At 46.5% G+C, this 72,089-nt stretch overlaps 1 protein-coding gene across 6 annotated transcripts; it reads left to right on the plus strand.

The window, feature by feature from the left end:
* Nucleotides 1–10,598: 10,598 nt before the first annotated feature.
* LOC141054065 (uncharacterized) lies at nucleotides 10,599–52,493 on the plus strand. 6 transcript variants are annotated; one of them, XM_073551241.1, is made up of 4 exons: nucleotides 10,599–10,870; nucleotides 24,454–24,580; nucleotides 28,849–28,950; nucleotides 47,840–52,493. In XM_073551241.1, exons 1-4 carry the CDS (start codon nucleotides 10,631–10,633, stop codon nucleotides 49,309–49,311), a joined length of 1,941 nt encoding a protein of 646 aa, XP_073407342.1. In that variant the 5' UTR covers nucleotides 10,599–10,630; the 3' UTR covers nucleotides 49,312–52,493. The 6 variants fall into 6 exon arrangements, with proteins under 6 accessions (XP_073407342.1, XP_073407346.1, XP_073407343.1 ...); XM_073551245.1 differs by lacking the exon at nucleotides 10,599–10,870 and adding an exon at nucleotides 12,892–12,948; XM_073551242.1 differs by lacking the exon at nucleotides 10,599–10,870 and adding an exon at nucleotides 13,011–13,233.
* The last annotated feature ends 19,596 nt before the right edge of the window (nucleotides 52,494–72,089 follow it).

A 72,089-nucleotide genomic window follows, 5' to 3' on the forward strand; every position in this document is an offset into this window, starting at 1 on the left:
TAAAAGTATGGTTTTCCAGCACATGTATCACTTACAAGTTGCCTCCCAAATCAGCCATTTGTAGTGAACGTGTATGATATTCTAGTCCATTTACAATGGGCAAGGCGCGTGGTAAGGGACGGGGAAGTGGATGTGATGGTGATGGTGCAGGACGAGGCCGAGGCCGTGGACAAGCTGAAATTGGGCCACCAAAAACATCCACATCTTCTCGCTGGACTTTAGTGTCCGAAGTCCTAGGGGAATGCGGCAAGACAGCACTATTGAAGCCCGAGCAGTGTGAAAAGGTTGTTGATTGGATAGCGGATAATACTTCAAGTTACTTGTCCACCACCACCAGCACCCTGTCTTCCACATGGTCAAGTCACTGTAGCCATGAATCTGGACAGCATATTCCTTACCATGATCCTCCGTCCTCCCACCATGCTGAGTACCCTGAGACAACTGATCCCACACTCAGACACTCCGAAGAGATGTTCAGTTTTCCATTTGGACATTCGTGCCTCTCGCCTGGTCCACTTGAAGCGGGGCAAGATGATATTCCATGTAGCGATGCACAAATATTTGAGCAGCCATTGTCACAAGAGGTGGACGACGATGAGACACAATTGATGGAAAGTCAGGAGGAGGACCAGGGTGGGGAAGTGGAAGATGAGTTGGTGGATGATATAGTAACAGACCCAATCTGGCAGGAGGACATGCAGAGCAAGGACAGCAGCACACAGGGGGAGGTAGGCGTTGCACCACTTCAGGCAGGAAGAAGCAGTGTGGTGGCTGCAGACAGGAGGCGTGCAACCGTTCCCCGTAACACCAACATGACGTAAGTTGCCAGTCCAACTGTTAGGTCTTCCCTAATCTGGCTATTTTTTAAAGACTCTGCCGATAACCCCAAACAGGCCATTTGCAACACCTGTCATGCCAGCATCAGCAGGGGTAGCAAAACTACCAGCCTTACCGCCACCAGCATGATCAGACACATGGCAGCAAAGCAACCAACTTTGTGGGCCCAACCCCATGCTGCAGGAACAGTGTCTGCTGGTGACACCACAGCTTCGTCCACTGTTGTGCATGCAAGCCAATCCCCTGTCCATGGTGCATGCGAAGATGCCTCCTGCCCTGCACCTGCCGTTGCCCACAGTCAAACAGCCCCATCATCAAGCACGTCCACGTCCTTGTCCCAGCGCAGCCTTCAGTTGTCCATACCCCAGTCATTGGAACGTAAGCATAAATACGCAGCCAATGCCCCACAGGCCACAGCACTCAATTCTCATATTTCTCGTCTGCTTGTGCTTGAAATGTTGCCTTTTAGGCTCGTGGGGACGGAAGCTTTCCGCAACCTGATGGCAGCGGCCGTCCCAAGATAATCGGTCCCCAGCTGCCACTATTTCTCCCGTCCCGGCATTACATAAACATGTGTCCCACAACATTACCCGTGCCCTCAACAATGCAGTTATTGGGAAAGTACACCTAACCATGGACACATGGACAAGTGCTTGTGGCCAGGGATGGTACATATCGCTGACGGCAAACTGGGTTAACATAGTGGAAGCTGGGACCCAGTCAGACCTTGAGATGGAACACGTCCTCCCGACGCCAAGGATTGCGGGCTCTACATCAATCAGGGTTGCCCCCACTGTGTACAGCTCCTGCACCTCCTCCTCCTCTTCAGCCTCCATCTCCGAAATGAGCACATCAGTCACAAGCTGGAAGCACTACAGCACTTCCAAAGCCAAGCGGCAACAGGCTTTTCTGAAGCTAATTTGCTTAGGTGACAAACCGCTCAATGCTGAAGAGTTGGTGACAGCTCTGAAAGAGCAGGCAGATGTGTGGTTGACACCGTTGAATCTCCAGCCAGGCATGGTTGAGTGTGACAATGGCACCAACCTGGTGGCGGCTCTGAGGCAAGGCGAACTGACACACGTACCATGCCTGACCCATGTGCTTAACCTCGCTGTTCAACGCTTTCTAAAAAGATACCCGAACCTGCTGGTGAAAGTACGCCACCTGAGTGCCCATTTTAGAAAGTCAGCTACAGCTTCAGCCGCCCTTGCCGTGCTTCAGCAGCAATTGTAGATTCCGGATCAAGGACTGGTGTGTGATGTTCCCACGCGTTGGAACTCTACACTGCATATGTTGGAAAGGATTTGCGAGCAGAAGTGGGCAGTTGTTGAATACCAGCATCAACAAGGCCGTCGTTTTTCAGGTTTGACTCCACACATAAGACCTCAGGAGTGGACATGGATGTCAGACATATGTAACATCCTCCAAAACTTTGAGGAGTCCACTAAGATGGTGAGCGGCGATGACGCCATAATTTGCGTCACCATCCCGCTCATCTGCATTCTGAAAAGCTCTCTGCTCACAATGAAAGAGGACGCAACGCATGCGGAGCATGAGGACATGGATCAAGGAACCATACAGGGTGATTACACACAGCCCAGCCTCATGTCATCCCAACGTGGATTGGTTGACAATGAGGAAGAGGAGAAACAGGAGCTACTTTCATGCGCTATAGACGGGACTACAACCACAATTGTCATACCATCTGTTCAGCGTTGATGGCCTGAGGACAGGAAGGAGAGGAAGAGGAGGAGGAGGACACCTTGGTCAGTCATCCTGTTGGTGAGGACAAGGAAGGCTTGCCTGTTACCAGTCTGGCACGCATGGCTGACTTTATGTTGCGCTCCCTTTCCCGTGACCCCCGTATTGTGAAAATATTGGGTAACAGTCATTACTGGCTAGTGACACTTTTATACCCATGCAACAAGAAGAACTTTCAATTTCTTGTTTCAGAGGCAGACAGGTGTACCAAAATGGTGCAGTACCAAAGGGCCATTGTTGCTGAATTATTTAAAAAATTCACATCTCAAAATGCTGGCAGTAGAGATAACAGTTCGTTGGCCAACCAAGGAGGACAGGCTAGAGAGACACAACTCCAATCCAGCAGAGGCAGGGGAACACTGGCAAAGTTCTGGGACAGTTTTCTAAGACCCTCCCATTGCCCTGGCACTGAGGCTCGGGGTAATCTCACAAGGAATGCAATGTTTTCTAAAATACTGAGGGAGTACATTGCTGACCATACCTACATCCTCCATGATTCCTCTGTGCCTTTTAATTATTGGGTATCCAAGCTGGACACGTGGCATGAACTGGCCCTCTATGCCTTGGAGGTCCTGGCCTGCCCTGCCGCTAGCGTTTTGTCAGAGAGGGTTTTTAACCCGCTGGAGGAATTATCACAGATAAGCGCATTCGCCTTTCAGCGGAAAATGCAGACAGGCTGACTCTTATAAAAATGAACAAGGGATGGATTGGGCCTGACTTCTCGACACCACCAAATGATGACAGCGAAACACCTCTTCACACCCACACATGGGTATGCGCTTCCTTATTTTGGCTATTTGGTGTCCTCCTCCTCCTTATTCTCACTGTCCACCACCACTCGAACACCAGGGTGAATGTGTTCCGGAATGCTCCAGCCACTCTATTTTTAGGCAAGGGTGTTATGATACCTGTCACCAAAATACAAAAAATATGTACTCTCCACAGGGGAAATGTTTGACAGACCATACACTAAGCGTATGGGCATTCCAAGTCTATGAGACCCGCTCATAGAAATCGGGCCTATTTTTTAATCAGGCATTCCTCCAAGTCTCATCATTCACCGCCACTAGATCAAAAGGGTTTACGTGTATGGTGTAGCTACAGCCAGTGTCGAATTCCAAATAAGGGTGTGTGGTTTTGCTGGGCATAAAATACTTGTTATGGAAAAGGTTGAGGTGTACCCCACAGGGGAAATGTTTGCCAGCCTATACATTTAGTGTATGGGCATTACAAGTCTAGGAAACGAGCTCCTTTTTAATGGGACGTTTTTGGTTGAGGCCCTCCTCCATGTTTCTTCCAAGGGGGATTGGGGTTATTGGGGTGCAGAATGGGAGTGCAAAATGAATAATGTGAAGTGGATTTTCCGGTGGACATCAAGTACGTGGCTTGAAAATCTAATTTGGGGTGCATGTAACTTTGGGGCAAGCCAGGCCTTGCATTCAATGCAACATTTTTTCTGGAAGCCCTCCTGAACCTCTTGTGAAAGGGGTATTGGGGTGCGTCGTAATTCTTGGCAGCCCATCCACTCACTGCATAGGCAATAACAGTTTAGGAGACCCACTGCTTAATAATGGCCCTTTAAGAAGATTAATGCCGCCTGATGCCCCAGTTAAAATAGACTCTGTGACTTTGAGTCCCTCATTCATAAATGAAAAGATGTGTCTGCTTATGTGTCACACACCACATGGCCAGCTAGGGTTGGTAAATGTTACAATGACATGCATTTGTATTGGTTGAAAGCAATGTTAAAGTTGAAAAACACTGCGTCTGAACACAGCCCGAGTGGGGGAGGAACATTTTGGTCTGGGGTTATTTTGCCTTATATGTAAGTCATTAACCTGGAAAGGATGTACCTTCACATATTTCTCAGCAAAATCCGTTTTGGTGTGTTTTTTGGTGCACCGGTAAAAATGGCATGAAACTCTGACAACATTGTTTAAAGCCGTGACCTAGGAGTCAGGAATGCTTCCAGGGGCGATTCCCATGATGTCCCCGTGTCATTTGAGCAGTGTTTCCACCATTTTCAGACCTTTTTTGACCTTAAAAGGATCCCCTGGGAGGGATCGTGGTAAAAATGCTCGGGTCTCCCATAGACTTACATTGGGCTCGCTGTTCTGTCCGAGTACCTGAGTATTCCAATTTGCTCGACCCGAACAACGAGCACCCGAGCATTTTAGTGCTCGCCCATCACTAATCTTTATACTGCAGAGAGAGATACATAGAAGAATAGCCAGTAATTCATTTGTCGGCTTCTGTAAAATCACTGCAGGAGCCGACAGGATAGGAGACATTGTTTACATACACTAAATAGATGCAGAATAGTTATATATATAGATGTCAGTGACCAATACAATTAGTATAGTGTGTGTGCAAATTAGGGGACATGTATGTAATTAATAAAAGATTCTTTTGGGGAAAAAAATGGCGTGGGCTCTCGCACAATTTTCCAAACCAGAGAGAGAAAGCTGACGACTGGGGGCCAATGTTTATAGCCTAGGAAGGGGTTAATACCTATGGATCTACCCAGGCTATGAATATTAGCCCACAGCTGTATACAGTGTGTCCGTAAAGTCATGGTGCACTTTTGGCGCCCTTTCTCTGGCCCAATCATATCAGACCTGTTCATGAGGAGAGATAACAAGAACCAATCAAACAACACAAACTCATTTAAGCTGTCTCTGAGCCCCGAGTCAGATTAACTCCTGATAAACTGAACTCTGATTAATACACTCCCAGATCTGTGACATCATGCAACCATAAGCTATCGTTTGGATGTGTGTAGGGCGGCAAATGGCGCCCACATCGAACTGCACTGAATAGGCATGAAACTGGGAGAGTTTTTCTTTTATTTGGAGCAGATTTCACATTTCTATTGTTTTTTGTTGCTTTCCAGTGACTGATCAAAAGTGCACCCTGACTTTAGGGACACACTGTATTTAGCGTTTACTGGCTATTAAAATAGGGGGGCCCCCCAAAAAAATGATGTGGGCTCCTGTAATGTAAAATGTCTGTAAGGTAGAACTTTCTAGAATCTCCCATTGCTACACACTGAGGAGACGAGCCTGTCACGTAGCTGCAACCCCCCTCCTTATCAGCTCTGTGCTTGCTGGTAACATGAAACCGTCCATTTCCTCTCGCAGCCTTCCCCACTGCAAGGGAAAACATTGCTTTGTTCTGAAACCATGAAGCTTGAATACAGGTATAGGAAATATTAAAAGAAGCCTAGCGCGCACTTCGCTTGTGACAGAGATATGAAACTCACATTTCTGCAAAGGGCACGAAGCCAGCTTTCTAAACCCCTAAGTTTCATGATTCTTGGACTTCCAGAACTTGAGATATGGATTGCTCCCAAATGGAGTGTCCTATCTAATGCATTCTTGATGTTTTCTTGTTGGGTTCGTTACACTGGGAAACATGATACCCTTGGTGAGTTCATACGAGCTTCCCACATTAAGATATGGTTATCATAACTTTTTAGTTAAGATATAACTGAGAGAGAAGGGGGGTTGGACCTCTCCAGACCGCCCATTTCGTGAGGTCACAGACCCTAGGCTATAGGTATTCCCTACCAAATTCCAGTCAGTTCAGCTGGAGTCCTCCTGCCAGAGAGACGGGCCGATGAGTGGAGACGTTTGGTTAAGCGCCCCTCCCCCAGCCACATGGTCTGCCTAATACCAACTACGCACATGTGAGTGTTACTTTCTGTTCTTTCATCCACTTTGTTTTATATTTGCATTTGTACATATGTAATGTCTCAACTTTATTGCAACTTTTATCTATGTAATCACTGCACGCATTCTTTTGGGAATAAATGATAAAATCTATTAGCTCTGTCTCCATGCTCTAGGAAATGAACTATGCACCTTTTTTAGATAATTGCGCTACTGTTCGGGTTGGCTTCGAACCCCTCCATTAAGTCTATAACTTAAGTGGAGAAACCAGAAGCTGGTGGCAGCGTGGTGTGCATGGCTGGTGAGGCTAGCTGGCAGTACAGAAGGGTCTTATATTGCTGAATGAGTGATTGAGGCCACAGCATTGATAATTCCCTTACTGCAGTAGTCTAGTTGCCCGTGCACAACAAGCAGCCCTTCCGGCGACTAATTATCCTAGGTGCAGTTCCCTGACTGACCTGAGGGTAAGGGGGGCGCCAGAGAGCTGCGAGTTCCAAAGTGGAACTGAGAAAGTGGGATATACATAAATCCCCGCAGTTCTTGGAAGGTTGTTAGCAGTGGTGGGGCATCCAAAATACCCCCCTGCGGTAAATTGTTAGAGCAAGATTAGCTTGCTGTATTTTTGTCACATGGTGCCAGTGGTGGGATAACTAAGATAAGCCCCCACTGTGCCTGTGATAGCCGTGTGCCGGCTGTGTGTCGTGTCCCTCCGTCCGCTGATACACCCGTGTCAGTGGTGGGATCGTGACGTATTGGTGGCACAGGGTCCGCTGTCCGTCGCAATTTGGTGGCAGTGGTCCGCCGTTCCTCACAGCTCCCCTTATAATTAATAGCCAGAAAATGCTATGCAGACAGCTGCGGGCTGATATTCATAGCCTGGGAAGGGGCCATGGATATTGACCCCCCCCCAGCCACAAACACCAGCTCACAGCCCCCCAGAAATGGCGCATCTGTAAGATGCGCCATTTCCGGCACTTAGCCTCTCTCTTTTCACTGCCCTGTAGCGGTGGCATTTGGGGTAATTGTTTGGGGGTTGATGCAACCTTTGTACTGTAAGGTCACATCAAGACTGGTTTACTAATGAAGAGGTGTCAATAAGACACTTATCCATTACTAATCCTATAGTCATTGCAGGTTCAATAAAGACACAGCCAGAATAAAGTCTTTTAATGAAATAAAACTCAACACAGTTTTTCATCTTTATTATCCAGCTAATCCATCTGACGCCCTCGTTCTCCTGTAATAAATAAAAAAAAACAATATACCATACCTGTCCGTCGTTCTGTCCCATGCAGTAATCCATATCGGGAAAATACAGTTTGCACCCAGGAGTGGTGCGAAGACGCGACCGGCTGCAAACTACTGGTGAATGAATGAGGTGATGCCAGCGCAGCTACAGAGTAGCGGTGACGTCACTGAGTCTGCCCTCCCTGCCGGCATGACCTGCGATGAACACTGCAGTGTTCGAAAATAAACTAGCATCACTATCTATGTATTCTTGGTTTGACATCAGCGGCCCAAAGTCATTTAACCCCTTAAAACATCAGTTACTTATTCAAATCTGTGAAAATCGACTGTGAGCCCACTTTGATGCCAGTTCTGGTGCCAATAACCCATTTGGGCCAGGCTGGAGGGACCTGGGTTTGATGCAGGGGATCACTATCTGTGTATTCTTGGTGTGACATCAGTGGCCCAAAGTCATTTAACCCCTTAAAACATCAGTTACTTATTCAAATCTGTGAAAATCGACTGGACTGTGTGCCCACTTTGATGCCAGTTCTGGTGCCAATAACCCAATTGGGCCAGGCTGGAGGGACCTGGGTTTGATGCAGGGGATCACTATCTGTGTATTCTTAGTGTGATTTCAGTGGCCCAAAGTCATTTAACCCTTTCATTAACGCCCTTTGGTGCCCACTTTTGTGCCAGTTTTATAATTTTTGACGCTGATTTTACATGTATTCACTTCAGAGCACCTCAGTGCACTGTTTTTTTTTATTATTGTGTTGCTTTTTTTTGTTGTTAAGGCTATGTGCCCACGTAGCGTTTTATTCCGGACACTAAAAACCGGACTCCTTCCCAGAAATCGCGCGTTTTTTTCCGCGCGATTTCACCGTGAATATGTTCGCGATTTTCGCTTGCGATATTCAAGCACTTTCTAAGGGATTTGAAGCATCGCTTGGAAAGTGATTGACAGGTTGGTCACACTCGTCAAACATAGTGTTTGACAAGTGGGCCAGCTTTTTACTATTGAGGCCGCCTATGCGGCCTCAATAGTAAAAGATAGAATGTTAAAATGCTAAAAAAAATTAAAAAAATCGGGGTATATTTACCTTCCGACGTCCCGCGCTGCATTCCCGGCCTCAGCGTTCCCAGTAATGCCTTGCGAGACCTGTGATAACGTTGGTCTCGCGTTGCTATAGCGATCTCGTGAGACCGCTAGAGTCACACGAGACTACGTCATCACAGGACCTTGCCGCAAGGCATTACTGGGAACGCTTAGGCCGGGAATGCAGCGCGGGACGTCGGAAGGTAAATATACCCCGATTTTTTATTCTTTTTTTTACAGGTGTATGGTACCCAGGGCCTGGAGGACAGTCTCCTCTCCTCCACACCGTGGGTACCAACCGCACATGAGACGCTTAACTTCCCGCATGTTGGGCATAGCCACATGCGGGAAGTAAGCGATTCTCATGCATTCCTATGGGTGCGGAATCGCGGCAATTCTTTGCGATTCCGCACAAAAGAATGATCATGCTGCGATTTTTTCCATGATGCGATTCCGCCGCGGAAAAAAGCGCAGCATTAGCACAGCATGTGCGGAATGCCATAGGAATGCATGGGGGGCGTTCTGCACACAATTTTTAAACGTTTTCGCGCCGAAAATCGCGGCAAAACGCTTAAAAATCGCATCGTGGGCACACAGCCTAAATCTGTAAAAACAGGAGAAGAAAAAATTGCCGAATAAAAAACCAACTTCAGCCCCGTTCTCTGGTCTCCCTTCTTGTTCTCCTCACACTCTCGCCTCTCTAGGTTCCCCTCTTGTAAGCCTCCTCACACCCTTCTCTCTGGAGTCTCCCCCTTGTTAGCCTCCTCTCTAGTCTCCTTTCCTGGTATTCTCCGGTCTCCCCTTTGTTATCCTTTCTCTGGTGTTTCCTCTTGTTCTCCTCCTCACACGCTGCTCTCCCTTGTTCTCCTCCTCTCTGTGGTCTGCTCTCCCTTCATGGTCTCCCCCTTGTTCTCCTCCTCACTCTGCTCTCCCCCTGTTCTCCTCCTCACTCTGGTCTCCCCTTGTTCTCCTCCTCTCTGTGGTCTGCTCTCCCCCTTGTTCTCCTCCTCTCTGTGGTCTGCTCTCCCCCTTGTTCTCCTCCTCTCTGTGGTCTGCTCTCCCCCTTGTTCTCCTCCTCTCTGTGGTCTGCTCTCCCCTTGTTCTCCTCCTCTGTGTGGTCTGCTCTCCCCTTGTTCTCCTCCTCTGTGTGGTCTGCTCTCCCCCTTGTTCTTCTCCTCTCTGTGGTCTGCTCTCCCCCTTGTTCTCCTCATCTGTGTGGTCTGCTCTCCCCTTGTTCTCCTCCTCTCTGTGGTCTGCTCTCCCCTTGTTCTCCTCCTCTCCCCCTTGTTCTCCTCCTCTCTGTGGTCTGCTCTCCCCTTTGCTCTCCTCCTCTCTGTGGTCTGCTCTCCCCCTTGTTCTCCTCCTCTCTGTGGTCTGCTCCCCCCTTGTTCTCCTCCTCTCTGTGGTCTGCTCTCCCCTTGTTCTCCTCCTCTGTGTGGTCTGCTCTCCCCCTTGTTCTCCTCCTCTCTGTGGTCTGCTCCCCCCTTGTTCTCCTCCTCTCTGTGGTCTGCTCTCCCCCTTGTTCTCCTCCTCTCTGTGGTCTGCTCTCCCCCTTGTTCTCCTCCTCTCTGTGGTCTGCTCTCCCCCTTGTTCTCCTCCTCTCTGTGGTCTGCTCTCCCCCTTGTTCTCCTCCTCTCTGTGGTCTGCTCTCCCCCTTGTTCTCCTCCTCTGTGTGGTCTGCTCTCCCCTGTCATGATCCAGTGTTGGATCTGGCGGTATTAAATGCATTAAGTGAACTTTTTTTCCTTTGGTTCCAAAGTGTGTCGTGATTGCCCCCAGTGGCCATTAGAATTATCACGTGGTGTCGTTCATTCTAAGTTGCCCGGTGGTGGGAAATGGTATCGCACCTTAGGTTTAGGTTAATGTTCACTTAATTATGGATCAGGTGTGACACCCTATAAAGGTGTGCTCAGGGTGTTCAATCACCGCCTGTGATATTGTGAGATTGCTTTCACTTTGAGTTGGAGAGCCTGGAGGAAGGATGGAGCTGGTGAGGAGTCCTGCGCAGCTTAGCCAGGGGGGACGTGTTGCAGCTATGGTGTCTGGACGAAGGGCTCGCATGGCGTGGTGGGGTCGCAGTGATGGAGTCAGCGGGAAGTGTCTGCATGGTCTGGTGGAGTGGCTACTATGGAGAGTGGCACTCACCATGTGGGACTTGGCCGCTGAGCTGGACTCAAGCATGCTTGACTTCGTGGCAGAAGCTGAACACTTCCTTGGGACTCTGGTACTAAGCAGCTGCAACTGGTGTTGGACTCTGCTCCAAGGTTGCACTAAGGTGAAGGAGCCTGTTATGGTGATGGATCCGGGTGGAGGAGAAGATGCACTCAGGTGGAGGGCTCTGTTGCTAGGAGCGCACGCAACAGAGCAAAGCTAAGTGGTGTTTCCCCTGTATTGTCTCTTTCCTCATGTGTGTTATTAGTGCAGTGGTGGGATTAGTCTCCGCACTGACCCATTCCCTAGTGAGGGTTTAGGGTCAGGGTGAGCAAGGGCGTTAAGGTACGCGTGCGGCGACAGGTGCGGAGCCTGTTTATGGAATGTAAGGAGTGCAGGGACACTGGCTCAGGGGAGCTTAGGAGGTCTCCATGTCCCCATTCCCTATCGCAGGTCCCACCATTGTTAAAGTTTCCCAGGTTCCCCCGTTATTATTTGATTATTGTATGTATAACGTGTATTACCTAAATACGCCAGGTGGAGGCGGCGTATCCACCTGCACGTTTTATTATTTAAATGCGCCCCACTGGAGGCGGTGTATCCAGGGTCACGTGTGTTATGGGTCCGCCTTGCGGTATCGCCTGCGACCAGACACACGTGACCATGACATTATCACAGGCCCTTACTTTTTTTCTGGTGAGCTTTGGCCATGTGGAGACCTGTGGTAATTGCTGCCGGTCCTCACTGAGGTGCAGTGGGGAGCGGCAAGGTGTGTTTAAGCCGCTGCAGCAGCAGTTATCAGGGTCTGGGGCCTCTGCTCAGATAACCAGAGAAACAAAAATGGCGGCTGCAGTCTGGCAAAAGCCCCTAGAGTCGCTGCTGGGGAGCGGGACTTGCTCTTGCACGGGGAGGTACCCAGGCAGGTGGGAGGAATGGTGCCCCACGGAGCTGCCTGGTATTCCCCGAGGTGAAGGGGTACGTCCCTGTAGTGAGCAGATTGGTGAATAGTCCGCGGGGCTCATGCCAAATCTTCGATGCCGCCCCTCCTGGTCGTGTGGAGGCGACCAGCGAGTATATATATATATATTTTCCTCCATATTCCTGCGGCTATGGTACTAAAACCCCCTAGAGTCGCTGCTGGGGAGCAGGACTGGTTCATGCAGGCGGGCGCACCCAGGCAGGTGGGAGGAATGGTGCCCCACGGTGCTGCCTGGTATTCCCCGAGGTGAAGGGGTACGCCCCTGTGGTGAGCTGACTGGTGTGATAGTCCGCGGGGTTTTACGCCAAATCTTCATACCATCGAAGAAGCCGCCCTCCTGGTCGTGTGGAGGCGACCAGCGAGAGTATATTTCCTCCACTTCCCGGTCCCCTTCTCCTCCTGGTGTGTGCAGCAGGTGGGCTGCGGGGGAGTAGGGACAAATCTCTACCCTCGCCATTAACCAACCCTAAGAGGCGCAGTCCTCATGGTGAAAGGGTTGGAGGGTGGTGTCCCTTGGTGAATAGTGGGGGTGTGAGTGTGGTGACACAGTGGGACGCCTCTGTTGAGTCCAGGTTGAGTTCACCGAGTTATGACATATGTATGTGTGCAATAAACGTTCAGGTCCGGACCTGTGTGTGAACGAGCATGTATGGGTGCCACCAAAAAACATCTTGAAAATGTGTTGTGGAGTCTGATCAGCTCTTAGCATACATACACATACATAATCTCGTTCCCCAGGTCGGCGCTGTGGAGATGAGTGGTGCCTCCAAAATGAACTTTATTGCCATTACCAGCGGTGCGTTTGTCATAAACCTGAAGTGTCAGGTAATGGTGGGGTGAACTCAGGGTCTGGGCGTCCCCGCTGTAGGTGTTTCCCTAATGAGGGGTGGTCTTGAGGGTCTAGAGGCCCCTCATTAAGGAGGGGGTACTGTCATGATCCAGTGTTGGATCTGGCGGTATTAAATGCATTAAGTGAACTTTTTTTCCTTTGGTTCCAAAGTGTGTCATGATTGCCCCCAGTGGCCATTAGAATTATCACGTGGTGTCGTTCATTCTAAGTTGCCCGGTGGTGGGGAATGGTATCGCACCTTAGGTTTAGGTTAATGTTCACTTAATTATGGATCAGGTGTGACACCCTATAAAGGTGTGCTCAGGGTGTTCAATCACTGCCTGTGAGATTGCTTTCACTTTGAGTTGGAGAGCCTGGAGGAAGGATGGAGCTGGTGAGGAGTCCTGCGCAGCTTAGCCAGGGGGGACGTGTTGCAGCTATGGTGTCTGGACGAAGGGCTCGCATGGCGTGGTGGGGTCGCTGTGATGGAGTCAGCGGGAAGTGTCTGCATGGTCTGGTGGAGTGGCTACTATGGAGAGTGGCACTCACCATGTGGGACTTGGCCGCTGAGCTGGACTCAAGCATGCTTGACTTCGTGGCAGAAGCTGAACACTTCCTTGGGACTCTGGTACTAAGCAGCTGCAACAGGTGTTGGACTCTGCTCCAAGGTTGCACTAAGGTGAAGGATCCTGTTATGGTGATGGATCCGGGTGGAGGAGAAGATGCACTCAGGTGGAGGGCTCTGTTGCTAGGAGCGCACGCAACAGAGCAAAGCTAAGTGGTGTTTCCCCTGTATTGTCTCTTTCCTCATGTGTGTTATTAGTGCAGTGGTGGGATTAGTCTCTGCACCGACCCATTCCCTAGTGAGGGTTTAGGGTCAGGGTGAGCAAGGGCGTTAAGGTATGCGTGCGGCGACAGGTGCGGAGCCTGTTTAGGGAATGTAAGGAGTGCAGGGACACTGGCTCAGGGGAGCTTAGGAGGTCTCCATGTCCCCATTCCCTATCGCAGGGCCCACCATTGTTAAAGTTTCCAAAGGTTCCCCCATTATTATTTGATTATTGTATGTATAACGTGTATTACCTAAATTCGCCAGGTGGAGGCAGCGTATCCACCTGCACGTTTTATTATTTAAATACGCCCCACTGGAGGCGGTGTATCCAGGGTCACGTGTGTTATGGGTCCGCCTTGCGGTATCGCCTGCGACCAGACACACGTGACCATGACATCCCCCTTGTTCTCCTCCTCTGTGTGGTCTGCTCTCCCCCTTGTTCTCCTCCTCTGTGTGGTCGGCTCTCCCCCTTGTTCTCCTCCTCTGTGTGGTCGGCTCTCCCCCTTGTTCTCCTCCTCTGTGTGGTCGGCTCTCCCCCTTGTTCTCCTCCTCTGTGTGGTCGGCTCTCCCCCTTGTTCTCCTCCTCTGTGTGGTCGGCTCTCCCCCTTGTTCTCCTCCTCTGTGTGGTCGGCTCTCCCCCTTGTTCTCCTCCTCTGTGTGGTCGGCTCTCCCCCTTGTTCTCCTCCTCTGTGTGGTCGGCTCTCCCCCTTGTTCTCCTCCTCTGTGTGGTCGGCTCTCCCCCTTGTTCTCCTCCTCTGTGTGGTCGGCTCTCCCCCTTGTTCTCCTCCTCTGTGTGGTCGGCTCTCCCCCTTGTTCTCCTCCTCTGTGTGGTCTGCTCTTCCCCTTGTTCTCCTCCTCTGTGTGGTCTGCTCTCCCCCTTGTTCTCCTCCTCTGTGTGGTCTGCTCTCCCCCTTGTTCTCCTCCTCTGTGTGGTCGGCTCTCCCCCTTGTTCTCCTCCTCTGTGTGGTCGGCTCTCCCCCTTGTTCTCCTCCTCTCTGTGGTCTGCTCTCCCCCTTGTTCTCCTCCTCTCTGTGGTCTGCTCTCCCCCTTGTTCTCCTCCTCTGTGTGGTCTGCTCTCCCCCTTGTTCTCCTCCTCTGTGTGGTCTGCTCTCCCCCTTGTTCTCCTCCTCTGTGTGGTCTGCTCTCCCCCTTGTTCTCCTCCTCTCTGTGTGGTCTGCTCTTCCCCTTGTTCTCCTCCTCTCTGTGTGGTCTGCTCTTCCCCTTGTTCTCCTCCTCTGTGTGGTCTGCTCTCCCCCTTGTTCTCCTCCTCTGTGTGGTCTGCTCTCCCCCTTGTTCTCCTCCTCTGTGTGGTCTGCTCTCCCCCTTGTTCTCCTCCTCTGTGTGGTCAGCTCTCCCCCTTGTTCTCCTCCTCTGTGTGGTCAGCTCTCCCCCTTGTTCTCCTCCTCTGTGTGGTCAGCTCTCCCCCTTGTTCTCCTCCTCTGTGTGGTCAGCTCTCCCCCTTGTTCTCCTCCTCTGTGTGGTCAGCTCTCCCCCTTGTTCTCCTCCTCTGTGTGGTCAGCTCTCCCCCTTGTTCTCCTCCTCTGTGTGGTCGGCTCTCCCCCTTGTTCTCCTCCTCTCTCGTCTATTTCCTCCTCGAGTCTCGGCCTCGCTCTCAGTGAGTCCGGCGCCTCTGCAGAAGAGGAAGGGGCGGGGCCAGCTCCGGAGAGTCTTCGCTCATGCGCTCTAGGTACAGCTTGCAGCAGTCAGGGAGCGCACTTTACGGCCAACGTTGATCGTTGGGGCCGCGCAACTTTCTTCCTGCTGCGACCGCTGGTTCCCGGCTGTGTGTTTGTTACACGGGGGGGGTCTCATCGGCGACCCTCCAGTGCTCCGCCGGAACCATGGCGGGGAGTCCCTGTGCGCAGGTGAGTGACGACCTGATCCGCAGAGCTCACACTCTAAGGAGCCGCTGACTGGGAGGCAGGTGTGGAGCAGAAGTGGCCTGATGTACAATACCCAGTGTATATGTACCAACAGCAGCACATGCTGCGCACATCGCCTATATACACTGCGCAGCTCCTATATACAGTGTCTGTATACCGCATCACCTATATACTCTGCACAGCTTCTATATACTGCACCTATATACAGTGTCTGTATACCGGATCACCTATATACACTGCACAGCGTCTATATACTGCACGTATATACAGTGTCTGTATACCGGATCACCTATATACACTGCACAGCGTCTATATACTGCACCTATATACAGTGTCTGTATACCGGATCACCTATATACACTGCACAGCTTCTATATACTGCACCTATATACAGTGTCTGTATACCGGATCACCTATATACACTGCACAGCGTCTATATACTGCACGTATATACAGTGTCTGTATACCGGATCACCTATATACACTGCACAGCGTCTATATACTGCACCTATATACAGTGTCTGTATACCGGATCACCTATATACACTGCACAGCGTCTATATACTGCACCTATATACAGTGTCTGTATACCGGATCACCTATATACACTGCACAGCGTCTATATACTGCACCTATATACAGTGTCTGTATACCGGATCACCTATATACACTGCACAGCTTCTATATACTGCACCTATATAGTGTCTGTATACCGGATCACCTATATACTCTGCACAGCTTCTATATACTGCACCTATATACAGTGTCTGTATACCGGATCACCTATATACACTGCACAGCGTCTATATACTGCACCCATATACAGTGTCTGTATACCGGATCACCTATATACACTGCACAGCGTCTATATACTGCACCTATATACAGTGTCTGTATACCGGATCACCTATATACTCTGCACAGCTTCTATATACTGCACCTATATACAGTGTCTGTATACCGGATCACCTATATACACTGCACAGCGTCTATATACTGCACCTATATACAGTGTCTGTATACCGCATCACCTATATACTCTGCACAGCTTCTATATACTGCACCTATATACAGTGTCTGTATACCGGATCACCTATATACACTGCACAGCGTCTATATACTGCACCTATATAGTGTCTGTATACCGGATCACCTATATACTCTCCACAGCTTCTATATACTGCACCTATATACAGTGTCTGTATACCGGATCACCTATATACTCTGCACAGCTTCTATATACTGCACCTATATAGTGTCTGTATACCGGATCACCTATATACTCTGCACAGCTTCTATATACTGCACCTATATACAGTGTCTGTATACCGGATCACCTATATACTGCACCTATATAGTGTCTGTATACCGGATCACCTATATACACTGCACAGCTCCTATATACTGCACCTATATACAGTGTCTGTATACCGGATCACCTATATACTCTCCACAGCTTCTATATACTGCACCTATATACAGTGTCTGTATACCGGATCACCTATATACTCTGCACAGCTTCTATATACTGCACCTATATAGTGTCTGTATACCGGATCACCTATATACTCTGCACAGCTTCTATATACTGCACCTATATACAGTGTCTGTATACCGGATCACCTATATACACTGCACAGCGTCTATATACTGCACATATATACAGTGTCTGTATACCGGATCACCTATATACTGCACCTATATAGTGTCTGTATACCGGATCACCTATATACACTGCACAGCTCCTATATACTGCACCTATATAGTGTCTGTATACCGGATCACCTATATACTCTGCACAGCTTCTATATACTGCACCTATATAGTGTCTGTATAGCGGATCACCTATATACACTGCACAGCTTCTATATACTGCACCTATGTAGTGTCTGTATACCGGATCACCTATATATACTGCACCTATGTAGTGTCTGTATACCGGATCACCTATATACTCTGCACAGCTTCTATATACTGCACCTATATAGTGTCTGTATACCGGATCACCTATATACACTGCACAGCTTCTATATACTGCACCCATATACAGTGTCTGTATACTGGATCACCAATATACACTGCACAGCTTCTATATACTGCACCTATATACAGTGTATACTGGATCACTAATATACACTGCACAGCTTCTATATACTGCACCTATATAGTGTCTGTATACCGGATCACCTATATACACTGCACAGCTTCTATATACTGCACCCATATACAGTGTCTGTATACCGGATCACCTATATACACTGCACAGCTCCTATATACTGCACCTATATAGTGTCTGTATACCGGATCACCTATATACTCTGCACAGCTTCTATATACTGCACCTATATAGTGTCTGTATACCGGATCACCTATATACACTGCACAGCTTCTATATACTGCACCCATATACAGTGTCTGTATACCGGATCACCTATATACACTGCACAGCTCCTATATACTGCACCTTTGTAGTGTCTGTATACCGGATCACCTATATACTCTGCCCATCTTCTATATACTGCACCCATATACAGTGTCTGTGTACTGGATCACCTATATACTCTGCCCATCTTCTATATACTGCACCTATATAGTGTCTGTATACCGGATCACCTATATACTCTGCCCATCTTCTATATACTGCACCTATATAGTGTCTGTGTACCGGATCACCTATATACTCTGCCCATCGTCTATATACTGCACCTAGATAGTGTCTGTATACCGGATCACCTATATACACTGCACAGCTCCTACATACTGCACCTATATACAGTGTCTGTATACCGCATCACCTATATACACTGCACAGCTCATATATACTGCACCTATATAGTGTCTGTATACCGGATCACCTATATACACTGCACAGCTCCTATATACTGCACCTATATACAGTGTCTGTATACCGGATCACCTATATACACTGCACAGCACCTATATACTGCACCTATATACAGTGTCTGTATACTGGATCACCTATACACTGCACAGCTACTATATACTGCACCTATATACCAATCACCTATATACAATGTACAGCTGCTATATACTGGATCACCTATATACACTGCACATCTACTATATACTGCACCTACATACTGATCACCTATATACACTGCACAGCTGCTGTATAATGCACCTATATACTGGATCACCTATATACACTGCACAGCTACTATATACTGCACCTATATAGTGTCTGTATACCGGATCACCTATATACTCTGCACATCTTCTATATACTGCACCCATATACAGTGTCTGTATACCGGATCACCTATATACTCTGCACATCTTTTATATACTGCACCTACATACAGTGTCTGTATACCGGATCACATATACTGCACCTATATACAGTGTCTGTATACTGGATCACCTATATACACTGCACAGCTACTATATACTGCACCTATATACCGATCACCTATATACACTGTACAGCTGCTATATACTGGATCACCTATATACTGCACTGCTACTATATACTGCACCTATATAACGGATCACCTATATACACTGCACAGCTACTATATACTGCACCTATATACCGGATCACCTATATACACTGCACAGCTACTATATACTGCACCTATATAGTGTCTGTATACCAGATCACCTATATACAATGCACAGCTTCTATATACTACACCTATATACTGGATCACCTATATACACTGCACAGCAGTCTCTTCAGTAGGACTATCAGCTGTGTATCCACCAGACTTCTGCACAACACAACTGATGGTCCCAACCCCATTTATAAGGCGAGAAATCCCACTTATTAATCCTGACAGGGCACACCTGTGAAGTGAAAAACATTTCCGGTGACTACCTCTTGAAGCTCAAGAGAATGCCAAGAGTGTGCAAAGCAGTAATCAAAGCAAAAGGTGGCTACTGTGAAGAACCAGAATATAAGACATATTTTCAGTTGTTTCACACTTTTTTGTTAATTATATAATTCCACATGTGATAATTCATAGTTTTGATGCCTTCAGAGTGAATCCACAATTTTCATAGTCATTAAAATAAAGAAAACTCTTTGAATGAGAAGGTGTGTCCAAACTTTTGGTCTGTATTGTATATACAGTGTCTGTATACCGGATCACCTATATACACCGCACATCTATATACTGCACCTATATATAGTGTATGTATAAGGCCTCTTTCACACTTCAGTTATTTGTGTCAGTTAAAATCCGCGGAAAAGCGGATCCGTTCTTTACTGATGTGAACGGATGCCACCGGATCCGTTCTTTTAAGGATCCGCCGAATGAAGAATTTTAAAGGAACCGCTGGCGAGAGAGAGAGAGAATATTTTTTTCCACCGACAAAGGATTTCAGGGTTAAATTGACCGGCTGACTTCCTTTCTCCGGGCATGCGCACTGTAAAATGCGGATCCTACAGCAAAAAAAAACGTTGCTGGGTCCGTGCAGGCATGCCGGCAGACGCAATCATTTTGGCGGATCCGCAAAGAAACGGATCCAACGGATGGCCATCCGTCAAGATCCGCCGGTAATGCAACTCAATGGGGAAAAAAACGGATCCGCCCAAAAAAATGGCGGATCCGTTTTTTTTCAAAAACTGGCGGATTTTGACTGTGGTCAAAAACGGAAGTGTGAAAGAGGCCTAATGGATGACCAATATACACTGCACATCTGTGATGGAAATATTTGTGTTCCATATAGATCTCACTTGCATGCTATGTGCTATATATACTCATATGCACATATGTATTCACAGCTATCTTGAACTTTATAATCAACTAGCTGAAGAGCCCGGCGCTGCCCGGGCATAGTAACTAACTGTGGTTAGTTATAGCAAATTATAATTATCCTCCATCCTATAGTCCCGTGCCCATATACCCATCATACATATCCTCCATCCCATAGTCCCGTGTCCATATACCCGTCATACATATTCGCCGTCCCATGCCCATACAGCCGTCATACATATTCGCCATCCCATAGTCCCGTGCCCATATACCCGTCATACATATCCTCCATCCCATAGTCCCGTGCCCATATACCCGTCATACATATCCTCCATCCCATAGTCCCGTGCCCATATACCCGTCATACATATCCGCCATCCCATAGTCCCGTGCCCATATATCCGTCATACATATCCGCCATCCCATAGTCCCGTGCCCATATACCCGTCATACATATCCTCCATCCCATAGTCCCGTGCCCATATACCCGTCATACATATCCTCTATCCCATAGTCCCGTGCCCATATACCCGTCATACATATCCGCCATCCCATAGTCCCGTGCCCATATATCCGTCATACATATCCGCCATCCCATAGTCCCGTGCCCATATACCCGTCATACATATTCACCATCCCATAGTCCTGTGCCCATATACCCATCATACATCTCCTCCATCCCATAGTCCCATGCCCATATACATATCCGCCATCCCTTAGTCCCGTGCCCATATAGCCGTCATACATATTCGCCATCCCATAGTCCCGTGCCCATATACCCGTCATACATATTCACCATCCCATAGTCCCGTGCCCATATACCCATCATACATCCTCCATCCCATATTCAACCATTATGACATCATAATGATTGCTGTCACGTGTGTACAGTCCCTTTCTCTCGAGCGCTCAAAGACTCTGCCTAATTAGGACAGGCTGCAGCGCACACAGAGATGTATCTATGCCAATGTCCATTACACATCTATATACTGCACCTATATACAGTGTCTGTATACTGGATCACCTACATACAGTGTTTGTATACTGGATCACCTATATGCAATGCACAGCTATATACTGCACCTATATAGTGTCTGTATACTGCATCACCTATATAGTGTCTATATACTGCATTGCCTATATACATTGTCTGTGTACTGGATGACCTATATACAGTGTCTGTATACTGGATCACCTATATACAGTGCCTATATACCGGATCACCTGTATACACTCCACAGCTTCTATATACTGCACCTATATACTGGATCACCTATATATAGTGTCTATATACTGCATTGCCTATATACATTGTCTTTGTACTGGATCACCTATATACACTGCACATCTTCTATATACTGCACCTGTATACAGTGTCTATACTGGATCACCTATATATAGTGTCTGTATACTGTACCCATATAAAGGGCGGAGTGCCTCGATACAGTGCCTACATACTGCACTTATATACAGTGCACATCCCCTATATACAGTGCAAATTGCTGTACGGCGCACATATACATTGCATAGCCACCGTATCCTGCACCACGATGCTGAAGTTGGTTTCTTATTTGTTCAGTTTCTACTTATTCAGCAATTTTCTTTTTTCCATTTTTTTTTTTTTTTTTTTTTACAGGTTTAACGACAAAAATACAATGATAAAACCCCCTGCAGCGAGCGAAGGGAATCTGTCACCCATACTTAGTGATGTCATGTAAAGATATCACCCAATTGTGCGTCCCATAAGGATTCTATTAGGGCCTTTGACTCCCCCGACCCCGCACCTTTGATGCATAAATACCTTTCTTGTCTTGGTGGAGATGTATGGAAATCGCCGCGGTCCGGTCCGATGGGCGGGGCTTATTCGCCTTCTCCCCCCCCCCCCCCCTCCTCAGCTTGCTGAGCGTAATCTTCATCTGTGAATATCACAGATGCCGTAGTTTTCCGCGCTTGCGCATTGAAAAGGCCTCCGCCGCTTGTACAGTATGCTTTACCCAGCTGTGGGCAAAGCATACAATCGGTACTGCGCATGCGCCGGTATTTTCCAGCGCGGTCTATGCCCCGGAAGTCTTCTCATGCAGGACACACTTTAAAAGCAGCTACATAAATGATAAAAATGGCAAATGATGGGCATCAAAGTGGGCAGTGAAGATTGTTACTGAAAGGGTTAAATGACTTTGAGCCCCTGATGTCACAGCACCATTACACAGATAGTGATGGCCCGCATGAAATTCAGGGCACTGCAGCCCGGCCCAAACGGGTTCTGGCATGAAAGAGGGCAAACAGCTAAATTTCACATTTGAATAAGGAACTGATGTTTTTCTGGGGTTAAATGACTTTGGGCCACTGATCAAATGCCAGCATTACTAGCAAAGTGATCGCCAAACCTCCGACTCCTCAATCTCCCTGACTTCTGACTCCACAGCCCCAGTCAGTAGTGAGCACGGACATCAAGTGCAGCACAGATTCATCTCCTCGGAAAGCCGAGATCAGGAACAGAACTGACATTTATTGGACATTTCATAACTTTGGAGAATTAGGAAACATTTGCAGCACATCCTGCCCTGACCCCAATGTATTATATGTTTTAGGAGTCGGAGTTGGGTCCATTTCATTCCGACTCCACAGCCCTGATAGTGATGGCCGCATCACATTCTGATGCCAATTCACCAACCAAAGCGCGATCTAGGAAGAGAAGAACTGCAGTAAAACTTCACTTTTAATAATCTATTAAAACACAAAAAATCAGCGCTACACAGCCAGATAAACACAAAGAAGGCCAACAAACCTCTGCTTGTCTGATGTACGGAGGGAAGTGTAGACTGCCAGCCTTGCTGCGGAGGTTGGCACCCTGCTCTGATGGCGCCCCCCGCTCACCGTCGACTCTCCCTAATACGCCCTATTAGGCCCTAAAGTGAGGAAAATGGGAAATCTGAAGACAGTGTACAAGTATCACACAGCCAAAGTCCAGTGTGGGGTTTGTATTATAGCTCATGGAACATAGAGAAATGGTGGAGGCAGTAACAAGAGGCCAGTCTGGTCAGATAGTATCTTTGATTTGTGTGGTATAACAGGAAGGTCCCAATGGAAAACCGATATCTAAAGACGAAAAATCCTAGCAAAAAATACTGCACTTGTTCCCAATATCATAACATGATCGGTAACCTCCTATATCATCAGTAGTTATGAGACAGGTATAGTGCCCAAAGACGGGTCATTACAAGGATTGTCACCAGGTCACACAATCCAGAGGGGAAAAAATAAAACTAATCTCTGTCCCCCCACACCATGGGGAGATGCACGCTCCTTATACCACTGTGTCAGTTACTCTCAAGTAACCGTCCCCAGACTTTAACTATTGCCCCGATACTCAATAGTTATCACCCCGGTATTTAGCATATAGAGACCCATAGAGCTAATACAGGGAACCTGTCACTGCTATAAGCTGCGGCCGCTGCCTTTCAGGGCTGATAGACAGCATTCTATAATGCTGTAGATCAGCCCCCGGTCCGATCTGAAAGAGAATAAAAATTAGTTTTATTATACTTACAGGGGGGGGGCGGCGGTCCGGTCCTATGGGTGTCACAGGTCCGGGTCTGGCGCCTCCCATCTTCTTGCGACGCCGCCCGCCTCCTTGCTTCGACGCTTTCCGGCATCGCGCTCCTGTGCGAAGTACTGCAGTGAGCAGGCGCTGGGCCTCTCTGACCTATCCCTGCGCACTGCAGTACTTTGCTGTGCCTTCAACAGGTCAGATCAGTACTCCTGCGCAGGAGCGCGATGCCGGGAGCGGTGAAGCAAGCAGGAGAGCGGCAGCACAAGAAGATGGGAGGCGCCAGACCCGGACCTGCGACATCCATCCGACCGGACCACTCCCAAGGTGAGTATAATAACACTTATTTTTCTTATCTTGCAGGTTGGACCGGGGGCTGATCTACAGCATTATAGAATGCTGTATATCAGCCCTGAGAGGCAGCGGCCGCAGGTGCACTTTAAGTATGTGTTTCCAGATGCTTTTCTCTAATCAGTTCATCAGGACACTTACTGAGTTTTAAGATATGAGGATTAGCGAATAACTTGGCTCAATCAAATTAATAAAAAAAATCAGGGAGTCTGATGTGCATTCGGGAGAACAATGTCCATTCATCCATGCCAGACGCATGTCGGTGTCCGCGGGTGATCCGCAGGGGTCTGCGCATGCGTAGTAGACTATGCTGTAACATCAGGCCGCCGCATAAATACGTGCTGCTGCCGTCTACTACTTCTGATGGCGAACAATGTCCGTGACGTCCGAGCTCCAGTACTTACCTGGACGCGGGCACATGTGGGCTGTGACATGGATGTGAGGATATGACCGGAGCGCTCCGTAGTCTTTGTGACGTCTGCAGTACAGAGCCATAGTACAGGCCAAATGGACGTCTCTGACAACCCCGTTACGGTTCCATTCTTTTTGAACTTTTCATTTTTTGCAGAGTCCGGTCACCTTCGATGACGTTGCCATAATATTTTCTGGAGAAGAATGGGACATGCTGAACGCCGAGCAGAGGGAGCTGTATATGGAAGTGATGAGGGAAAACTACGAACATTTCATCTTTCTCAGTAAGTTCTTATTCCCTGCAGCATTAGAAATGTAAAGAGGTTGTGACACCAGAACTGAGACCCCTGCCTGATCAGAAGGAGCGATGGTCCTGTATTTGCACCCAGCTGTCTGTCGGTCCCATAGACGGTGGGTGGTGGTGTGCATTTGATCACCAAGCCGTCATCTCCAGTTAAACACTTTTATCCACAGGATCGTCAGTAGTGGGGGGACAACCTCAGGGTATATGGTGCAGAGGGACTCCCTGGCAGTTTTTCTGGCTTCCACAGTATAAACTAGATCTAGTTATTAGAATCGAGGCATATGATTTTCAGGACCTTGGTCCGTGGCCACCAGCACCTCCCGGCACCCCTTCTGATAGTCCAACACAACTTGATCAATGCGACGTCGGCGCAGGTTCAGTTTAGTCCACCGAATCTGACGAAGTCCACAATGGGTATCTGTGAAGAATAAACACACAGGAATAACAAGACAACGTCCCTCGTTCACCACGTTATTACAAAAAAGTTTCCACGCCGGCGGAAGAGTGACGTCAGTAAGGTCACCGATGTTCGGACCTTCCTGCTCACCCTGCTCTTTGGACTATGGCGGACCGGCGTGGGAACTTTTCTTTCTAATAAATTGCTGATTGAGGAAAAGTATCGGGGACTGTTCATTTCAGTAAAGTATTGCGTGGTGTTCTTTTTTCCTACTGGGTTAGTAATGTCGGTGTCTGATATACGCCTCTCCATCACTAGCACCAGCTGTGTTGTTGGACAATTCACAGCTGACATCAACCCCAAACCCCATGACCACGATTGCCACCGCACCAGGTCATCGGGAAGAGCCGAGGCAAAGCGCCAGTATTGGCGTATCTAACGTGATGCTCCCATCCTGGGGCGGCAGCGGGCCGGTTTTTTTAGGCTGGGAAGGGCCCGATAACTGAGGACCTTCCCAGGGGAGACTCCACGTAATTTTTTGAAAAATATATTTAATCATGAAAAGCTGCGCAGTAAGCTCCACAGGGTGCAATTTTATAATATGTTGGGGGGTATGTTGCGTTTTTCTTGCTGCCCAAGACATGTGGAAATGGTGCAGAACTTTATGCATCCAAATACTCAGCATTCGCACATACCCCTTTTACAAAGTTTGTTACCTGCCTCTAGTTTCAGACTTTTCTCATGATGGTGTTTCTCTGAGTATTAGATGCTGGATGTCAGTTTGGTGTGTCCGGATGCTGCAGCCTTCACCCGCTCTCATGTACTAACATAACGTCTGTTCTTTTCTACCTATATGCAGCCCATTCTCTTTACCCTTTCTGTTTATATAGATGCTTTCCCCCCTCTCCACTGTGTAATCTGTTGTGTTATTTCTAAACGATTAAACTCTTCTACATAAGCCAATAATGTAAGTCCAGGTGTAGCAGATCATTTCCACCATGGATTTCATTCCTTGCGTTAGGCTTTGTTCACACAAACATTTTTTCGGATTGTGTGTCATTCATGAAAAAAATAAAACAGGAAACAGAACTCGCCAAGACCAAAGTGATTCATTAGAGCTGCTGTAATGTGTGTGTGCTCCATGCAGTGTCGGCTACATTGCTTAGCTGGAATCTGCCTTTAACAGCAGCGATCTGTTAACCCCTTAAATGCCACTGGAAAACACTGACAGTGATCCGGCCTGGGGTTTACATTCAGGCCCCTATGACAGTCATGTTATTTTTCCTATGTTTACTATAAAACAAAACTATATAATACACGTATACAGTGGCATGTAAAAGTTTGCGCACCTCTGATCAAACTTACTGTGAACAGTTACGCAAGTTGAAGATGTAATGATCTCTAAAAGGCCTAAAGTTACAGATTTCCTCTTGTATCATCCCACTGAACGCCCGCTCTCACTTTTCGTAAGCATAATACCACTGACAACACAGGGTGAGGGTAACACAGGGTGGCAATAATTTATTGAACCGCCAGCAAATAACACACAGAACAGTTCCAGCAAATACCCAAGATGGTGCCGATTACAGAGTCTCACCCTTCCGCTAACTCGCCGGGATTAGAGCAGCTGCAACTTTGGGGCTTCTAGGGCCGACTACCCCAGCAGTGGCTCCCCACTTTTGTCGGGCACCCACTGAGAGGAGGTAACGACAAGCTTAGGAAGCTGACAGTCCACTGATGTACGAGGCCCGGTGACTTGATTGTCCCAATCTGGATTCTCTAAACGACTGAGGGTTCAGTGATGGTCAGTGAGGCAGCTCCGTATTTCTTCAGTTGGAGCCATGACTTCTGTAATGTAGAGACTCTCTAAACACAGGCAGATCCTCCTTTTTATAGTTCACTACTTCTCATTCAGATATTATTCCACAGTCTTGGGTGGAAGGAGGCCATCCCTTACTGCTGGAGTGTTCAAACATTGTGCCGTTGTTTCCCAAAGGTAGTACAACAATACTAGGACCTCAGTACTAGGACAGATACAATAGCTAATCAGCAGCCAGCCATGGAACATTAATTAAGAGTCAACATTCATTCTCACATGAACTCTATCTCATGTCCCCGGGCCTACTGAAATAATATGTCTGGATAATTCAGATTAAATGCTGTCGGCACACCAGCCTCCTCTAACCTTGTTCCAAAAAAACAGCAGCCATGAATTCTTCTAAGCAGCTTCATAGAACTCTGAAAATGGTGGAGTCCCACAAAGCAGGAGAAGATTATAAGAAGACAGCAAAGTGTTTTTAAGTTGCCCTTTCCTCAGTTTGAAATGTAAATAAGTAATGGCAGTTGCCAGGAACAGTGGAGGTCAATATAAGATCTGGAAGACCAAGCAAAATTTCAGTGAGAGCTGCTTGTAGGATTGCTAGAGAGGAAAATCAGAACCCCTTCTTGACTGCAAATGAATTTCAGAATGATTTAGCAGACTCTGGAGTTGTGGTTCATTGTTCTACTGTTCAGAGATATTTGGACAAATATGACCTTCATAGAAGAGTCATCAGAAGAAAACCTCTCCTGCGTCCTCAATATAAAAGTCAGAGTCAGAAGTGTGCAAAAGAAAATCTAAACAAGTCTGATGCATTTTGGAAACAAGTTCTGTGGACCGATAAGGATAAAATAGAACTCTTTGGCCACAATGATAAAAGGTATGTGTGGAGAAAAGGGGACAGAATTTCAGAAGAACATCTCGTCAACCATTAAGCATGGGGTGGGTCAATCACGCTTTGGGGTTGTGTTGCAGCCAATGGCACGGGGAATATTTCACTGGTGGAGGGAAGAATGGATTCAATGAAATTTCAACAAGTTCTTGATGCAAACGTAACACCATCTGTAAAAAAAAAAAAAAAAAAAAAAGCTAAGAGGAAGAGGATGGCTTCTACACATGGATAATGATCCTAAACACACGTCACAATCCACAATAGACCTCAACAGGCGCAAGCTGAAGGTCTTACAATGGCCCTCACAGTCCCCTGATCTGGACATCATTGACAATCTGTGGCTAGATCTCAAAATAGCAGAGGAAGCAAGACGCCCCAGGAATCTCACAGAACCGGAGGAATTCTCCAAGGAAGAATGGAGGAAAATCCATCAAACAAGAATAGAAAGACTCTTGTCTGGCTACAAAGAGCGTTTACAGACTGTGATAATTGCAAAAGGGGATACTACTAGATACTAACCATGCAGGGTGCCCAAATTTTTGCATCAGCCCATTTTCCTTTTTTTCATTTTTAAAATGTTAAAAGATGACAATGTATTTTTTTTTTGCCTAGAATACAAAGTAAATGTGTCCTCTTTAACTTTAGGCCCTTTAAAGATCATTTCATCTTCAACTTGCTTAACCAGCAACAGCAATTTTGTCCAAGGGTGCCCAAACTTTTACTGTCCTCTGTATTATAAGTGATCAAATGATTTCAAGTTCAAGTAAAAGTATACACGTTCAGCAACGCAGCGTCCATAAAAGTCCGACTAATCAAAGTATAAAATTGATGAATCCGATCAGTAAATGCTGTAAAGATGAGAAGAATTAAAACTCTAGAAATTTTTATTTTTTTTCAGTAAATAAAATAGTAAACAAAACCCAAACAACACTCTCCATGTTTGGTATCTCTGAATCGTACTGCCCTGGGTATGCTACGCTCCTCTGGATTGCGCTGTTTCGGTGATTGCTTCTCGATAAACAACATTCACGTGAATGGGAAATGTCATCAAATGTTGGACTAGCAAGCCGAAAACGTAAAGTATATATTTCTTCATTTTTCGACCCAGTTTTTACTTTGTGATTGGTTGTTGTATTTCAGATTATAAGGTCCCCATTATATTATCATGGATGCAGAAGTCACAGCCGGCAGCGAAAGTGACAGCACAGCACACGGAGTCGCCCAACGAAGCTCTTACACAAGGTATGCAGCACAGATTTCTCCTTTCTTCATTCTGTTTTTTTCTTCCCATTATTTTACCACTTTTCACAAGATTTGTACGTCTAAAATTTGCAAAATGTCAAAATAAGAAAGTTTTAGTCCCTTGGTGATCTCTGCTTACTGTATGGAGTAGGCTCCGGGATAGAATCTCTGCTTCATGAAGTGCCGGTGCCGGCTGTATTAGACATCTGGCACCCGAGAGTATCGGTTGCGATCAGAGGGAGTTACAGCTGTAACAGGTGAATCTCTTGTTACCTTCTGTCAATTATGATAGCAACATTTAGGTGGTTAGAAACGGGGAGATCGCCAGCGATGACCATTGACTCCCACTAGGAGACCGCTCATCATACAGTGGAGTTGCATATAACTGGCTCACACGGTGTAGAGGATCCTTTAGGCTCAAGGTCTGGGTGGGTACATGGGCCATGGGCATCGGTGCAGCAGCCAGACTGGCACACGGAACAAAGACTATGTATCCGAGGTCTCGGTAACTCTGTTATGTATCCGAGGTCTCGGTAACTCTGTTATGTGTCCGAGGTCTCGGTAACTCTGTTATGTGTCCGAGGTCTCGGTAACTCTGTTATGTGTCCGAGGTCTCGGTAACTCTGTTATGTGTCCGAGGTCTCGGTAACTCTGTTATGTGTCCGAGGTCTCGGTAACTCTGTTATGTGTCCGAGGTCTCGGTAACTCTGTTATGTGTCCGAGGTCTCGGTAACTCTGTTATGTGTCCGAGGTCTCGGTAACTCTGTTATGTGTCCGAGGTCTCGGTAACTCTGTTATGTGTCCGAGGTCTCGGTAACTCTGTTATGTGTCCGAGGTCTCGGTAACTCTGTTATGTGTCCGAGGTCTCGGTAACTCTGTTATGTGTCCGAGGTCTCGGTAACTCTGTTATGTGTCCGAGGTCTCGGTAACTCTGTTATGTGTCCGAGGTCTCGGTAACTCTGTTATGTGTCCGAGGTCTCGGTAACTCTGTTATGTGTCCGAGGTCTCGGTAACTCTGTTATGTGTCCGAGGTCTCGGTAACTCTGTTATGTGTCCGAGGTCTCGGTAACTCTGTTATGTGTCCGAGGTCTCGGTAACTCTGTTATGTGTCCGAGGTCTCGGTAACTCTGTTATGTGTCCGAGGTCTCGGTAACTCTGTTATGTGTCCGAGGTCTCGGGAACTCTGTTATGTGTCCGAGGTCTCGGGAACTCTGTTATGTGTCCGAGGTCTCGGGAACTCTGTTATGTGTCCGAGGTCTCGGTAACTCTGTTATGTGTCCGAGGTCTCGGTAACTCTGTTATGTGTCCGAGGTCTCGGTAACTCTGTTATGTGTCCGAGGTCTCGGGAACTCTGTTATGTGTCCGAGGTCTCGGGAACTCTGTTATGTGTCCGAGGTCTCGGTAACTCTGTTATCTGTCCGCAAGTGCGGTTACACACTGCGCAAGTGCAGGATTTTCCAGCTGATTTGAGTGACGGCTACGCAGCCAGAACATCAATCAAACTTTGCCCGTGACTGAGCGAAAATGAAGCACACCCCTCTGACAAAATAATCAGTTACAATATAGCTATATAAAGGGCTTTTTGGACATCACTACAGTGCTGTGTTCAATGAAAGCCACTTGTTAGTGATGCACATTGCTTCGCTAACTACATACTGGGGCCAGTTTAGATGCTTAAAAGTGACGTGATAAGTTCCTTTTATTAAAGTCCTGGAAACTACAGACAGCAGAGTTAGGCCGGTTTCACACGTCAGTTGCTCCAGTACGTATAGTGACAGTTTCCTTACGTACCGGAGACACTGACACACGTAGACACATTCAAATGAATGTGTCTCTGCACATGTCAGCGTGTTTTCATGGACACACGGTCTGTGTGCAAAACACGCTGACATGTCAGTGTTTGTGGGAGCGCACGGTCCGCAAAACGTGCTGAACATGTGCACACAGAGAACAGTTCACGCTGTCCTCCGTGTACACGGACGGCTGCCGGGGAAGAAGTGCTACTGTAAGCTGCTGTTCCCCGGCGGCTGGTGCTGAACGCGGCTGTCATTCTAATTTCCTTCTCTGCTGGCAACAGCGAGCAGGAAATGAATGAATGAATGAAATCCCAACGTGGGGTCCCCCTCTGTTTGTGAACCAACCCGGCAAAACTCACAGCTGGGGGCTGCTATTCTCAGGCTGGTAAGGGGCCATTGATCTTGGCCCCCCCAGCATAATAACAGCAGCCCGTAGCTGCCCAGAAAAGGCGCATCTATTAGATGCGCTTATTCTGTAGCTTTGTCGGGTTTTTCCCACTTATATTGGTGGCAAGTGGGGTTAATAAGGGGTTAATGTCACCTTGCTATTGTAAGGTGACATTAAGCCTGGGTTAGTAACGGAGAGGTGTCAATAAGGGGTTATTCAATGGTTAAATAAACACACACACAAGAAGAAACAAAATATTTCTGTAGTCACCTTCCACGACAGCAGTATCGGAGGATGTCTCCTCGCCCTAATGGGGTCAGGAAATGCACAAGAGGTTAAATAACCCTCCCCTTCCTACTACCTCCAGTGTTTTTCCCGTCCCCTATGGGCATGAAGAGGTCCGAATAGTGCTGCCGTGGCCGGCGACCGGAGGCACTACACTGCTTACCTCAAAGCCGACGGTCGGGGGCTCCGCTCTCCTCTGTGGGTCAGGCCGCTCCCGTCTCCGCTGCGGCGCGACTCGGGGACCCCCACCCGTCTCTCCTGCGCCCCCCGCGGGGTAAAGCGAGGCGGCAACGTGCGGCCAGGGTCCTCGATGAGCTCCACGGCGTCCTCCTCCCCACGACGGCTGACGCACACCGGAAGTGACGAGGCGCCGTACTTCTGGTGAGTCATTTCCAGTGTTCCGGGAAGAACGCTCATGCGGTCAGCATGGCGGGCGGCGTCTCGAGGGCGTCGGGAACGCTATCATCCCCCCCTCCCCCGGCCGCCCTCCCGTCCCATGATCGACTACAGGGACCGGCCAGGGTGCACTGGGCGCAGCATCGGGGGTCGGTGGCTGGATCAAAGGGGCCGAGGGGGATTGACGGGGCGGAGCAGCGTCCCAGGCGAGACAGCCGTGGAAGCAGCCGTAAGGAGGGGTGATCGTGATTAACCCCACCTGTGGACCAGGGGAGGAGGAGCATAGAACACGCTGTGGACCTTGGCTATTTAAACCCTGATCTGGGTACGTCCAGGTAAAGCCATTTCTGCACTGGTGACTGTGACAGACTGACCATGGACGGCGATAAGCCCTCACGTTCTGCTTCTGCGGAGCCCAGCGTTCACTCTCCTACTGTAAGTAGCAGGATGGGTCCCCCTTGATTCTGTCCAAGTGGTCTGAGGTGTCTTAGTATGCCTTCTCTCTCTGTTTTAGGGAGACAAGGCCCCTGACCCTATAAAGAAACCGAGCCGCAAGTGTGTGTGGGGTACCAAGCTTTCCTTGGCATACAGGAAAAAACTGTCAGCCCTGCACAGATGACGTAATACGTGCAGAACAGTCCTCCCTTCTGGACAGTATAAAAACCCTCATCAAACAAGAAGTGCAATCTTCTATGATGACTGTTGCCCAGACCCCGACACCACAACCCCCTCCTGCTAGGAAAAGGAAAGTGCCCCCTGTGGAGTCAGACTCGGGAGAAATTGATGACTCAGAGGATGCTTGGGAAAATGAGAGTTCCACTTCCGCCCCCAAGCCCGATAACGAAAAAATACTACTTCTCGTCCGAGGACATGGGGGACTTAGTATTGTAAGAGGCACCATGGGACTGGAAGAGGCAGAGGTGGAATACTCGGTTCAGGATGAAATGTTTGGGGGGCTAAGACCCAAAGACCAAAAGGGGTTTCCCAGTCATGAAAACATCCAAAACCTAGTTATGCAGGAATGGGCCTTTCCCGAGAAAAGGCTTACTATCCCATCAGACCTTTAGGTTTCCTTTAGAGGGAGACTGCTCCCTATGGGAGATCCCTAAAGTAGATGTGCAGGTGTCCAGAGAGACTAAGAGAACAGCTCTTCCGTTCGAAGAATCGTCTCAGCTCAAGCATCCCATGGATCGCAAAACGGAGAGCCTGCTTAGGAAATCCTGGGATGCCTCCACAACCCTGCTCAAGGCTAATATAGCCTTTACGTGTGTAGCCAGGTCCCTATTTCGCTGGCTGCGTACACTGGAAGATCACCTCAGGGAGCCTCCAGAGAGGAAATCCTTGATTCTCTTCCACTACTACAAAAAGCAACAGGGTTCCTAGCCGATGCCTCTGCGGAATCCATTCGAGTGGCAGCAAAGTCGGCAGTTCTCTCCAACTCAGCCAGAAGAACGCTGTGGCTGAAATCGTGGGGGGGGAGACGTCACATCAAAATCGAAACTCTGTGCGATTCCCTTCCAGGGGAAGTACGTGTTTGGCCCAGCTCTGGATGACATCCTGGAGAAGGCCACGGATAAGAAAAAGTCGCTTCCAGAACAGCGGAAACCTAGAAAACGATTTTTTCGTTCCCCCGTGACCATCCCTCCCAGAGAGAGGGAAGGGTAAAACGGGCAGGTGGAGTTATCCGAAAGGAGGTAAAGGCAGAAATATTCTTGCCTCCCAACAACAACAAAATCCCATGGACAAACAATGACGGTATTCCGGTCGGGGGCCAACTCTCGAATTTCATAGATCAATGGCAGTCCATAACCTCAAACCAGTGGGTTCTTCGCACCATTCGCGACGGACTGAGATTGGAATTCGAGAGTCCTCCCTCTCAATGCCTGAGAATAACTTCCCTACAGGCGCACCTCCAGAGTTCCTTTCTATCAGACATAAAAACATTGCTGCAAGCAAGAGCGATCTCCCCGGTTCCACAACGGGAGATAGGCAGAGGCCACTACTCTCGCCTCTTCGTAGTGGTAAAACCCTCAGGGAAACACAGGGTCATTATAAACTTGAAGCCTTTAAACCAAGTGGTGAAATACAGGCGGTTCAAGATGTAGTTGGTCAAATCAGCAATCCCCCTCATAGGACAAAATTGGGTGATGGCTACAATAGACCTGAGAGACGACTACTACCACGTCTCGATCCATGCAGACCACCAGAGATTCCTCAGGTTTGCGGTATCCCAGGGGTCCCAGGTCAACCACTACCAGTTCAATGTCCTGCCGTTCGGAGTATCATGAGCCCCTCGTGTATTTACCAAGGTGATGGCAGAGGTGATGATCTTCATTCGCCAGCAAGGGATCTGCATCGTCCCATATCTGGACGACCTCCTAATAATAGCTCCGTCTATATCTCGCCTAAACCAGGACGTAGAGAAATCTCTGGAGATTCTACAATCCTTAGGTTGGATCCCCAACCTGGAGAAGTCAAGTCTTCATCCCTCAACAAGGAAAAAGTTCTTGGGGATACTCCTGGACTCGGGAAAACAAACATCCTTTCTACCCAGGGAACGGCAACTCGACCTGGCTCAGAGGGTCTCCAAGTTCAGGGTCCAGAAAGCACCGACACTAAGAGACTCAATGTCCATGCTAGGTTCACTTACAGCATGCATCCAAGCAGTCTCCTGGGTCCAAGCCCATACTCGGACCCTGCAGTCCTATGTACTTCGGTGTTCAAGGAAACACCAGAATATACTGACCAGGAGAACTCCTCTTCCCGGTCATGTGAGAGCCTCTCTTCTATGGTGGTTGAACCACCAGAATCTTCAGCAGGGGGTCAGCTGGGATCAACTTCCCCTAAAAATCATCACCACGGATGCCAGTCAGAGAGGCTGGGACGCTATAGTGGAGAAATCACACTTCCAGGGGTTATGGGCCCCAGACGTCAGAACCAGTTCCTCAAACGTGAGAGAACGAACAGCGGTAGAGGAAGCACTGAAGGCAGCATCAACCCTTGTCCAAAACCATCATGTATGTGTCTACTCAGACAATATGACTACAGTGTCCTACATCCGTCACCAGGGAGGCACGAAATTTTCCAACCTAAAATTGATGGCTGCGAGAATCTTTTCTTGGGCAGAGAAGCATCTACTGTCCTTATCAGCAGTGCATCTAAAGGCGTTGGACAATGTGGAAGCAGACTTCCTCCGCAGGAAGGATGTTCATCCCGGAGAATGGAGCCTAGACTAGACAGTCTTTTTGTCTCTGGTCTCAAGATGGGGATATCCCGAGGTGGACCTTTTCGCCAGCGGTCAGAATGCGAAGGTGGAAACAAATTTCTCCCTCAGCCCCACCGACGGAGCGTGGGAAGTAGACTCCTTCTCTCACCCATGGCACTTCGATCTAGCCTATGCCTTCCCTCCGATCCCCATGATAGCAAGAACGCTTCAGAAGATACGAGCGGAGCAAGTTACTACAATCCTGGTAGCTCCATTGTGGCCTGGAAGGGGCTGGTACGGAGCCCTACAAAACATGGCTCAGGATGGTCCAATACTTCTGCCCCAGAGGGCCAATCTCCTTCACCAGGGCCCTCTACTGCACCCAGACCCGCGCAAGTTAAACCAGGCGGTCTGGCTACTGAAGCCAGAATTCTAAAAGCTAAAGGCCTATCCGACAAAGTACTCCAAACCCTACAAAAAAGTAGGAAACCAGTGACTAATGCCATTTACGGGAAAGTCTGGAAGAAGTTCTCATCTTGGTGCTCCCCAGATTCTCCAGATCCCTTCCGTCCTAAGATTGCACAGATCTTAGAGTTTCTCCAGGACGGTCTGGATCTGGGTCTCACACCCAGTACCTTAAAGGTACAAGTGTCAGCCCTTAGCTCATTCTACGACCAGGACCTGGCAAGCCATCGATGCATTAAACGGTTCATGACCTCAGCGTCTAGGATCCGTCCCAGACTCCGTAGCCAGATTCCCCCCTGGGACTTGAACCTGGTTCTCAGAGGCTTGACTGTTGAACCATTTGGAGGCATATCGAAAGAAGAATATAATGCTGTCTGCAGAACCTGCAGGGCACAAATCAGACTATCTAAAGCTGACAATGAATTGAGGCTTGCAAGAGATGTCAAAAGCAATAATAAAGGATTTTGGGGATATGTCAAAAGTAAAAGAAAAGTCAAAGATGCTATAGGATTTTTACAGGATGAAAATGATGAAATGGTAAGACAGGATGTTGAGAAGGCCAAACTTTTAAATTCCTATTTTGCATCTGTTTTCTCTCAGAAAGGAAATGTAACATCAACTGTTCTTCACTGTCCTTTTAAGGGAATAGAAGAATCCAGGATATCTATAAACAGAAAGATAGTGAGGAAACACTTAGCTAACCTAAATGAATTCAAGTCACCAGGTCCAGATGAATTACACCCCAGAGTACTGAAGGAGATAGCAGAAGAAATTTTTGAACCCCTCTCCATAATCTTTGAAAATTCTTGGAGAATAGGAGAAGTCCCAGAAGACTGGAGAAGAGCAAATGTTGTTCCTATCTTCAAAAAGGGGAAGAATTTCGACCCAGGCAACTATAGGCCGGTGAGTCTGACTTCTATACCAGGAGAGATCTTTGAACAAATAATTAAACAACATGTATGTCAGTACCTGGATAAGAATGAAGTGATTAAACAGAGTCAGCATGGGTTTGTAACTAATAAGTCATGTCAGACTAACTTAATTTCCTTCTATGATGGAATCACTGATTGGGTGGATCAAGGAAATGCTGTAGATATCGTATATCTTGACTTCAGCAAAGCATTTGACAAAGTATCTCATACAATCCTTATTGAAAAAATGACTAAGTATGGAATGGACAAGGCAACTGTTAGGTGGATTCATAACTGGCTTAGTGATCGGACCCAAAGAGTGGTCGTAAATGGCTGCACATCCAGTTGGAATAATGTCTCAAGTGGGGTACTACAGGGCTCTGTCCTGGGCCCTGTATTGTTCAACATCTTTATCAATGATTTATATGATGGAATTGAGGGCAAACTGATTAAATTTGCTGATGACACAAAGCTAGGAGGGATAGCTAATACTAGAGAAGAGAGAGAGAGGATTCAAAAAGATATAAATAAACTGGAGAAGTGGGCAGCAACTAACAGAATGGTTTTTAACAGGGAAAAATGCAAAGTACTACATCTGGGCAATAAAAATGAAAAAAGCATATACAGAATGGGAGGAATAGGGCTAAGCAACAGCACATGTGAAAAAGACTTGGGTATATGAATAGATTACAGACTGAATGAGTCAAAAGTGTGATGCAGCAGCAAAAAAGGCAAATGCAATTCTAGGATGTATTAACAGAAGCATACAGTCTAGATCACGTGAAGTCATTATTTCCCTCTATTCCTCTTTGGTCAGACCTCATCTGGAATATTGTGTCCAGTTTTGGGCACCACATTTTAAAAAAAGACATCAACAAACTGGAGCAAGTTCAGAAAAGAGAGACCAGAATGGTGACCGGTCTGCAAACCATGTCTTATGAGGAAAGGTTGCAGGATTTGGGAATGTTTAGTTTGCAAAAGAGAAGACTGAGAGGAGACTTAATAGCTGTCTACAAATATCTAAAGGGCTGTCACATTGTAGAAGGATCAACTTTATTCTCATTTGCACAAGGAAAGACTAGAAGCAATGGGATGAAACTGAATGGGAGGAGACACAGATTAGATATTAGAAAAAACTTTTTGACAGAGTGATCAATGAGTGGAACAAGCTGCCACGAGAAGTGGTGAGTTCTCCTTCAATGGAAGTCTTCAAACATAGGCTGGACAGACATCTGACTGGGATGATTTAGCGAATCCTGCTTTGAGCAGGGGGTTGGACCAGATGGCCCAGGAGGTCCCTTCCAACTCTACGATTCTATGATTCTGGCTTCCACAACTTTGAAAAACTTGACATTAAAAACCGTGTTCCTAGTAGCAATCACTGCCGCAAGGCGCATAGGAGAATTACAGGCCCTTTCAATACAGGAGCCATATTTAACCTTCATGGAGGATAGCATCATCCTGAGATTAGATCCCTCATTTATGCCTAAGGTAGTCTCGAACTTTCATAGGTTCCAGGACATTGTATTGCCTTCCTTCCTTTTATTACAGAAGACGAGGGTTTCGGTGGAATTAGGCATTAGGTGAGTATAACTGTTTTTTGCTTTTTATTATTTAAAAATATCAAAGTTTGTTTTCTAATAAGAGACTTTATTCTTATAGACGCCTCTCCATGACTAAGCCGTGGACTTGATGTCACCTGACAATACAAAGGTGACATCAACCCCACAAATATGAACCCCACTTGCTACCGCTAAAGGGCAAGTGGGAAGAGCCAGGCAAAGCGCCAGAATTGGTGCATCTAATAGATGTGCCTTTTCTGGGTAGCTGCGGGCTGCTATTTTTAGGCTGGGTGGGGCCAATATCCATGGTCCCTTATGAGTCTGATAATACCAACCCCCAGCTGTCTGCTTTAGCAAGGCTGGTTGTCAAAAATGGGGGACTCCAAGCCATTTTTTTAAATTAAATAAAAAAAAACAGCATGGGGACCCCTCTATTCTTGATAACCAGCCTTGTTGAAGCTGACAGCTGAGGGTTACAGCCCCCAGCTGTGAGTTTTGCCTGGCTGGTTATCAAAAATACAGGGGAACCCACATCTTTTTTTTTTTTTTTTTTTCCATTTTTTTAATATTTATTTACAGCACAGGAGTTTGCTAATGAATCCTCCCATCATCCGCTCCTGCTCTTGCTGTTATTGGCGGCAGCAGGTTTCCAGATGATGGGATCAGTAGTCCCATCAGCTGACACCAGTGACCGGAGGTAAACTTTATACCTCCGATCACAGCTGAGCGTCTTTTTACAGCGTGGGAACTGTGGCTCTGACCGGCGGGGATGATTTCACCGCCAATCAGAAGTGGTGTTTCCCGCTCTGTCATGCACAGAGTTTGGGGTTTTTCTGTTCCACACGTCACCTCACCTTTCCAAAAAAATCAAAATAAAGAAATAGAAAAGTAGTATGGATCCCAATATGGTACCAATAAAAACTGCAGTTGGCCACTGAGAATAAGTGGACAGAGGCCAGTTTTGTTTTTTTTCTTTTAAAACATAAAAAAAGCTATATATATTTTGTATGGACAGAAGTATACTCGCCGGTGGAACAAAGTTAACAGATGATTTTTACTGCGGAGTGAATGTTGTGAAAACAAATCTAAAAAAAAACTGGCAAAATCCCTTGTTTTCCTCTGACCTATGATCCCACAGAGAGAGGATCCTTCATTGATTGGAAACCTACAGGATAAAAGGGAGATACCTCCCCACGCATCAATTGGTTTCCTGTCCTTGATGGGGTGGAATGTTCCTTCGGACTGGCAGTACTGGCTGAAATGGAGAAGACTTACACAGGCCTGGCCTGTTCATTCAGGCAGCGGCTCCTGGAAGTGCCACAATAGGTCCAGGGGGGCTTGACTGGTGTGCAGGCGCAAGTAGCGGCTCCACTCCGTGGTCGGACGGCTACCATGCATCCCGTGTCTGCGCATATGCAGGGTGCACACCAAAGAAGTGCTCCCAGATGACATGTGCACCTGTGACATTTGACCCAGAGGTGATTTTTCACTTCCGGAAGAGGCATCAGCGGAGAGACCGGTTGTGTATGGCAGATCCCACAGTTAAAAAGCGGTTAAACCGCCGGTATATCGTGTTCTTTGCTCCGGCAATCCTTCCATCACTAATGGAGCAGCCACAGCAGCGGAGCCCCTGCAGCGGAAGTAGCGGGATTGGTAATTGCTCCTGTGGGAAGCATGGCACCAGGAGTGACAGTCCGCAAACCCACAGCTCCAGTAAGGTGGATATTGAGACACTGCATAAATCCACGGCCTCCAGAGGGGATCTGTCTGGTGATTAGGATTTCTTTTCAGATTCCGGGACCCTTGATAACTTGTGAGTGGTAAGTGATCTTGGTGAAAGGACACTTTTATAATGGGGCTTCTCTTGTCATTGCATTGTCAGGGAAAACCAGGACGTGTATAATGAAGTCTAAAGAAGGGTTGCCCTGTTCTTGGCCGAAAAGACTTCGTCAGTCCTGAATTGATCATTGTTCGTGAAGAAGACCCTAACGTTGCCTCAGAATTAAGATCCATCCTTAGGACTGAGGTCAAGAATTCACTATAGTCCTTGTCTCATGGGGTAGAAGAAAGGGGTTGGAAAGTTAGGGAGTCTAGGAAATCATCCCCACAGTCTGATAAATCCGACAAGTCAGAGGGCGAGTACGGGTCTTCGGATTCCTCTTCTCCTACTTTATCATCAGATGCAGGGGGGCCTCTGCTTTCCTGCGGAGAGCACAGATTAATTAGTAAATGCTGTATGATCCACAATGGGGTGTTGTTGTTATGTATTATTCTAGCGCCATTTATTCCATGGTGCTTTACATGTGAGGAGGGGTATACATAATAAATACAAGTACAGTAATCTTTAACAATACATGTCATAACTAGTACAGGAGGAGAGAGGACCCTGCCCGCGAGGGCTCACAATCTACAAGGGATGGGTGAGGGTAGAGCTGGTCATGCGGTGGTTTGATGGATTCAGTGGTTACTGCAGGTTGTAGGCTTGTCGGAAGAGGTCGGTCTTCAGGTTCTTTTTGAAGGTTTCCATGGTAGTCGAGAGTCTGATATGTTGGGGTAGAGAGTTCCAGAGTAGGGGGGAAGCACGGGAGAAGTCTTGTATGCGATTGTGGGAAGAGGAGATAAGAGGGGAGTAGAGAGTAGAGTATTGTTGAGCCAAAAGCTTAAAAATCTGTCCAGGATATTATGTTTGGGGGCCAAGAATAAAGGAAGTGTCTGAGTTTCCCTGTTAATGAAAAGATCCAATGCCTCGTTAGAAGAGAATGGAATATGCAAATTGTTTCTTCAGAGAGGAAGATGACTAGAAGTCTAGCACCACTTATGGAAGAAACCTGAGAATAGAGATTCCTCTCCTTGGTCGTTTAAGAGGAAATATCCTTCTGATGAGGCCTCAACATCATCTTGGAATAAAGCCCCGAAATTAGTTGTAGCTGTCTAAAAGGCATCCAAAAGGTTCGTTTTACCCTTTGAAGATATGGAGATGCCTAAGGATCCTCCTGGATAGGAAGGCAGATGGCTTTCTTAAGGGTACTTGGCAATCCTCAGCTGGAGCACTGAAACCAGCCATCTCTGAAACGTGTATCACCAGATCTTTAATGGTTTGGCTGGATCATCTGGAGGGTCAACTGAAGGATAACATGGTTAGGGACAGTATTTTGGCCACAATTCCATTAATGAAGGGAACAGCAGCGTTTCTATGTGACGCTTAAGCAGATTCTGCACGGCTGTAGAGCTCTCTGGTTGAAATGCTGGCCGGGGGATATCAAGCTAAGTCAAAGCTGTGCTCTATCCCTTGTGAAGGGGAATACCTATTCGGGACAGTTTTGGACAGCATTTTGGAAAAAGCAGCATAGCAGAAAAAAAAAGATTTCCTAGGTTATCCTTTTAAGCTTAGAGAAGGTCATTTTGGAAAAGGATATAACAAGAGAAGACCCCCCTTCCCTACCCAAAGAATCAAGATAGATGGGAATACCAGAGGAGAAAAGTAGAGGTTTATGTTTGGGGAGTCCTTCCTATGAAGGAAAGAAATCATCCCAGTGACTCCTGTCCCCTGCTAGGGGGAAGGCTCTCCCTCTTTTTCCCTGCCTGGGAAAAAATTTCCTGAAGTATCTGGATTCTCAACCTAGTGAGATCAGGCCTAAGGCTGGAATTTCAAGCTGTTCCTCCAGAGACATTTATTCTAACATCTTGGCTTCTCCGAGGGACCAGCTTGCCTTGGAATCGGAGGTCGTAGATCTGGTAAAGACGTTTATCCTCTTGGAGTTCCCTGTATAAGAAGAGGGGGAATGGTATTATTTACCTCTCCTTTTGATAAACAGGGCAGGCTGTTTCCCATAAGTTCCTAATTGCCACTAAAGCCCAAGAAACGGGTTACAAAATTGTTTCTCGATGGTACTTGGTCCCCTCGGCCCTTCATAAGTGATTTCCATAGGTGGTTTCCAGAGGTCTCTAGTTTTTGCTGGAGATGCAAGTCAGATGAGGGCATGATAGCGCACATTTGGTGGTCATGTTTTGCCGAGGGCTTTTTGGGAAGGGCTCCTCGAGGTGATTCTAGAGGTAACAGGGATAAATATTCCCAAAAGACCGGAAGCAGTTCCTTTTTGTTTCCTTTGACTGTTCACAGCTTCAAGAAATGTCTCCTGAATTTGTTCCAAGCTGCTAAGGCAATAACTCCTCATCGTTGGAAATCTTCCAATCCCCCAGTCTTAGAGGAGTGATTGCTGAAATTGTTATGGTCCAGTACATGGAAATGTTGATAACTCAGGATAACACAGGAGGAGAGGGTTAAAACTGCTAACAAATGGTTCCATTAGGGATTCCTTTCTAGCCTCGCCACTGTATAGAACTATTGTGAGATGATGCATTCATCAATCCCCTTCGTACTTTCCTTTACCAACTGCGTCCCTCTATATCCCCCTTTTCTCCGCACTCTTATTGCCTCTAGTAATTTCCCCATGTTGCTATGTTTCTTCCAGCTCCGCTTCTCATCTCCAGGTTCCTTAGTAATATTCACAATCATTTATCTTTGTACTTGCCCCTTTCTTCTTCACTTTCTCTTCTATTTCTCTTTCTACTGTATGTTTGCACCAAGTTTAATTTGTGTGTATTTTGAGTGGATCAGCTTGGTTACTAGTTCTATTCAATCATGTTGGTGGTGGAGGCAGATTGGGCTGCAGGAAACCACCAGGTACCACTCCTGGGCAGATCCCAGTACTACAGCTGCTGACCCCAAGGGTCAGGTTCACTGACACAGACTAGGGCTATATTCTGACACACCGATCTAGGATGCTGGATAAGTGACTGCACGCACATGGACCGGGAGACAATATTCAGGCTATGGCCGCACCCAGACCTGGGGACAATGTTCGGGCCCTGGGAGCAGGGGACTTCGGATTTAGGATGGCCGCATTGGAATTAGGGGACTTCGAATTCAGGACTGGCTGCACCAGGACCAGGGGACAACATTTAGGCACTGGCTGCACTAGGACCAGCGATTTGGGTACAGGACACTGGCCTCACCAAGACCAGGGATTCAGTTTCAGGACACTGGCCTCACCGGGACCAGGGATTCAGGTTCAGGACACTCACCACGGCGGGACCAGGGATTCGGGTTCAGAACAATGGACTCATTGGGATTCAGATTCAGGACACAGGCCACACCAGGACCAGGGGACCTTAGATGACTCCTAGCAATTGGAGAATCATCCAGCAGGAGAACACATTATGCTAAACGCCTCTCGGCAACTAGCTGAGGGCATCTATCAAATGTGTGCGCTGCCTTTTTTTTTTTTTGTTTTTGAAATTGTAATTTAAATTGAAGATTTTTCAAATTTTACAGGAAAAGAGAAAATACTTAAGACACTTTAAATGTTTCACTATTATAGGTTAACACCCAATCTTTTACTATAGTAACAGTTAAACATTTTCAAGTAGATAAAGAGTAAAATATTTCAAACAAACACAGAGTCAGACAAAAGGAAAGGGGGGGAATGATGTGAAATGTTATGACCTAGTTATAGCCATCTCATAGAGGTCATATATTTAACGTGGACCAAAAGGAATCCCAAGGAGACCAAACATGGTTAAATCTCTCTAGTCATTAAGGGCTGCCCGGTATTCAAAGTTCCTAATACTTTGATGCAAGACTATAGATCTAGTTGGGAAGGTGGAGAGGTTTTCTTCCAATGGTAGGCAATCAAACAGCGTGCTGCTGTTAACATATGTAAAAGCAGTCTAATGGATCTCTTTGATTCGGGGAGCATATTTAATAGAAAGAGCTGAGGACTTAGTGGGAGATCCACTCCAAAAACTTGCTTAATGAGAAGTTGGACTATCACTGAGAACTGCTTAATCAGTTGGCAGTCCCAAAAAATGTGAAATATAGAACCTCTATACAGGACGAAACGTCACAAGCACTGCCTTTTTAAGAGCAGGGGAGCGTCGCTCGCACACTAGGCGCACTGCTGGGACTGTGGTGCCTACTACAGGAAGAAACAAGGACACGCTGAGAACAACCTCGCGGGGCCGGGGTAGTGAGTAAGGTGGCATTACCGCATGGTGGGAGAAGGGGACACCATGCAGGGACGCCGGCCGTAGCTCTACACATTTCATTTGAATGTATATTACAGCTGTAATCGAGTTTATGTTCAATACTATTACTTTGTGCTTTTGTTGTCTTTGATGTTTGCTGATTTTAATTTCTGCTTTATTGTTGTAAAAAAATCAATAAAACTTTAAATTGAAGAAAAAAAAAAGCCAGACGGGACTTTCTGGACATTAATCAACTTGAGGGGCCTAAACAGATTCCTGAACGTTCAGTCGTTCAAGATGGAGTCTGTAAGATCGACTATACTTTTTCCGGACTGTTACATGGCTGTCCTGGATCTGAAGAATGCCTATTATCACTTACTGATATAAGTGGAATACCAGAAATTCCTCAGAGTGGCCTTAACTATAAAAGGAGAAATCTGACACTTTCCGTACAAAGCCCTTCCGTTCGGTCTGGAAATGCCCCCCTGGGTCTTTACTAAAATAATAGCGGCAGTGACTGCTCACCTTCGAGAGAAAGATGCGCCATTAGTCCCATATCTGGACGACTTCCTAATTTATAGGCAGTTCATCACTGTAACGTCAAGCTAGAAGAGGCAAGCACTACCGTGAAAAACTGAGGTTGGCTCTTAAATCTAGAAAAATCGAGACTAAAGCCATTGAAAGCGCAAATCATTTTAGGTCTCGTGCTGGACTCCAGAAATCAGGAATGTCGTCTTCCAGAGGGCAAAATAGATACAATATGCAGCCAGGGATCAGAGGCAATAAGTCTCCACCATGTTCCTCAGGAAGGTTATGTCCTTGCTGGGTTCTCAGCCTCATGTAACCCGGCAGTGTTATGGGCCCAGTTTCATACCAAACAGTTACAGTGGGACGTTCTAAGGAACGAAGTTACCTTGAAAGGACGTCTGGAAGGGAGCATAACATTATCCCCAATACTGACCCATTTCCTTCATTGCTATTTGAACATAGAAAACCTAGCGAGAGGGGTTCCTTGGGTAAACCAGAATTTGAGAATTATTACCACAGATGTAAGCTCCATGGGATGACGAGCTCATTTTGGGGGATCACCTGGTCCAGGGAGTCTGGACAGGGGAAGAAAGGTCAGTTTATCTAAACATGAAGGAGTTATCGGTAGAATATGCCATAAGGGAGCTCCTATTCTCCTTGCCAAGGTCACCACGTAAGAATCCTTTCAGACAATTGGGTAAAGTGGCCTACGTAAATCATCAGGGAGGAACTTTTCCCAATTCCTTAATGGAGGTGACAAACTGGATATTTGAAATGGCAGAGAACCATCTCCTTTCTCTAACAGCTCTCCATATAAAAGGAAAATAGAACCGCAAGGCAGACTTTTTAAGCCCCAGGGTGAATGGATATTGATCAAATCAATTTTCAATCTGATTGAGAACATGTGGGTCCCGCCTGACAAACTTATTTGCAAGAAGACAAAACAGAAAGGTGGAAAAATTATGTTGACTAAATCCCAGGAAGAATCTTCAGGTAGTGGATGCCTTCCTGATCAGATGGAGTTACTATCTAGCTTCTAGCATATGCCTTTCCACCAGTCATTGATCCTAGCAGTCCTGAGGATAATCGGGAAACAAAGGGCAAGAGTCAGCCTGATGGCACCCTTCTGGCCCTAGAGACCTTGGTTTTCATGGTTGTAAAAGATATCGGTCATCGAACTATGGGTGTTACTGGACGTCCTGGAGCTCTCTCCCAGGGGCCAGTATGGCATCCTCAATCAGCCAGCCTTCATTTAACAACATGGAGCTTGATAGGTTGCTGTTAAGAGAGGATTTTCTCCTAACCTGATTTTTACCCTGCTCCAGAGTAGCAAGGCACTCGCCGCAAAAACTATGGTAGGTCCTGGAGAAAATTCCTAGCCACTTCAGGAGCACAGCTGGGAAGAGGGCGTACCATTCAGTACTATTTTAGTGTTCCTTCAGAAATGTCTAGGGCAGAGACTCTACACCAGCACCCTCAACTTGTTCAGGTGTTGGCCCTTGGAGCGCTATATAATTGTGACTTAGCAGGTATTAACCGTTATTTAAAAGCTTCTCCTAGATAAAGACCAAATCCCAGGCCAAATGGGATATAAATCTGGTTCTGTTGGCCTTGACAGATTCTCTTTTTGAGCTGATAGACTCAGTAGCCGTTAAAATTCTCTCACTAAAAACCGTTCTTCTAGTGACCTTAACATCAGCTCGCAAGGTTAGAGACATCCAAACCCTGTCAGTAGGTCCTCCTTTCACTCAAATCCTGTAAAATGGGATCATTTTAAAGCCAGATTTGGCATATTTCCCTAAAGCATCTTCCAGGTTCCATAGGACTGAAGAAGTAATTCTTCCATCTTTTTGTGCTAATCGCAAAGAAGAGAAACGTCTTCATAGTCTAGATGTCAAAAGATGTCTAATTACATACTTATCATTTGCAGAGTCCTGGAGAGAAGATAGATCATTATTTGTCACTTTTCAGGGTTCTAGAAAAGGGCTAAAAAGTATCTAAAAGTATACTAGCCAGATGGATTAGGGGTGCCATTAGTTGGATTATTCTGTGAGCTGAACTGTTATTCCAGAAGGGCTAGATGCTCACTTTGTAAGGGTCGCTATGTGTCCATTGAACAGATTTGTAAGGTATTGACATGGTCCTCTCCTACTTTTTACAGACACTGTAGGCTGGATTTGACTTCCTCTTGTGATCTCACCTTTCGGAAAAGGGGTTCTGCAAGCTGTGGTCCCTCCCTTATTTCTCTGTAATAATAAATTTTATTTTTATAGCGCCGACATATTCCGCAGCACTTTACATTTCAGAGGGGATTTGTACAGACAATAGACATTACAGCATAACAATAATCACATACAGTAGATTATAACAAATAAGAGGAATGAGGGCCCTGCTCGCAAGCTTACAGTCTATGAGGAAAGAGGGAGACACGAAAGGTGGGTGGTAACAGTTGCCCTGATTGTATGGACCAGCCATAATGTTAAGTGTGTGACAGTACAGACACAGAGGGCTAATGGATGCATAAAGCATGTGGGAACATGATGCGGGGAACCTGGTTATGGTAAAACTTTTGGCTCTGCCACACAGGGATAGGTTAGGTTAATGTGTTGAGGCGATAGGCCAGTCTGAATAAATGCGTTTTCAGGACACGCTTAAAATTGTGGGGATTGGGGACTAATCGTATTGACCTGGGAAGTGCATTCCAAAGAATACTCTCCATTGTGCTGTCATGGATGAGAGAAAAAGATGTAATTACTTACCGGTAATGGGATTTGTCAGACCCCACGACGGCACCCTTTATATTCCCTCCCGTCACTTATATTTGTGACCAATATTTCATTTTTGTTGTAAGGTCACTTGGTGCTTAAGCGAAACGTGGTGTTTAATGATGTTTGTAAATGACCATTTGGAGATGCCGCCCTTTTATCCTGTCCTTGAAGGGTGGATCCTCTCTCTCTGTGGGGCTTTCATGGGTTCTGAAAAGTCCCATTACTAGTAAGTAATTACGTCTTTTTTTTATTTTCCCATTTTTTTTCTCCACTTAAAATTTTGTTTCCCATTTTAGTTTATTATATGCCAAAACAAATGTAATTAAGAGCTAAAGCAAGCACTCGTACCACTAGGTAAATGGAAACATGTCTCATTGAGGAAGCTAAATGAAAAAAACAAAATGGCTATGTTTTGCAGATGGATAGAAAGTGGCTAGAACGTCCGCATTTTTGGCCTTAATTGTATGGTCCCATCAGGACAATTCTAAAAAAACAAAACTGTGAGACTGTTGACTGCTGCTGCAAAATTTAATTTATTTCTTATTTTGTTTGTCATAGGTATACAAAACTGCCACAAGAAGTCTTCAGTTGGTCATCGTATGAAGACCAGAGCTGCTCTGTCACAGGAGGCTCATTCTGAGATAGCCAAAGAGCCTAAAAATCAAGAACAATTACCCACCAAAAGGCCCCGACCAGAAGAACAAGAAAAAGCCCAGCCCTGCAAAATTAGCCAGAATGAGAGCCAAAAAGATTCCCTCTCTACTTCTGGTAACAGAAAGCACTATGAAAAGCTGTGTTGCCCACATTGTGATAAAACTTACAAATACAACTCTGCTCTGGAAGCCCACATCAGGACCCACAGTGGAGTCAAGCCCCATAAGTGTGAACTTTGTAGCCAGACCTTCTCTTATAAATCAGAGTTGATTGTGCATAGATGGAAACACTCTCGAACCTCGGCGAGAGATCCGCAGGGTGCGGAAAATATGATTCCGCTAGGGACGACCAACGATGCTCAAGCTAGAGGCTCCACTTCAAAATCGAGTAGGAACACTAAAACCAGCTCAAGGAGGCGAGGTAAAAACAAAAGAGCGAGCTCAAAAAGCAAAAGAAAAGATGTGAAAGCGAGTACTGCGGCATCCTCAAAACGAAGCTCGATAGTTAGTGATAAATCTAAAGTGGTTGTGACTCCAAAGACAGGTCTCAATGGAACAAGTAAGCAAGCCGGTGAAGCGGCTCCGAACACAGGCTTGGCGGATAGCAAGACTTCAGAATCAGCGGCAACTCCAGTGACTAACTCCAGTGCCACAGACAAGCAAGCTGGTGAAGCGGGTCCGAAAGCAAAACTTATAGATGGCGAGACTTCCAAAACGACCACAACTCCAGTGACCAGCACCAATAAAACGAGTCAGGATGCTTTGCACGAGAAACCTCTCAAATGCGATTACTGCGAGAAAAGGTTTAACAGCCGTACGATCCTAGAAGCCCATCATCGAATCCACACTGGAAAACTTGCCTATTCCTGTCCGTATTGCGAAGAGAGTTTCTCAAAGTCGTCACTGCTTGCCGCTCATAGCAGCAAACACAAGGAATACAAGCCTTACCAGTGTGATCAATGCGAGAAAAACTTTAAGGACGAGTCTCTTTTCAACGCTCACAAGAGGACACACACCGGAGAAAAGCCTCACCAGTGCAGCAAGTGTGACAACTGGTACCCAAACCGTAATGCCCTATTGGTACACGAGCAGAGCCACCTAAAACCCAAGCCCTACAAGTGCCGGCATTGTGAGAAGAGCTTCAACGACAAGGCCCTGCTCATCACTCACGAGGGGGTGCACACTGACAGTAAGCCCTACAAGTGCACCCAATGCAACCAGAGCTTCTACCTCAAATCCCTTTTGATTTCCCACGAGGAGACGCATGCCCCTGCAAAACCTTTTCCATGCAACAAGTGCGATAGGAGTTATAATAAAAAGGAGACTCTCCTGGCTCATATTCGAATCCACAAGCCACAGAAAGGTAAAAGCCAGTGAATTGGCGACTGAGCTACTGCTAAAGACTTGGGCACTGCCTACTTCTGCCCTGTCCTCAATCATGGCTCTTGGCGGGAGGTTGTACAAGCCCGTAATGGCACATGAGACCGATAGAGGCTGAATCCGTTCAGTCATGTCTAAGGCACTCTGTGTTTTCTAGATGGACGTTGCAAGTTGGAGATTAGAAGATCTCCGCATCATGGGTTTATCAGGCAACCAAATCTGATCATCAGCACTGTAATAAAACATTTTAATAGCAGGGAGTTTCTTTTTTGGGACCTCACTCAATTAGCCCAAGAGAATGACTACATCTTCCAAGAAGGACTTGTCCTGTCCCGGTTATCACTAGGACAGCCAAGATCTTTAAATTGCTTCATTTCTCCTGGGGTGCGGGAGGATTTAACATTTGCGTCTAGGTCCACCTACCACCGACCTCCAACCTAGGGCTCGCCATCTTTTGAAAATCTACAGACAGCTATGCGGTCCTACTGGGAGTTGTAGTTTTGCATCAGCTGGAAAGCCACAGATTGGAGACCACTTATCGGTCAGATTACAGCTGGTCACGGGTCTTAACAGATGAAATATTCTCTATTCTCCAAAGTGTAGCAACCCTTTAAGGTGAAGATTTTCTGTAGGTATTATAGTGTTAAAAGTCAGCAGCGCGTGACTTTAAATATGGATATTTCTTTATGCATTTGCGGAAACTCGTCTTACCTGTGTTCTCCTTCCCTAGGATCAGTGAGGTACCCTCTAATACAACATTTAGCTTGCATTACAGGGTCTAATTTAGCTCATCTGTTACTACTTTTTAGGTTGGATAAACTCTTTAAAACACCCTTCTGGCATGGTTTTTTTTTTTTTTTTTTTTTAATTTTACCATCCTTGTGGTATCACTAATGTCTTTCACTTGCCCCCCTAATAAAATACCAGCTGCCATCTTCTCCTCTTCCTGGCACCGCTCCGGTCTCGTCTTGCCCTCTTGTGACCGCGGCTCCTGACTGCCCAAAAGTCACAAGCTCTCAATGTAAGTCTACGAGATCCCCGTTCTCTCTCATAGATTTACATTGAGAAGTTTCTTCCGGTCAACCCAGCAAACAATGGCGCTATCCAGCTGGTCACAGCTAGGACATGACTGGAGTGGCGCACAGAATACGGTGGTGGCTGGTAATACCTCTCTCTTGGAGCATACATTAGTGATACAACTTCGGTGGTGACCCTTTTAAATATTGGATGGAAAGCCAGAAAGCGTTAATTGTGCCTTATTTTTTTTAGTAGTTTGCATATAATGAAATGTAAAATAAAATGTAAAAAATAGCAAAAAGAAACAAAAAAAAACAAAACACCAAGACACTCCTCTTCACATGCATCTCTGGGCAAACGTTTAAAATGAGTAAAATGGATGATTGTGGGTCACGTAACGCGGCCGGTTCACTCTGGTCTGTTAAATTCTGGTGCGTTAGCTGATGTGTACAGTCATGGCCAAAAGTTTTGAGAATGACACAAATATTATATTTTCACATGATCTGCTGGCCTCTGGTTTTTGTGTTTGTCAGATGTTTTTATCACATACAGAAATATAATTGCAATCATGTTATGAGTAACAAAAGGTTATATTGACAGTTAGAATGAGTTAATGCAGCAAGTCAATATTTGCAGTGTTGACCCTTCTTCTTCAGGACCTCAGCAATTCTCCCTGGCATGCTCTCAATCAACTTCTGGATCAAATCCTGACTGATAGCAGTCCATTCTTGCAAAATCAATGCTTTTATTTTGTCTGAATTTGAAGGTTTTTGTTTGTCCACCCGTCTCTTGATGATTGACCACAAGTTCTCAATGGGATTAAGATCTGGGGAGTTTCCAGGCCATGGTCCCAAAATCTCTATGTTTTGTTCCCTGAGCCATTTGGTTATCACCTTTGCTTTATGGCAAGGTGCTCCATCATGTTGAAAAAGGCATTGTTGATCGCCAAACTGCTCTTGGACGGTTGGGAGAAGTTGCTCTTGGAGGACATTCTGGTACCATTCTTTATTCATGGCTGTGTTTTTAGGCAAGACTGAGAGAGAGCCCATTCCCTTGGCTGAGAAGCAACCCCACACATGAATGGTTTCAGGATGCTTGACAGTTGGCATGAGACAAGACTGGTGGTAGCGCTCACCTGGTCTTCTCCGAATAAGTCGTTTTCCAGATGTCCTAAACAATCGAAAAGGGGATTCATCAGAGAAAATGACTTTACCCCAGTCCTCAGCAGTCCACTCCCTGTACCTCTAGCAGAATATCAGTCTGTCCATGATGTTTTTTCTGGAGAGAAGTGGCTTCTTTGCTGCCCTCCTTGAGACCAGGCCTTGCTCCAAGAGTCTCCGCCTCACAGTGCGTGCAGATGCACTCACACCTGCCTGCTGCCATTCCTGAGCAAGCTCTGCACTGCTGGTAGCCCGATCCCGCAGCTGAAACACTTTTAAGAGACGGTCCTGACGCTTGCTGGTCTTTCTTGGGCACCCTGGAGCCTTTTTGGCAACAAGGGAACCTCTCTCCTTGAAGTTCTTGATGATACGATAGATTGTTGACTGAGGTGCAAACTTTCTAGCTGCGATACTCTTCCCTGTTAGGCCATTTTTGTGCAGTGCAATGATGACTGCACGTGTTCCTTTAGAGATAACCATGGTTAACAGAAGAGAAACAATGATGCCAAGCACTAGCCTCCTTTTAAAGTGTCCAGTGGTGTCATTCTTACTTAATCATGACAGATTGATCTCCAGCCCTGTCCTCATCAACACCCACACCTGTGTTAATGGAGCAATCACTGAAACGATGTTAGCTGGTCCTTTTAAGGCAGGGCTGCAATGATGTTGAAATGTGTTTTGGGGGATAAAGTTCATTTTCTAGACAAATATTGACTTTGCAAGTAATTGCTGTTAAGCTGATCACTCTTTATAACATTCTGGAGTATATGCAAATTGCCATTAGAAAAAATGAAGCAGTAGACTTTGTAAAAATTAATATTTGTGTCATTCTCTAAACTTTTGGTCATGACTGTAGACGCCCATCACCACAAGCAACGGTAACTAATGCTGCACGGTGTTTTGGATTGTACTGGAGTAGTTGACAAATCCGCATCATCTCGGACATCTCTTCCCGTGCTGCAGTTATTGGCCGAAGCAGCACTTCACGTTTTTTCCCTGCATCTGACACATAGTAATGGCGGTATAATCAGGACCGCGCTCTCTCGGTATTACTAGTGTGATATGCAGAGCTCATGAAGGAGGAACGCAGAATATGAAGTCTCTGAGACGCAGCCTTACCCAGTAGCTGCAGAGCAGAAGAGGGCAGAGTTGTGGCAACTTCTGATACAGAACACGTTACGTGCCGCAGGAGTTATTTACTGTGGTCTTAAGGGCGTGTGCACACGCTGTGGATCTGCGGCGGTTTTGGTCCTGTGGATCCGCAGCAGTTTCTGCTGTGGTGTACAGTACCATTAAAATCAATGGAAATTAAAAACCGCAGTGCAGACGGTGCGGATTTGCTGCAGTTTCAAAACCGCAGCATGTCAATTCTTTGTGCGGATTCCACTGCGGTTTAGCACCTGCTCCATGGCAGATGTCAAACCGCGGGCTAGACTGCGGATAAACCGCGGGCTAGACTGCGGATAAACCGCGGGCTAGACTGCGGATAAACCGCGGGCTAGACTGCGGATAAACCGCGGGCTAGACTGCGGATAAACCGCGGGCTAGACTGCGGATAAACCGCGGGCTAGACTGCGGATAAACCGCAGGTCTTTTGACAAATCCGCACGGAAAAATGCGCAGGACAATCTGCAGCGTGTGCACACACCCTAAAGGGATTGACCGATATTGGCAACCCCTTCTCAATCTGTCGGTTTCCCCAGTAAAATAGTAACACTCTTACCCTCCTCTGGTGCCGGCGTCATTCAAGCAATGTCGGTACTGGTTCTCTTCACTCTCCTATGGCCGTAATTCACATCCGGGGGAAGTAAGAGTGCAGCCGCAGCGCTCACATCCTCCAGAGATCTGATTGGGCCACAGGAGAGTGACGCCAGCGCTGGTTGTCCGCAGGGATCACATGACCTAACAATGGTGCGCGAGTCCTGGGAGAGCCAATGCCGACACTGCTGAAGCGCCACCGAAGGGGAGTACAAGTTATATCGTTGTACAGGGGGTAAACAGGGATTGAGAAGGGGTTGTCGGAGTAGTAGACATTTTTTTTTTTTTCTACTTGTTTTTATTAAATTTTAGCAACAATGCAGCAAGATGTTCCAATGAAATCTTATAATAGCAAAGGTGTATTATGTCATCACTAAGCATTATGGCTGTAAATAAGAACAACCTATTAAAATATGTAAAATATAAATGCTTTGTATATGTGATTAAAATGTAAAATAAGAGAAGAGGAATAAAAGGAAGAACAAGAAAAGAAGATGGAGGAAGAGGGGAAAGGAGAGGGAGAAAAAAAAGATATATACATCTCTGGCAAAAATAAGAGCCCACCACATCAGACCCCTGTCATGGCCGCCCGATCTCCAGCCCTGAACCCCACTGAAAACCTCTGGAATGTAATGAAGAGGAAGATGGAGAGTCACAAGCCATCAGACAAAGAAGAACTGCTGACGTGTCCCAGGAGCGGCATAAGGTCACCCAAAAGCCGTGTGAGAGACTGGAGGAAAGCAGCCAAGACGCAGGAAAGCTGGGGTTAACAATCATGGGGATCCCACAGAATATTGATCTCTGAACTCTTCCTGAGGTAAAACATTAGTATTGTTGTTTATAAATGATTACGACTTGTTTTCTTTGCATTGAGGTCTGAAGCACTGTGTTTTTTTTGTTTGTTTAATTTTGACCATTTTTCTTTGTCAGAAAAAAAATACAAAATTTATTACTTGGAAATTCGGAGACTTGTTGTCAGAAGTTTATAGAATAAAAGAGCAATTTACATTTTACTCAAAATATAAAGAGAAAAATCAGAGAAACTGAACATTGTGCAGCGGTCTCTTAATTTTGTGCCAGAGCTGTTATTTATCAGTCACACACTAACGACAGAAGAAGACGGGCAGCCACCAGCCGTCGTTTATACTGACCGATCGGACACTCGTTTCTGGTAACGTCCGGCCTCTCGAGGCTTCAGGGACGCGGTTTATAGAACAACACTAAAAAAAAAAGCCGCACCTACTATGTGCAACAACTTTAATTGGAAAACATTTAGAAAGGGGGCTTTACTATGATAAAGCAGGGATCGGTCACAGGGGTACTGGCTCTAGTGTTGGCCTAGTGGTTGCCCGACCTTGCCGCGGAGGGTGGACCTGCTTAACGTTCTTACCCTCGCTGACCCTAATAATAAACCCTGCAAAAGGAAGGCACCTCTGTGAAATAAAACAAGTATTTGTGATTTTATAAAACTAATCGTGTAAATACAAATAAGATATTTGTGTCAAAAGACGCTAAATAGAGGTCAACCCTGTGTGATAAGTCCTTAATAAGGGCCAGGTCTCCTATAGCGCATCACTAAAATAGTGAACATAAGGGACATTGTTCAGTAGAGACAAACAGAAATAATGTCTTACAAAGCATCACAGCTATGGACAGAAAGGGACACTGGACCCTAATTTTGGCCTAATGTTATCTCTGCCTTGCCGCGGAGGTTGGCGCCTGCTCAACGTCTGCTCACACTCAGTGACCCTGATTAACCTAACACTAAAGGGACCATATAAAAAAAACAAAAAAATATACATGTGACTGCTCATATGTATATCATGTTGAGTTCCAAAAAAAAACAAAACCTCAGCCGCCCTGAATTGGTGTCCCCTGAAGTACTTATCCCTGGGAACACTCTGACCGTCACAGGATTGGAGGTGTTCACCAACCTTTGCTGATGGACCAGGGGGGTGTAGATTGGAGGACCAGGAGAGGGTTGAGGAAAGTGGGGGTGTCCGAGAACCTCCCCACAAATGTTTTATTAGGGACCAATCTGGGATGGACGCTCAATCCGTTACTAACAAAAAACTGACCAGTATATCCAAACGAGTGTGTACAGGTGTCAACTGAGACAATAATTCTACTGACCAGTATATCCAAACGAGTGTGTACAGGTGCCAACTAAGAAAAATTCTACTGAGCAGTATATCCAAACGAGTGTGTACAGGTGCCAACTAAGAAAAATTCTACTGACCAGTATATCCAAACGAGTGTGTACAGGTGCCACCTAAGAAAAATTCTGAGCAGTATATCCAAACGAGTGTGTACAGGTGCCAACTAAGACAATAATTCTACTGGCCAGTATATCCAAACGAGTGTGTACAGGTGCCAACTAAGAATAATTCTACTGACCAGTATATCCAAACTAGTGTGTACAGGTGTCAACTGAGACAATAATTCTACTGACCAGTATATCCAAACGAGTGTGTACAGGTGCCACCTAAGAAAAATTCTGAGCAGTATATCCAAACGAGTGTGTACAGGTGCCAACTAAGACAATAATTCTACTGGCCAGTATATCCAAACGAGTGTGTACATGTGCCAACTAAGAATAATTCTACTGACCAGTATATCCAAACTAGTGTGTACAGGTGTCAACTGAGACAATAATTCTACTGACCAGTATATCCAAACGAGTGTGTACAGGTGCCACCTAAGAAAAATTCTGAGCAGTATATCCAAACGAGTGTGTACATGTGCCAACTAAGAATAATTCTACTGACCAGTATATCCAAACGAGTGTGTACAGGTGTCAACTGAGACAATAATTCTACTGACCAGTATATCCAAACGAGTGTGTACAGGTGCCACCTAAGAAAAATTCTGAGCAGTATATCCAAACGAGTGTGTACAGGTGCCAACTAAGACAATAATTCTACTGGCCAGTATATCCAAACGAGTGTGTACAGGTGCCAACTAAGAATAATTCTACTGACCAGTATATCCAAACTAGTGTGTACAGGTGTCAACTGAGACAATAATTCTACTGACTAGTATATCCAAACGAGTGTGTACAGGTGCCAACTAAGAAAAATTCTACTGAGCAGTATATCCAAACGAGTGTGTACAGGTGCCAACTAAGTATAATTCTACTGACCAGTATATCCAAACGAGTGTGTAAAGGTGCCAACTAAGAATAATTCTACTGACCAGTATATCCAAACGAGTGTGTACAGGTGCCAACTAAGAATAATTCTACTGACCAGTATATCCAAACGAGTGTGTACAGGTGCCAACTAAGAATAATTCTACTGACCAGTATATCCAAACGAGTGTGTACAGGTGCCAACTAAGAATAATTCTACTGACCAGTATATCCAAACGAGTGTGTACAGGTGCCAACTAAGAATAATTCTACTGACCAGTATATCCAAACGAGTGTGTACAGGTGCCAACTAAGTATAATTCTACTGACCAGTATATCCAAACGAGTGTGTACAGGTGCCAACTAAGAATAATTCTACTGACCAGTATATCCAAACCAGTGTGTACAGGTGCCAACTAAGACAATAATTCTAAGGCCTGGGTCACACTAGAGAGGAATACGGACGAGTGAAAGGCGTTAAAAGCACGCATTACACACGGACCAATGATTCTCTATGGGGTCCCTTGCACCAGCCGTATATTTCTCGGGCGTATTCTACGCTCCGTGCCAATCGCAGCATGCTGGGATTGTCCGCGTACTACGCCCGTAGTACGCCAATGCAAGTCTATGGGTGCGCTAAAAGTACGCATTACACACGGACCACACATGTGACTTGCGAGAAATACGCACCCGTTGTCTTTTAGCAAAGCCGGCAATTCAGTGCGCGATACAGTAAACTCACTGACAGGTGTAATAAAGAAATGAAAGAATAGATATAGACACATAGAATACATATATATATATATATATATATATATATATATATACATATATAGTACATGTCATTGTGACAAATATATATATATATATATTTCACAGAGTTCTTCATAGCAGAATAGCCGCTAATTAAATTGCCGGCTTCTATCAAATCATTCCCCAACCCGACATGAAATGACACATGGTTTACATTCAGTAAAGCATTTCATTTCATGTTTTTCCTTGACTAATAATTAGATGCGGGATTGTGTGCAAAATTTGGGAGTTGTAGTTGTTATTTTAAGGGGTTAAATCGCTGTTAAAAAATGCGTGGGCTTCCCATTGCCCTGTATTGGTGACAAGTGGGTTAATCTAACAAAGGGATAATGTCACCATTCGATTGTAAGATGACATTAACCCTTTGTTAGATTAACCCATTCGCCACCGCTACAGGGCAATGGGAAGCCCACGCATTTTTTAACAGCGATTTAACCCCTTAAAATATCAACTACAACTCCCAAATTTTGCACACAAACCCGCATCTAATTATTAGTCAGGGACATTTAAAAAAAACATGAATTGAAATGCGTTACTGAATGTAAACCATGTGTCATTTCATGTCGGGTTGGGGAATGATTTGATAGAAGCCGGCAATTTAATTAGCGGCTCCTTCTGCTATGAAGAACTCTGTGAAATATTAATGTGTATATATGTTTGTCTCAATGACTTGTGTGTGTATATATATATATATATATATATATATGCATTCTATGTGTCTATATCTATTCTTTGGTTTCTGTTGTAAACCCTGTCATAGGGCTCCATTATATGTCCATTTTGCAAGCCTGCGAGAAAATCTCGCCATACGGATGCCATACGGATTACATACGGATGCTGACATGCGCAAAATACGCGACCACACCTTGATTACGGATGACATACGGAGCACTGTTTAGGGGTCATTCATCTGTATTACGCATGTAAACTACAGACCGTATTTTGCGTCGGTTAGTGTGACCCCGGCCTAAGAGAAAACATAGCTGCATTCTGAAATGCTAAGAATATAATACATTTAGAAAATTGGAACGGCATTACTGCCATAGAAAATAGGCAATGTGGCTGAATACGTTCCTGACCCCCTCCCAGATTTGGAACTTCACGATTCAAATGTTGATAATGTGGATGTTGGTATTGTACATGATGATGATGATGTGTTTCATTATACAGGAGGACTCGGCCATGTCACGCTGCGGGGTGATGCTGCCGAAGAGCCCCTCAAAGGAGTGATAATCTGTGCCAAGGGCGATGGGAAAGGCACGAGGATCATGAGGAAGGTGTTCACATGCAGCTGGGCAGTGTCACAACAGACTGGGACATGGACGATGGTAGCTGCCCCATGATTAGCACTGATCCTGAGGTATTACAGAAGTATGAGAAAGTGTTTCTCACAGCCTGTTTGGATGGTGGAAAAGCGCTGCCCCCAGCCAGTCAGGATGATAGGAAAGTGTTACCCACAGCCAGTCAGGATGATAGGAAACTGTTACCGACAGCCAGCCAGAATCATAGGAAAGTGTTTCTCACAGCCAGTCAGGATGATAGGAAAGTGTTACCCACAGCCAGTCAGGATGATAGGAAAGTGTTACCCACAGCCAGTCAGGATGATAGGAAAGTGTTACCCACAGCCAGTCAGGATGAAAGGAAAGTGTTTCTCGCAGCCAGTCAGAATGATAGCAAAGTGTTACCGACAGCCAGTCAGGATGATAGGAAAGTGTTACCCACAACCAGTCAGAATGATAGCAAAGTGTTACCAACAGCCAGTCAGGATGATAGGAAAGTGTTACCGACAGCCAGTCAGGATGATGGGAAAGTGTTACCCACAACCAGTCAGAATGATAGCAAAGTGTTACCGACAGCCAGTCAGGATGATAGGAAAGTGTTACACACAGCCAGTCAGAATGATAGGAAAGTGTTACCGACAGCCAGTCAGGATGATAGGAAAGTGTTACCTACAGCCTGTCAGGATGATAGGAAAGTGTTACCTGCAGCCAGTCAGGATGATGGGAAAGTGTTACCCACAACTAGTCAGAATGATAGCAAAGTGTTACCGACAGCCAGTCAGGATGATAGGAAAGTGTTACACACAGCCAGTCAGAATGATAGGAAAGTGTTACCGACATCAGTCAGGATGATAGGAAAGTGTTACCTACAGCCTGTCAGGATGATAGGAAAGTGTTACCGACAGCCAGTCAGGATGATGGGAAAGTGTTACCCACAACCAGTCAGAATGATAGCAAAGTGTTACCGACAGCCAGTCAGGATGATAGGAAAGTGTTACACACAGCCAGTCAGAATGATAGGAAAGTGTTACACACAGCCAGTCAGAATGATAGGAAAGTGTTACCTACAGCCTGTCAGGATGATAGGAAAGTGTTACCCGCAGCCAGTCAGGATCATAGGAAAGTGTTACCTGCAGTCTGTCAGGATGATAGGAAAGTGTTACCTACAGTCTGTCAGGATGATAGGAAAGTGTTACCCACAGCCAGTCAGAATGATAGGAAAGTGTTACCTACAGTCTGTCAGAATGATAGGAAAGTGTTGCCTACAGTCTGTCAGGATGATAGGAAAGTGTTACCCACAGCCAGTCAGAATGATAGGAAAGTGTTATCAACAACCAGTCAAAATGATAGTAAAGTGTTACCTACAGCCTGTCAGGATGATAGGAAAGTGTTACCCACAGCCAGTCAGGATGATAGGAAAGTGTTACCCATAGCCTGTCAGGATGATAGGAAAGTGTTACCCACAGCCTGTCAGGATGATAGGAAAGTGTTACCCACAGCCTGTCAGGATGATAGGAAAGTGTTACCCACAGCCAGTCAGGATGATAGGAAAGTGTTACCCATAGCCTGTCAGGATGATAGGAAAGTGTTACCCACAGCCTGTCAGGATGATAGGAAAGTGTTACCCACAGCCTGTCAGGATGATAGGAAAGTGTTACCCACAGCCTGTCAGGATGATAGGAAAGTGTTACCCACAGCCTGTCAGGATGATAGGAAAGTGTTACAGCTTGTCAGGATGATAGGAAAGTGTTACAGCCTGTCAGGATGATAGGAAAGTGTTACAGCCTGTTAGGATGATAGGAAAGTGTTACAGCCAGTCAGGATGATAGGATAGTGTTACCCACAGCCTGTCAGGATCATAGGAAAGTGTTTCTCACAGCCAGTCAGGATGATAGGAAAGTGTTACCGACAGTCTGTCAGGATGATAGGAAAGTGTTACCGACAGCCTGTCAGGATGATAGGAAAGTGTTACCCACAGTCTGTCAGGATGATAGGAAAGTGTTACAGCCTGTCAGGATGATAGGAAAGTGTTACCCACAGCCAGTCAGGATGATAGGAAAGTGTTACATCCTGCCAAGGTGATGGGAAGTGTTACCCACAGCCAGTCAAAGTAATGGGAAAATTGTACTTATTGCCTGTCAGTATGGCGGAAAAGTGGTTCCTCCTGGGAGTCCGGATGATAGTAAAATTGTTATCCCTAGGATGGTGGGAAAGTGTTCTCACCCTGGGTGAAGGCCGGTGCAAGACATTTTGGTACCCTAGAAAGATTAAGCCGATCATGCCCCGCCCCATAAGAGCCCTCAGTCCTCAAGTAAAGGAACGGGTCAGAAACTAAGGTAACAGGACTCCTAACTAGAGATGAGCGTATATTTCAATGTTCTGTTCGGATTGCGTTTGCCGAGTTTGCGATATTCGCCGAACATTGGCGAATGCCATTATAGTCAATGGGAGGCAAAAACAAACGCATGCGCAACACCTTATAACGGCCCCAAATGCTGCCAAAACACATCACAGGATTGGCCGACACCAGGAAAGTGGCCTCAATTCACCCACAGTACAGACTTGAGCATGGCACGGCAGCCATCAGCCAGGCATGAGGTATCATCGGGGTCTGGGACGGCATTTACAGCTTTCCAATGAACGTCACAGTATGACGAGGTGGGTGAGGGATCGGTGTAGGCCTCCTGTGCTGGGAGCCCTGATACCACATGCAACACCTCTACCTGCTTTCATGCTGAGCCACACTCATGGGCCACAAATATCAGTTTTGTACTATTATCAGAAAAATTTAAGGATAGTAATATGGGTAGTCGAGTCCAAGGAAGTGGAGGCCTGACGGTCTCGGAGGCCTACTGCTACAGGCAACACGCAGGAAGGAGACCCAACCAGCAGTGTTCATATTTCCAAAATTATTGGCAGACACCAACAAAGTGGCATCAATTTCACCACAGTATAGATAGTATAATAGGGACCCACAGGTCTTCCACTACACCCAATCCAGCAGATGGATACCCCAACCAGGAGTGTTCACATTTTAGAAAATGAGGGCCTGACACCACCAGAGTGGAATAACTGTCACGAGAATAGAAATAGTATAATTGGGACCGAGACGTCTCCACTACAGTTAACCCAGCAGATGTAGACCAACCAGGAGTGTTCACATTAACACAAATTAGTGTTAACATCATCATCAGCCACAGAAGCCACACTAAAGATATCACAGAGTGCAGTTACGTGACATTAATGCATCACATTAAAAATGCAACATCGCCTAGTCTGTACAGTCTGCGATTGGGGTGCAGAAGTCCTTGGAGATCCATGACTTGGTCATCTTGATGAAAGCTAGGCGGTCTACCACTTTCAGGGGACAGCCGGCTGCGCTTATCCGTCAGGATACCACCAGCAGCACTGAAGACACGTTCTGAGAGAACCCTGACTGCCAGGCACTATAAAACCTCCAAGGCATGTGAGGTGAGTCAGGCCACTCCTCCATTTTGGAAGACCAAAATGTGAAAGGGTCCAAACCCTCCCTGCTTGCTGCACTCAGATGCAAATCCTGCCTGCTGCACTCTAAGTACTAATCCTACTAGTTGCACTCAGATACAAATCCTACTTGCTGCACTCGGATGCAGGTCCTGCTTGCTGCACTCTAGTGTAATTCCTGCCTGCTGCACTCGATATGAACTTGGTCAGCTACACTCTGATACAAGCTCTACCTGCTGCTCCGTCCAGTCTGTCCTCCTGGGTCCAGCTGCTGCGTGATCGTTGGTCTGTCCTGGAGTGGCACCTTGCGTGCGTCGGGAGCCAAGTCTAACCTCACCATCAGAGGCTCTAGTGAACAGTCCAGTGTTCACCTAGTCATGCCCCTCCAGGCTCTCTGCAGGCTGGGGCACAGTGGTTCCACAAACCATGTCCGTGACAATGTACAGATAATACAGGGATCACCAGTGACATTATACACAGGAGCTCTGTATATAGTGTATAGTGTACGGATAATACAGGGATCTCCGGTGACATTATACACAGCAGCTCTGTATATAGTGTACGGATAATACAGGGATCACCGGTGACATTATACACAGGAGCTCTGTATATAGTGTCAGTGTACAGGTAATACAGTGATCACCAATGATATACACAGGAACTCTGTATATAGTGTACAGGTAATACAGGGATCACCAGTGACATTATACACTGGAGCTCTGTATATAGTGTATAGTGTACAGGTAATACAGTGATGACCAGTGACATTATACACAGGAACTCTGTATATAGTGTACAGGTAATACAGGGATCACCGGTGACATTATACACAGGAGCTCTGAATATAGTGTATAGTGTACAGGTAATACAGTGATGACCAGTGACATTATACACAGGAGCTCTGTATATAGTGTCAGTATACAGGTAATACAGTGATCTCCGGTGACATACACAGGAGCTCTGTATTTAAGTGTATAGGTAATACAAGGATCACTGGTGACATTATACAAAGGAGCTCTGTATATAGTGTCAGTGTAGAAGTAATACAGTGGTCACCAGTGACATTATACACAGGAGCTCTGTATATAGTGTACAGGTAATACAGGGAGCACCAGTGACATTATACACAGGAGCTCTGTATAAAGTGTATAGTTTACAGGTAATACAGGGAGCACCAGTGACATTATACACAGGAGCTCTGTATAATGTAGTGTCAGTGTACAGGTAACACACTGACTCACCAGTGACATCTGTAGTTGAAGTCCTTCATCTTCACTATTCTCCTTCATCCAACACACACCGCCATCACTTCTTCCAGCCAGGACTTATCTCTGCAGAAAATAACAGATATCTAGAGCACATTACTTAATTTTTTTCAAACTTCTACTCTACGCTAGATGAAGAAAAGAGCAACATAGTGCCGCCCTGCAATGTAACATGACTCCCCCTCAATTCATCATTTGCTGTCCCCCACCCCCAGTCTCAATTCATCATTTACTGTCCCCACCCCCAGTCTCAATTCACCATTTACTGTCCACACCCCCAGTCTCAATTCATCACCCTTTTACTGTCCCCACCCCCAGTCTCAATTCATCACCCTTTTACTGTCCCCACCCCCAGTCTCAATTAACCATTTACTGTCCCCACCCCATCTCAATTCATCACCATTTACTGTCCCCACCCCCAGTCTCAATTCACCATTTACTGTCCCGCTCCCAATTCTTCACCAGTTACTGTATGTTACACCGCTCCGTCATACCTGGCCTCCGCTCCCACGCCGCAGCCGGCCTCCGCTCCCACGCAGCAGCCTCTCTCCACCCGACGGCCATGGCGGTCACCTCTGACAGGCTCGCGGCCGATGCCATCCCTGCTTGCAATGCGCATGCGCCATAGGCCGCGCATCCCTGCTGCTTCTTGTGCTCCGGCTGTGCCCTGACCCGGAAGCACCTTCAGACCAATGGCAGACGAGACGGGGCTATATCAGGCCACTTCCCCCTGAGGGAGGCGCCTGATCGTTGTGTTACCTTGCACACTGGGCCCTGCTTCCTCCTGTGCTCTCTACAGTCTCTCGGTGCCGTCCTTAGTGTTTCCTGCAGCAGCCTCGCAGCCTGTCTTCCGTGTTCGCTAACAGTTTTTCTCAGTCCTGCTCCAGTGTTCCTGTTTCCTCCGTCTCCTGCCTCCAGTGTTCCTGACCCATCCTACTCCAGTCCTGCCTCCGGTGTTCCAGTTCCATCCTACTCCAGTCCTTCCGTCCTCCTTTATTCCTGTCTCCTGTGTTCCAACTCTGTCCTCTCATCTACACTTCAGTTCCTCCACGTTCCAGTCTATAGTCTTACTCCTTTCCTGTCTCCTGTGTGCCAGCCCTGTTCTGTCATCTACACTTCAGTCCCAGTATCCTACTCCAGTCCATCCTGAGCTGCCACTCTCGGTACCGGCTACCGTGGTACTCGAACCCCTGGGCCTGCACCTAACGGTCCCTGTATAGGGGTCGGTTCCACCTGGCAGCTCGCCCGGGGCTCCTCAGTGCCACGGTCCAGAGGGTCCACGCCAACTGTCCCCACCCCAGTCTCAATTCACCATTTACTGTCCACCCCCAGTCGCAATTCACCATTTACTGTCCCCACCCCCATTCTCAATTCATCACCTTTTTACTGTCCCCACCCCCAGTCTCAATTCACCATTTACTGTCCCCACCCCCAGTCTCAATTCACTATTTACTGTCCCCACTCCTTTACTGTCCCCACCTGTCTCAATTCACCATTTACTGTCCACATCCCCAGTCGCAATTCACCATTTTCTGTCCCCACCCCCAGTCGCAATTCACCATTTACTGTCCCCACCCCCATTCTCAATTCATCATCCATTTACTGTCCCCACCCCCAGTCTCAATTCACCATTTACTGTCCCCACTCCCAGTCTCAGTTCACCATTTACCGTCCCCACCCCCAGTCTCAATTCACCATTTACTGTCCCCACCCCCAGTCTCAATTCACCATTTACTGTCCCCACTCCCAATCTCAATTCACCATTTACTGTCCCCACTCCCAGTCTCAATTCTTCATCATTTACTGTCCCCACCCCAGTCTCATTTCATCACCATTTACTGTCCCCTCCCCCAGTCTCAATTCATCACCATTTGCTGTCCCCACCCTCAGTCTCATTTCACCATTTACTGTCCCCAATCTCAATTCTTCACCATTTACTGTCCCCATCCCAGTCTCAATTCACCATTTACTGTCCCCACCCCAGTCGCAATTCACCATTTTCTGTCCCCACCCCCAGTCGCAATTCATCATTTTCTGTCCCCACCCCAGTCTCATTTCATCACCATTTACTGTCCCCTCCCCCAGTCTCAATTCACCATTTACTGTCCCCACTCCCAATCTCAATTCTTCACCATTTGCTGTCCCCACCCCAGTCTCAATTCACCATTTACTGTCACCACCCCCAGTCTCAGTTCACCATTTACTGTCCCCACCCCAGTCTCATTTCATCACCATTTACTGTCCCCTCCCCCAGTCTCAATTCACCATTTACTGTCCCCACTCCCAATCTCAATTCTTCACCATTTGCTGTCCCCACCCCAGTCTCATTTCATCACCATTTACTGTCCCTTCCCCAGTCTCAATTCACCATTTACTGTCCCCACTCCCAATCTCAATTCTTCACCATTTGCTGTCCCCACCCCAGTCTCAATTCACCATTTACTGTCACCACCCCCAGTCTCAGTTCACCATTTACTGTCCCCACCCCAGTCTCATTTCATCACCATTTACTGTCCCCACCCCAGTCTCAATTCATCATTTACTGTCCCCACTCCCAGTCTCAATTCTTCATCATTTACTGTCCCCACCCAGTCTCATTTCATCACCATTTACTGTCCCCTCCCCCAGTCTCAATTCACCATTTACTGTCCCCACTCCCAATCTCAATTCTTCACCATTTACTGTCCCCACCCCAGTCTCAATTCACCATTTACTGCCCTCACCCCCAGTCTCAATTCACCATTTACTGTCCCCACCCCAGTCTCAATTCACCATTTACTGTCCTCACCCCCAGTCTCAATTCACCATTTACTGTCACCACCCCCCGTCTCAATTCACCATTTCCTGTCCCCACTCCCAATCTCAATTCACCCTTTACTGTCACCACCCCAGTCTCAATTCAACATTTACTGTCCCCACTCCATCTCAGTTCACCATTTACTGTCCCCACTCCCAATCTCAATTCACCATTTACTGTCACCACCCCAGTCTCAATTCAACATTTACTGTCCCCACCCGCAGTCTCAATTCAACATTTACTGTCCCCACCCCGTCTCAGTTCACCATTTACTGTCCCCACTCCCAGTATCAATTCACCATTTACTGTCCCCACTCCCAATCTCAATTCACCCTTTACTGTCACCACCCCAGTCTCAATTCAACATTTACTGTCCCCACTCCATCTCAGTTCACCATTTACTGTCCCCACTCCCAATCTCAATTCACCATTTACCGTCCCCACCCCCATTCTCAATTCGCCATTTACTGTCCCCACTCCCAGTCTCAGTTCACCATTTACTGTCCCCACCCCAGTCTCAATTCACCATTTACTGTCCCCACCCCCAGTCTCAGTTCACCATTTACTGTCCCCACCCCCATTCTCAATTCGCCATTTACTGTCCCCACTCCCAGTCTCAGTTCACCATTTACTGTCCCCACCCCAGTCTCAATTCACCATTTACTGTCCCCACTCCCAGTCTCAGTTCACCATTTACTGTCACCACCCGCAGTCTCAATTCACCATTTACTGTCCCCACCCCGTCTTAGCTCACCATTTACTGTCCCCACTCCCAGTCTCAGTTCACCATTTACTGTCACCACCAACAGTCTCAGTTCAACATTTACTGTCACCACCCCCAGTCTCAGTTCACCATTTACTGTCCCCACCCCCTGTCTCAAATTACCATTTACTGTCCCCACCCCATCTCAATTCATCACCATTTACTGTCCCCCACTCCCAATCTCAATTCACCATTTACTGTCCCCACTCCCAATTCACCATTTACTGTCCCCACTCCCAGTCTCAGTTCACCATTTACTGTCACCACCCCCAGTCTCAGTTCACCATTTACTGTCCCCACCCCCAGTCTCAAATTGCCATTTACTGTCCCCACCCCGTCTCAATTCATCACCATTTACTGTCCCCCACTCCCAATTCACCATTTACTGTCCCCCACTCCCAATTCACCATTTACTGTCCCCACTCCCAGTTCACCATTTACTGTCCCCACCCCCAGTCTCAAATTACCATTTACTGTTCCCACCCCGTCTCTATTCATCACCATTTACTGTCCCCCACCCCCAGTCTCAATTCACCATTTACTGTCCCCACCCCCAGTCTCAATTCACCATTTATTGTCCCCACCCCGAGTCTGCATTACCATGCAGGAGAGCTCCTTGCACCGGTGCTCAGGACAATATACCCTGGGGTCCAGTGACCAGAAGCACAGGAGGGCCGGTCCCTCTTTCCTTTTGCTCACCTGGCCAAATACAGCAGTAAGGGCAGTACTTCCCTGAAGGCAGCCCTGTGGAGCTATGTGGGGGCTCATACTGTATATATGGTGCTGTGTGTGGGGCTCATATTGTATGTAGGGGGCTATGTGGTGGATAATGCTGTATACAGAGGGGCAGTGTGGGGGCTCCTATTGTATGTAGGGGGCTATGTGGTGGATCATGCTTTATACAGTGGGGCAGTGTGGGGGCTCATATTGTATGTAGGGGGCTATATGGTGGCTCATTGTATTCAGGGGGGCAGTGTGGGGGTTCATCGTATGTAAGGGGCTACTGTATGTGGGGACTCATTGTAAGGGCTCATACTGTGCATAGGGGGATGTCAGCATGCTTAATTCTGCTCAATAATAAGTCATGCAATTAAAATAAAAATAGTTAATATTAATATTTAGCAGAATTTCAGCCTATTGGTTCGGCCTCCACAACAGTCATGGTGTCTCAGGTGGTCTCTTGGGAAAATTAATCTCTATGGTGTATAGTTATGTGTAGTGCTGTAATTAAGGGGGGCCTGTTGGGGTAGCTATTGAGGGAGGGCTAGATTAACCGTTCACGGTTGAGCCAGTGATGTCCAAATTATTCCACAGAGTGTTGCTAGCAACTCAAATGACCACACGGAGATGGGGGTCTCTGTACGGGAGGATCGAGACAGATCACTAAGCCCCTTTATTTTAGTCACTTCTTTTATAACATTTTGCTTAATTATGCAAAGTTCTCAACTACAAATAACATCATTTCACTTTATAAGCCAATAATATTGCAAGAAAACCGGAAACTACATATATGTCCGTATCCAAATAGAAAGTAGTATAATGGCATATTCATCAGAGTTTTACACCCCCGCCTCCCTTATCTTGCACCTGATGGGAACAGTCTGGTTTCATGACAGTTTGAACTTTTACCTAATTACAAAATTTATCTTACAGCAACAAAAACGGAGAAACGAAACCTTCAGGAAAAATGAAGTGAAACTTCAGCTCTGATTAACCCTTCACATTCCCCCCTAGATAAATTTTGTTAACACATATGCAGCATCAGAGGTGCTATCCCAAGCTAACAGCTTGAGGGGAACTGGTCTTCACATGACTGATGCCGTTACCAGTCATGTCTGTCGCGGCGCACCCGTCCCCCCCTGTATACTGCAGTTCACGAATAACAATTTTTGATGACGGTGGTGGAGATCTTTTGTAAGTAGCCATGTGCTTGGCTTCAACCTCTTCATCAAGTAGCCTTTTAAGATCGGTGCAGAGAAGAGCAGGGGCAACGACACCTTTGGTATCATCATTAGCTGTCTTAGTGCAGAATTTCCTAATACACACAGAAATACACCAAAAAACAAGTTTTAGTATCACATATACAACAAGGATACAGGCAGCAATGTGTGACAAGCTTTGTAACATCCCAGCTACCCATCCCCCAATTCCCTTAAATCAATTGGCTGGATTGAGAAAGGAGAAGGTGTCTAACCACCAACTGTCCTTATTACGATCATTATCTTTATCGTATTGATCTGAGTCTTTGAATATCTTCTAACTTTAACTTTTAACTTCTACCAATAATAATACGGAAAATGCGGAAAACCAAAACATTATGTCCTCTTTATTTGCTTGTTTAACCAGCTTGCAGTGCGATGCGTGAATCCAAGTCGGTCTTCCTTCTAGTTTCACTGATATAGGGGTGATAAGGAGAACTTGATAGGGGCCGTCATACAAGGGTTCTAGTCCGTGCTTCCTGACATGCCTCTTCACGACTACCAAATCACCAGGCTTCAGGTTATAATAGGTGTCGGTTTCTGCTGAATCTGGAAGAGAAAAAGAAACTAGAGCATGGGTGTTAGTAAAATCTTGCTAAGCTGAATAACACATTGAATTGCACGGTCAGTTTCTTCTGATAACTGCTGAGGCTCGAAATTTGCAACTGGGGGCACAGCACCAAACAATATCTCATATGGGGACAGGCCATGTTTTGCAATAGGGGTAGTACGAATATAGTATAGTACAATGGGTAGGAGCTCTGGCCATGGAGCCGTAGTCTCCTGCATCATTTTGGTCAATTGTCCCCTCAGTGTGCCGTTCAGCCTCTCAACTTTCCCACTGGATTGTGGGTGGTACGGAGTATGGAGGGCTACAGTGGATCCAAGCATTGTCAGAACTTCTTGGTACACATGAGAAGAAACCTTGATCACTTTCAACAACTTCTGGAACCCCATATCTGCATATAACTTCCATCACCAGTTTCTTCGCTGTGGTCTTTGCAGTCATGTTGGTAACAGGGAATGCTTCCGGCCAACTGGAGAACCGGGGCCCAGTAGAATTTTTGCACCAGTGCGAGGGCCTGATTCTTTCCTCGATGTGTAGGTCCATGTGCCCATATGGCAATAGCAGGGTACATCCGCTTAGGGAGACACACGAGTTGGTCCTTTTTCCAGAGACCATTATCCATTCGTGCCCCATCAGTCTTCCATTGCTTCACCTCTTCCTTTGGAGACATTCTCTGCATCGTCATTAAGCGGTCTCGCGGGGTCTGACAGAAAACTTCAGTCTGTTGTGGATCATCAGGTTCTTGTAGGGTCAATGCTTCTTGTAACTGTTTACGCTGAGAGCATCTGGTCACCATAGTTGTTATGGTTGGTTCAACGGGTAAAAGAGTGGCAGCTTTTGCTTGCATATCCGCAAATGTGTTGCCAACAGTCTATGGACTGGTCCTAGGACCGTGCGCCTTAACTTTGATAATAGCCACCTGAGTAGGTAATTTGATCGAGTCCATGAGGGTTTTAACAGCTTCAGCATTTTTCACTGGGGTTCCGGCAGTAGTAATAAACCCTCGATTGGCCCATAGAGCCCCAAGATCGTGAGCAACACCAAATGCATACCGTGAGTCCGTGTATATATTAGCCCGTCTGCTCTTGGCCAAAGTACATGCAGTAGACAGAGCCTGGAGTTCTGCTTCTTGTGCTGACTGTGAGGGCGGGAGCGCAGCTGCGTGCACTACAGTGTCCTCTGTGGTAACAGCATATCCCGTGTGGAATCTACCAAACTCATCAGCATATCATGAACCATCCGTCTATAACACCAGATCAGGATTTGGGAGCAAATTCTTCATGGAAAACACAGGGACTGATGCTGATGCTGTGGTGAAGCTTATAAAATTCATCCTCACCCCTTATACATCCGGACTCCTTATCTATGAACTGGTCCAATGTTTATATTTGTGTTTCTCCCTCTCCCATATTGATAGTTCTGCTTCACGTCACTTGTCTTATCTATTGCATTTTTTCTAGGCTGTATTGTGCATAAATATGTGACTTCAGATTTTGTATTAGTCTAGCCTGATGAAGAGACCTGAGTAGTCTCGAAAGCTTGCAATGTGTTACCATCTTTTCAGTTAGCCATTTAAAGATATCAACTACTGAGGACTCTCAATCCTGAATATTTTTGTGTGCTGATAAAGGAACGAGCCGTGTGTTCGCAGCTGCGGTGGGGGCGAAGGGGGATATGGTGTGAGCTAAGATGGGAGGGGGTACTTAAGCAGCTGCTAGCTTGCTAGTTTGCTTTTTTTTTTTTCCCTCTCCCTGCTGAACAGAGCGGGTTAAATTCTTCTGAAAACTTTTTATTACTTTCAATACATTGTCCGGAGTGTAATTCTCAACGTCAGGTCTAACTGAAATTATTGCCTCTTGCAATTCGGGTCTGAGGCCGGACATCAAAGCTGCCACAAAAAGATGTGTATGGGCTTCATTATACAATGAGAATCCCAGATCTCTAAATACTACCATAAGACGCCCATAGAACTTCTCGGCAGTCTCCCCTTTGGCCTGTGTGATATCTGTGAGAGAGATAGCTTGGTCCGCTAATCTATCTTGTGCCCAAACCTTTAAAGCATTGCAGAAATCAACACCACTCTCATAGGTTCCCCCATCAAGATTCACATTATACATTATGCCACCCTCAATAATTAGAAAATACCCCTCCCCAACTTTTACTCGAAGTATGTGTAATAGATCTCTTCTGGGAGTGGAATAAATCTCTCAATTTGCTGCCATTTGCCTGTAGAAAGCAATGGGGGAAGTCTCTGGATTGGGTAATTGATTGCAAAGTGTCAGGAACATCACACTACACTCGCTCACTGAGCCAGTGCGCGTGTCCTGAGTACAAAAACAGTGCTCAAAGATACCTGTGGAGCAAAGCAGCAGCGATGACAATGCGTGCTTCAAACTATCAGTGTCAGGATCCTGTCAGCGCCGGAAAGTAAAGATGCACAGGACCTGTGGACGCTGAAGTTAGCAAGCTGGCACAGGACCTACGGTCTTGTGACTGCAAGGGGGCGGGGCTTAGCATCCTGCTTTCAGAGATGGCAGGACACCATACAACTCAGAGTCAGGCAAAACGGAGGTCAGACACAGTACCGGCAAACGAGGTACAGAAGGGATATACAGATGGGAGGTCAGACAAAGCCAAAGGTCATACACAGTACGGGCAAGCACGGTACAGCGGGACGAGCAGAGAATAGTCGTCACAAACAGAGAGTCATACACGAGAGAGCGGTGCGGTACAAAAGGGACAGGCAGAACTCGTAACAGGGA

Source organism: Dendrobates tinctorius, unplaced genomic scaffold, assembly GCF_039654945.1.
Source record: "Dendrobates tinctorius isolate UK_male_01 unplaced genomic scaffold, ASM3965494v1 ptg000173l, whole genome shotgun sequence".
In the NCBI taxonomy this organism is placed as follows: domain Eukaryota; kingdom Metazoa; phylum Chordata; class Amphibia; order Anura; family Dendrobatidae; genus Dendrobates; species Dendrobates tinctorius.

Coding starts and splice junctions, on each gene's coding strand:
- LOC141054065 (XM_073551241.1), top strand. CDS start 10,631: ATGGTGTCTGGACGAAGGGCTCGCATGGCGTGGTGGGGTCGCAGTGAT. Junction 10,871..24,453: donor TGCTCCAAGGTTGCACTAAG/GTGAAGGAGCCT, acceptor CATTTTTTGCAG/AGTCCGGTCACCTTCGATGA. Junction 24,581..28,848: donor CGAACATTTCATCTTTCTCA/GTAAGTTCTTAT, acceptor GTTGTATTTCAG/ATTATAAGGTCCCCATTATA.